Raw genomic sequence first — 55,348 nt, forward strand, 5'->3', positions numbered from 1 at the left:
AATATTTTGGGTGCAGTTTGTTTTTTTTGTTTGTTTTTTTTACACATACAGGTATAACAGAATAGCTTTAGTGTTGTTGTTGTTTTTTAACTTGAGTATGAACTTATACAAAAAGCAGCAAGATATTAAAAAAACAGTTTTACTGATTAAAAAACACACTATCGGATTCATATCTGTATCGGCAGATATCCAAATTTATGATATCGATATCGGTATCGGACATAAAAAAGTGGTATCGCGCCATCTCTACTTTGAAGTCCATGTCTCAGGTTATTGTATCTGGTTTTGCTTCCCCTGTCTCGTTAGCCCTGATTTGCCCCAGCCTCTTTTTCCTTCTGTCTCTCATTCCCTGATTCCTCTCTGTGTATTTAAGCCCTGTGTTCCTTTGTCTGTGTTGCGATCTACTGTCTATATGCTGTGTGTTCTGCATGTCAGCTTGTTTGGTTTTTGTAGTTTTGCAATAAATCAATAAATAAAAGTTTGAGTTTCTCTTCCACCTCGGTGAGTCTGCACATTGGGTCCTCAATACCACCACTCCTGCCTGCATATGAGCCTTCAGATGACAGTTACTGGTGATATCAGTTTATCACAACAGCTGCTATAGATAGTGTTGTAACATTTCTTTTAAACCTGCTACACCAGGGGTCCCCAATCCCAGTCCGTGAGGGCCGGTGTCCCTGCAGGTTTTAGATCTCACCCTGTGTCAGCACACCTGAATCACATGATTAGTTCATTACCAGGCCTCTGGAGAACTTCAAGACATGTTGAGGAGGTAATATATCCATTTAAATCAGCTGTGATGGATCAAGGACACATCTAAAACCTGCAGGGACACTGGCCCTCGTGGCCTGGGATTGGGGACCCCTGTGCTATACTGTCCGAAAGTGTTGTGTCATGACAATAGATACCAGTGTGATTTAACTAAAATTGCTGTAAAGATTCGTTTGTGTTTCGATGTTTTATACAATGTACCACATGTGTAAAGGATAAAATTGGTGTTGCATATTAAAAAAAAATGTGTGATTTGACAGTTAAACATTTAAAGTAAGTGGAATCTGCTTCTTCAGATCAGGATGAAGACCAAGAGAGCTATGGATATGGGATCCAAGACCTACAAAACCAGGACCAGTGAGAACAAACCACTGAGAACGTCTTTCACAGCAGTTATGCAGTGGTGGACTGGACTAAGACAAAAACCCATGCCTTCCATCAGAAAGAGCCCATTTTAAAATCCATGTTAGATTTAAACATCACTCAAAGAAAAGATGCCTGGACATGTACGTGTCTGCACAAATACAGTCTTTTTTCCTGTAACACACATGAACTCATACACAGAGGTTAGAGAGATTATTACAACAACTGTCACAACAGGTAGAGATTTCAGCTGTGTGTAGTTGACACTCAATAAATCTCATTCCATCATGAGGTCACATTGTACTGTATCCCTACTATATGGCTAATCCTTGAAACCTATTTTGGTTCTCAGAACACAGATTAAAAGGAAAAGGAATTTACAATTACATATTATGTTCCCACCTTGATTGACTTAATTTTGGATTTTGCAAAAAAAAAAAAAGGTTAAAGGTTGATGAGTTAAAAGTTTTGATTAAGTTGCAGTTAGAAGATAAAACTTCATAGAAGCCCATCTGAGAAGCGTTTTTGAAAAAGTGTTTAAAACTATAAGGTCCAAGTCCTAGGGTTTTAGCTGTTAAAGTTAAGCTTTTACTTTTTATTTCAAAAGTGTATGACCACTGCCATCCTCTCTGCTTTCTCTATCTTACTTTGGTATGGACATCTGTTAAAAAAAAAAAAAAAAAAAACTCCCCCCAAAAAAACTCTTAAGAGAAAAAACAAAACAAAAAAACAATGTCTAAAACAAAAGGCAGCTGAATTGGGCCACGTCCACATGTACATGGTATTTTTTTAAAATCCAGCTTTAACGTAAACGTTGTTTTGGGTCACTGAAAACGAAGATTTTTTAAAACTCCTGCCAGGGTAGAGATTTTTTTAAAACTCAAATTTTTGCGTTTACGTATGGAGGAGGAAAACTAAGATCTAGTCACACAACGTCAAAGGTGTGTGCCACGGTATTGTTTACAATTTCTACGATGGCAGATAGAGACGAAATACTCGCTGTTAATCTTACTATCTGCAGTTTTTGCATGCTTACACAGTTACTGTCCCTCCGTTTAGAAACGCGGAGGCGTCAGAGTGAACTTCGGATGTGGCTTCTACATTCAACACAGACACTCTCACAACCCAAATCCCAACGGCAACTTCATCTTCGGTGTTGAATAAATTAAAAAAAAAATTTAACATTAAATTCATGCTGTATGCATTTTGTCCATTTCCAAGTTGAGTCTACACCAGCCATATCTCAGCGTGCTATGAATCTGGCCAAGCGAGCCAGTGAGACAAAATCCAAAGTACTGTCTTTAATTATTTACATGTAAAATGATGAAGGCACTTGAAAAGTAACACAAAATTAACTGCCTTTGCAGAAAAACACAAAAACTTTTCAGAAGTACTTTAGGTTTTGTGTGACACATGTTTACTCTTTCCCTCCCGGGCCTCTAGACTTGTGGTTTGTGACATATCTACACAGTTAGGATTTGGCATGTTTTGGCAGCATTTGACTTCAATTTCATGTGGACAGATTTTTTTTTTTTTTTTTTTAAACTGCTCATGTGTTTGGGATTTTATTTTTTTAACAAAAACCGAAAAGCTCAGTTTTCAGAAATACCCGTGTACGTTTGAATGTAGCCTTAGGGTATGCAGAAATCCAGTCTATTTGTTTTGTTTCATGTTTTTCTCCCTTTCCTTTTGAAACAAAAGATCTGTGATTTTATTTTGTAGACGTTAATTTTAGTTCCTGAATAATAAATGACTTGAATTGTGTATTCTGATACAGATTGTGACAGCAGGGATTGTCGCGTGTTTAAAAAGCGGACCAAAAACGCAGACATGGAAAAAAACACTATAACAAAAAGCGAGCCTTTATTTTGGCTGAATATCATGAACAGAAAACAAGGGAAAAGCTAAACTAAAACCTATCCTGGGATAAACTAAGGTTAACTATGAAAACTGTGACAAGAAACATGAATCTGGACTGGAGCAGAAAACCTGGAGAACCATGAAGCAAGACAAACAGACAACCCAACACTGAACAGAGGAGACAGAGGACTTAAATACACAGGAGGGTAACAAGGGAAGTGGAAACACCTGGGGAGACACAGCTGCCACAAATAATCATAATGCCACAGGGAAAAAAATGAAACAGGAAACATGGAGAGATACAGATATGACAAGACCAGGTTGACAATTAGAACATGGAACACGGGGAGAGCCTAACGCACAGGCATACTGAAAGTAAAACACTGAGGACAAAATGGACTACATAGAGGACAGGAAAAGACTCATAAATCAGGAGACATAGATGAACAAAAACTAGACTCAACTTTTTTGTTTTCTCTCTTAGAAAAACCCAACACCCCTGGCCATCAGAAACAATGCTCTGGAATGATTGTAGATACTGTTGTAGTTGTTTTAAACCTCAAATCCCTGTACAGGAGAATCCAGTTCAAAGTTAAAATATGTTTGTTTATTTACATAACTGGCCAATAACTCCTGTGAATTTTGCTGTGGGTCAGCCTCTTCAGAACTCCGTCAACCATCTTGTTTACTGCAGCCAGGTCAATGTCTTTCTTCTGCAATGTATCAGATGCAGTAGCATTCATTTGGAAGTTGGGACAGGTGATCTCCAGACACAGGATGAATTCAAAATTGATGCTTTTGAGAAGGATCACTGCATCACCTGCTGAAGAGTCTGGGGGGATCTTGCTGTAGTATTTCCCTCAGAAACTGCATGACAACTGGGAGGATCTTCCTCATTGTGTTTAGAAAAGATTTCACACTCTTGCATATCTCTTTGGATGACACATCTTACTGATGTGGCCAAAGCTTTGATTATGCTGTTTTGACTTCTGTTTGAGAGGAGCGAGACGAGAGGTCTTTTTCCAGGTCCCTGTCTCTCTTTTATGGCATAAAATTTAATTACACTGTCATACTTACTGAACAATTCAAGTCGATTTTTGGCTTGACAAGGTCTCATCATGTCCCCTGAAAGGCGTACCCTGTCTTGCAAGGTAGAGAGTGATGGCTATGAAACAAGACAACATTTCTCTGTTTCTCTCTCTCTCTTTGTCTTTTGCAGCTTGTGACACTTGGTCAGCTACTTTAAAAGCTGCCTTCAAGGTTTTTTTTTTAATGACTTCCACCTTACCATACCACACATGTGAGACTCTGAGGCACTGTGCTCTTTAATCTTTTCTAAAGCCCTTCTCCACCGATTTAACCCGTTTCCCGGGTTTTGTGACTTGTATACTTTTTGTCATTTAAGAAAAGATGGCAGCTGAAACAAAACATATCATCAGCACTTGGAGAATACTCAAGCCATGGATTATTCTCATACCATTTCTTTTAAGATGATCATCCCTCTTCATTCTTTGGATATGATGACAGTACTGGTTGGCAGGGTCCAATATTATCACACATTTGAATAAAGGCCTCATCATACTGTGTGTGGAATTGCATGACATGGGCAGGATAATCAATTTGTGAACCTTGTGTAAGGTTTTTTTAGGCATCCTAAATAATCAAATCCTGCTCAAATTTCTGGGCTCCCAACCCATTAAACATTAGCTGCCTCCCCCACTTGGCCATCTAAATCTTTTTTATCAAACCATTTTGCCTTCTTCAGTGATGCACATTACTTTAGATTAGAACTTCTACTATTTCTGTTATTTAGACTTCTGTTTATCATACCTACTCAATTCTTAAATGGTATGTCCTATTCTGGGTTCGCTGTATGAAAAGGAAAAAAAACAAAACGCTTGGACACTGCTAGCACAGGGCGCCCACAGAAACTCAAAGCAGGAGAGGAAGCATAGCTGAATAGGTTTCCAAATCAACTTCATTCTAAGCCAAAGACTAGAAAATATCGTGAAGCATATCTTCCCTTTGGTTTCACCTGCACAAGTGCCAAGGTACACAGGAAAATGGAGAGAGTACTTTTTCCAGAGTTAACATTATTTTCCTCTAAAAGAGTCATTTTCACTCATTTTGGATTGTAATCATTTCGATTGGCCGCCAGAGTTGGAGCAAAAAAACAGGAAATTCCATTGGAGTAATATGGCATGACCACGCCCACTATCCTGCAGTGGAACAGAGACAACTGTCAGCGGTGAGCCAGGTAAGTGAGTAAAGTGCTCAATAATGATTGCATTTAGGATAAAATGGGAAATTTCTGTTTATCTGAAAGGTCTGTAAGTAACATTACAGCTTGAGAGTTTGTGGGTCTTACATGCTGCATAATTGGCAAGGTTGATGCTTACATTAGCTTCTGCTAAAGTAATGTTGTTAGACTACTCACAGACAGCATTAAGATATATATCACTAAACTAAATTTAGCATTCCTCAATAGCTGCTTTAGGTAGTATAATTGACCAGAGTAGTGTTTTTAGCAAATCCAGTGCACCAATGTTTTATCCAAAAAAGGTCGGTGAGCACATGTGTTTTACTCCAAACTGAGTCATGAAATTGGACTTTTTTACATGATGTTCTGTTAGTAATATGTGTGTTTTATCGAGGATTGACGTTTGTGGATGTTTCACCTGTTCGGTTAGAAAGCACGTGTGGTTTACTCTGAATTGAGTCGCATACACGACTGTTTTCGCCTGATCTTTGGTTAGGGGCATGTGTGTTTAATGGAGTGAATCTTGTATGTGTACTGCTGTTAGTTTAGCAAGCACGTGTGTTTTACTCAAATTGAAAAGCATACATGGTTGCAGTCTGCACAAGTGTGCAGTTTTAGATGTTTCTTAAGCCCTATGTGTTTTGTGTGTGCCTGTGTTTTGTTCAATTTTGTAAGTATTTGTAGTAAATCTAATTATTTAAAAATATCCTTTTCATATCATGAAGGATGCAAGCTGTGCGTGTGAAGTGCAGAGAACAACAGAAGTACATCAGTTTTGAGGGCCAGCTGACCTACAGATCATTTTTGGAATGCGGTGAGTAAAAAACGTCAACATTTCCTGCGTATTTCATAGTGTGAAACACGCAGTCTGCTATACCAACAGTTTAGGTTTATTTTGCTCAATTTATTTAATTTCACTTTCTTTGCCTTGTTCTGGTGTTTATTTCAAATGTATAATGCGATTTTATTATGTTCACAGTTGCCAAGAAGTTCAACATCCCAAACATATGGCTTCTCTAAGATACTTGATCCAATTGTGAAGGATATGAAAATCCCCGGAGGGGATGGAATTACGATTGCCCTGCATAATGACCCAGTACATGGAACTATTGTCCAAGTTACTACTGACAACCTTGGTCTTCACTGTCTGTTTGGTTTTCTAGAGTCATTTAGTGCTAGATATTGTTGCCACTTTTGTCTTGCTGAGAAAGAGGACTTTCAGAAAGAGTTTACAGAAGATTCACCCAAGATAATCATGCGAACTCAAGCACTTCATACTGATCATTGCCAAAAAATGGAGGCAAATCCCAGACTGCCTTATGTGATGGGTGTTAAACAGTCTTGGATTCTAAACTCATTGCAGTGCTTCAATACATGTGAAAATTTCTCTGTTGATATTATGCACAACATCTTGGAGGGAGTCGCACAATATGAAATGAAACTGATTATGTTACATGCAATAGATCAGTATACAACATCAAAGGAAGTGGACATGAGAATTAAGAGCTTTAACTATGGCTAAATGGAACAAAACAACAAACCACCTACAGTGAAGTTGGGAGAGGACTCAAATGACTTGGAGTTAAATGCCATCCAGTCCTGGTGTTTACATCGGCATCCACTACTCATCTTTGGAGACTTGGTTTGTCCAAACGATCAGCACTGGTATTTGCTACTGCTGTTGTTTCAAATAGTGAATATTGTATTTTCAGCAGTGTTATCAAAAGGTATCACTATTTTCTTGAAACACCTGAACGCCAAACACCACAGGTCATTCAAAGGTTTATTTCCACACAAGAAGCTGCTACCAAAGCATCATTACATGATGCATTATCCTACATGTATACTTAAAACAGGACCACTTTTGCATAGCTGGTGCATATGCAATGAAGCAAAATACAGCTTCTTTAAAAAAAACAATTGAAAAGTTTCAAAAATGTAATTAAAACATTGGCAACAAAACATCAAAGTCCTATTGCTTTCAGTTGGCAGACATTTGACCCCAAGAGACTGACCACTGGATCAGGTAACATGCTTTCTTGAAATGGATTGGACTGGGGCTGTGAGATGGCAGAGACTCTTCAGCTACCAAGGTGTTAAATGTTAGATGGGCAAAACACCATGGAAATATTTATTGTGCAGATGTAGTTGTTTGTATAAAAGTCCATTGTGAAATGCCAAGTTCTACCATGTTGTTGTGAAGGATGAGAGGTTATTGTTGATTACTTTTGCACTGCAAACAGCGTGTCTCAATGAGCATTTCAATGATTTTCAAGTTTTGTGTAAAAGAGATGGACCTCATGTAATTCATGCCAAAGAGCTTTTCTGTTGTAAAGCATTTGATTTACAGGTGTCATACAGTCATGGTGATTCCAGTTTTTATATTGTACCATACCGTTTCCTCTGAACAATAAAGGTGGCTGCTGTAACTAAAAAATATATTTTTCTGGTTTATTTATTGTACCTTTAAAACCTCGCAGTGAATGATTGTAATACAGTTACATAGTGAGTGAAATAAAGTTAATTTTTCTTCTAGTTATAATTCTATTCAGAGTAAAATTCTGTTCTATTTAGAATGAAGTTAGGGTGGAGTTGTTTTGATTTTATACTAAACTGAGTAAATTATCACCATGTAGGGTAAAATATTTGCACTAAATAGAGTATATTTAACTCTGAAAGTATGACTCTGCCATAAGAGTAGATTTTACTCCATTTAGACTGGGACCAAATATTGTCTTTCTTAGAGTAAAATTTTATTCAGTTTGAGTAAAATTTACTCAGTGAATTTTACTGTGTATGTCTCCCCTGCAGAATTGGTTTTCCCTGTGTCGGGAGCAGCGCTGGGCTCTTCAAATCCCGGACAAACAGTATCCCACATTCTTGATTTTTAGTTCACAAACACTTCTTGTAATGACTAACTACTCTTGACATTTTGGAGATGTTAGCTCTTTATACAGTAAAGTTACAGCGGGATACAAATAATATCAGGCTGATCCTGCCACAATTTGTTCTACCGGTTCAAATCATGGACAAACAGGATCCCACAGTTGTTTGTTTTTAAACCCATTTTGCACAGAGAGGCATTTTTTGAAAAATGTATTGATAGCAATGTTGAATATTATTACACAGAAAAAAAACCAACTACACGTAAAATAATCACACCGTGACGTCTCTGCCTTTGTAAATGGAGGGACAGTGTAAAACCTGAAGATAGTCAGATTAACAGAAACAGTATTTCGTCTCTATCTGCCATTCTGCAATTCATCTTATGTAAACAATAACGCGGCGCACAGCGTGACGTGAAAAAAGGCACATACCTTTGACGTTGCGTGACGAACTCTGTATTCCTCGTCCACATGTAAACGCAAAAAAGGAGTTTTAAAAAATCTCAGTTTTCGGTGATTCAAAATGCCGTTTACGTGTGGACGAAAGGTCCAAACGCATAGAAACAGCTGCGTTTCTAGCAAAGTTTTGTCGGGGGCCAGGTTGGGCATTAACAGGGAAAGGGGGGCACAAAGAAATACTTTTCTTTGTTATGTCATTTAAAAACTTTGAATAAATAATTATCTGAATCTTGCAACAAAAGTGGTCATCTGATTAAATGTATAGAAATCCATTATTGCATATATGTCTTGATGCATTTTCAATCATCCAGGAAAATAAATCTCCAAAAGTTGATTCTGTTCATCTGGACGTAGCGTTTTGTGGGAGAAACGTTTCGTCACTCATCCAAGTGACTTCTTCAGTCTCATCTTACAATGCTGTGATTGCAGCCATTCCCCAACTCTCTGTGAATGGTACTCATGGCCATTGATCAGTGGGTTCTGGTCAGTGGTTGTTGATTAATGGTCATGAGAATTTGCATAATTAAGATTAAGGAACTGACCTCCCAGCCCATTGTCCCTTCAGTGGGCTGGTTTCAGTCATTATGCAAATGTACTGTTTATAAGGGGAAACCTGCAGTCAGCTGAGACTGAACAAGTCACTTGGGTGAGTGACGAAACGTTTCTCCCACAAAACGCTACGTCCAGATGAACAGAATCAACTTTTTGGAGATTATTGTATATAGTAACTAATAAGTCTAATATACACCCTAGTAAGCTATTGTCATGGTCCTGGGTCATTTTGACCCAGCGTTTTGTGTTTCCTGAAGTTTGGTGTATATTCAGCCCTACCTGTGTCTGTCCTCGGTGCTCTGTTCATGTCCCCGTGTTGTTATGTAAAACAGTCTGTGTGTTTCCTGTTTTACTTTGTAGGGTTGTGTCTCGTTATGTCCATTAGTTCCAGCTGTGTCCCCGCCTGTCTGCCATTACCCGATTACCGTGTGTGTGTATGTATATATAGTGGGTGTCGGTCTGTGTTCGTTGTCGGCTCGTCTGTGTTTCTTTTTTTTTTTACCTGTCCCGTTTGGCTCTTTTGCCATCAGAATTATTGTCTAAAGGCGAAGAAAGATGCCCAACGGATTTTCTTTACCAAATTGACCATCCCAGCTTTGCCGTAATGGTCCATTTGATTCACCTTTTATTCTTTATTTTATTTTCACTTGCTGAATACGGGACAGACTTGACTGGGGGAAAGAAAAGGGAGAAAGAAAGAGGGAAAGAAAAACAGTTGAGAAGAGGGACAGGGGAGAAGGGCAAAAAACAAAAACCAACAGAATAAGCAGGAAAAAAAAATACATATATCGATCACCTGGATCACCTGTTGAGAAAGAAAAAAAACAAGCAGAAGAAAACGAGAGTAATAGAATAAACAACATCACAATGATATATGGGAATATGACAGTAAATACTAAATATTAAACATTATTGTGCAGCACGTAAGATCGACAGCACAGTGTGCTTTGAGGTAGGAGCCAAAAAGGGTGTAGTTTGTGTGTGTGATCACCCGTGTGTACACCTGTGAGCATGGACGCGCTTGTTTTTTTTAAAAGGTTCCTTCATGTAATGATCTGCTAGAGGGTGTGGGGGGGCCACTGCCCCGTCCTCCAGGGCATGAAGCAGGTATGGAGGAGATCAAAACTCCAGACATCCAGAGGCCCCCAGAACACAAGAGACCAAGGAAGACCAACAGAGGGGCAGCCGTGCCACTGTCCCAGAAAGAGCTGAGGAGAGTCCCAGATGAGGGGTCACTCAGCAGCCACGGAGCAGAAGCCAGGGGGGTTGCAGTGACGTGCCCGTGAGCTCCGCCGGCAGCCAGCTGTGCCTGAGTGACCGAGCCCCAGGCCGAGAGGCACCCCACCTCCGAAGTGGCCCAAGCGAGCCCCAGGCTCCAGGCCCCGATAAGCAGCCGCCAAGGAGTGAGCCGGTGTGTACCTGGACGCCCACCCCCGGACACAAAGAACCACCAACGCACCGATGTCTGAGGGAGTCCGCCCCCGGCAGGGGAAGTGGTGGGGGGAGATAGGCCTCCAAACCTTGGAGGGCCTGAGATGTCCTCAGAGAGGTGGCGTCTGATACCCAACCTGACATATATACACAGACATACAGGCACACACGGATACAATCATCCATTCCCACCCTCATGCTCTCATATGCACTTACTCCACACTCAACCAACGTGGAGACAGACGTAAAGAGACGCTGTACACACAATCACACTCCCCAAGCATACTCTACGAACCGGGTCTAGGTACCCTTGCCCCTGGAGGGGGGAACTGCACCCAGACCCAGGTTGTGTTACCCTTTTCCCTGCGGTGGGGAGAAGCAGACCGCCCCGACTCCGCAGCAGCAGGGAGGCTCCACATTCCGGACCCCAGTCGGACGGCCAACTCCTCCTCCTAGCCCCCCTGCTCCAGCAGGCCGCAGAGAACGAGGGTGAGAGAAGACTCCTAACCTCCCTCCACCCGCTCATTGTAGTGTTGATGTATGTGTGTTCTAAGGTGCCAGCTCCCCCGCTGACCCCAGTAGGCACCCCCATACTCCGCGACCCGCCAGGGAAGGGGGGCACAGGCCCATCCAAACCGGGGCCCAGTGCAGCGGCGCCGCCCGGCCCCCACAGAGCCCGGGGCAGTCCACCTAACCCCACCACAGAGAAAACTGCACCCACCCCATCGTCTGTGTTTCATGGTGTCCTGTTCCTCGTCTGCGTCTCTCTGCCTCCCACCCCATTCGTATGATCTCCGGTTTGTTATTTAGCTATCCCAGTTTAGGTTTGTTCTGTACATTCTCTTCCCTCACTGCCTGTTTTTGCCACTCCACCACTTGTAAATAAACCTCACTCGAATCATCAGTCACTGCCTGCATTTTGGGTCCTCCTTTTCCTCCAACACCACACGGCTCACCCCGTCAGCCGTGACAGTACGAAACGACCAAACATGGACCCAGCAGCATCCGCACCTTCCCAGGAGTTTCGGGAGGAATTGATTGACTCCGTTTCAAGGTTGGTTAACCTGTGGCTTGAGCATGAGGGAGAGGAATTTCACCGCGCTGTAGAAGCCAGGCTACAGCAGCTTATTTCTGCTCACCCCTGGCTACTGGACTCTCTTCACCCGCTCGCACAGGACTTCATTTTGCACGAACTTCACCTTCACCCTCCAGCTGCTACCGCTTCCCGCCCCAGCCCGGCGGTTAATGTGTTGCACTGCCTGCCGGGGAATCTGCGGCCCGGCCCGCCGGATGTGGAATTACCCGGCCGGTCGGAGCTATCTCCGAGAAGGAAGCGACGTTCACGCCGCTGACACCCATCGCCACAGCCGGGCCCCGAGAGTTCTGAGTTGCCGGCTGTGGTGAGTGGAAAAGACACTCTGTTTGTTTCGCCAGACCTTGTAACTGTTTATACCGGGGCTGTGTTTTTTGAGTCAGCTGCCTAGCCGGTAGCTCAGTTAGCTGCCCAGCAGCCACTAGCTCAGTTAGCCGCTCAGTCGTCACCTCCATCACATTCAGCCTCACTACCCATAGCCCAGTTACAGTCACAGCCAGACTTATTACAAACTATGTTGCAGTCCATAGCCCAGTCAATAGCTCAGTTGGTAGAAGACTCATCAGCTCAGCCACCTATTCAGCCATCATCTTCACCAACTCCTCTGGTACAGCAAGCCATAACAGTTCAACCCATAAAGGACAGTTCAACAACTTCTTATTCTAGGCAGAGAGACAAACCTAACAACAATGAAAACACTCCTCAAGAGCTGGCCAGTTCTGAGACTGAGACGCACTCCAGGGCCTCCCCAGAGGCTGGGTTTCGGCCCCCAGCAGACTCTGGAACCCTGGAGGTTAAGAAGCCAGCTGAGGACTGCACCCGGCTGTCGCTGCCTGAGCTGAGTCAATGCTCGGTGCAGCTGCAGTCTGCTTTGTGTTTGCCAGAGGCCACCGTGCCTGCTGGTTCTGATTTGTTCCTGCCAGAGGTCCGTACGCCTGCTGGTTCTGATCTGTTCCTGCCAGAGGCCCGTGCGCCTGCTGGTTCTGTTCTGTCCCTGCCAGAGGCCCGTGCGCCTGCTGGTTCTGTTCTGTCCCTGCCAGAGGTCCCCGCGCCTGCTGGTTCTGTTCCGTCTCTGCCAGGGGCTCCAGTGCCCACAGGTTCTGAGACTGTTTTCGCTGGGGGGCCCGAGGAGCCCGTCCAGCCCCAAGACTCGTCAGCTGGAGGTTCAGGAGAACCTAGCCAGCCTCCTGTCTCGTCCGCTGGAGGGCCCGAGGAGCCCGTCCAGCCTCCTGTCCCGTCCGCTGGAGGGCCCGCGGAGCCTGTCCAGCCTTCTGCCTCGTCAGCTTGAGGGCCCGAGGAGCCCGTCCAGCCGCCTGTCTCGTCCGCTGGAGGGCCCGAGGAGCCCGTCCAGCCGCCTGTCTCGTCCGCTGGAGGGCCCGAGGAGCCCATCCAGCCCCAAGACTCGTCAGCTGGAGGGCCTGAGGAGCCCGTCCAGTCTTTTGCCTCGTCAGCTGGAGGGCCCGAGGAGCCCGTCCAGCCGCCAGCTGCAGCCTCATCATCCTCGCCGGCCGCCGCTCCATCCACGCCGCCGGCAGCAACAGCAGCTTCATCCACGCCGTCGCCTGGTCCAGCTTCAGCTTCACCCACGCCGTCGCCTGGTCCGGCTCCAGCTTCACCCACGCCGTCGCCTAGTCCGGCTCCGGCTTCATCCTCGCCTGGTCCGGCTCCGGCTTCATCCTCGCCTGGTCCGGCTCCGGCTTCATCCTCGCCTGGTCCGGCTCCCGCTTCAGCCTCGCCTGGTCCAGCCTCCGAGCCTTCAGCTTCGTCTGGTCCAGCCTCCGAGCCTTCAGCTTCGTCTGGTCCAGCCTCCGAGCCTTCAGCTTCGTCTGGTCCAGCCTCTGCTTCCGCCTCGTCTGGTCCAGCCTCTGCATCAGCTTCGCCTGGTCCAGCCTCTGCATCAGCTTCGCCTGGTCCAGCCTCAGCATCCTCCTCGCCTGGTGCTGCGGGGGCCACGCCACCTTCAGGTCCCAAACTGCCGCCTCGACATCGGCGGTCATCTGCCAGGCCGCTTGTTGGGCGTCATCGTCGATATGGACGACCTCCCAAACGCCGCCGCTACCTTCCGCGCGGCCGGCCTCCGGACTTGTGTCGCCGCCGCCGTTGCTGTCCGCACGGTCGGCCGCCTGAACTGTTTCCCTGTCGCCGCCGCTGCCGTGTGCACGGTCGGCCCCCTGAACTGTTTCCACTTCGCCACCGCTGCCTTCCGCGCGGTCGGCTTTTGGATCTGTGTCGCCAACGTGGCCGGCCTCAGAAGATGAATTGTCCTGGACTTCTGAGTTGTCAGCCTCCGGGCCGGCCTCCTGAACTGTGTTTTGTTCTTGGACTCCAGCATGTGTGTTTGTGTTTTGGACTATTCACTTGGTTCGCTGGAGCTTGTTTTTGTTCGGTGTTGGTCCCTCCGTCCTGGACCCCCCGCCGCCCGCCCTGGGTTGGTCGTCTGTTTTTGTTTTGGGCTGTCTGGAGCCAGCCCTTGGAGGGGGGGTACTGTCATGGTCCTGGGTCATTTTGACCCAGTGTTTTGTGTTTCCTGAAGTTTGGTGTATATTCAGCTCTACCTGTGTCTGTCCTCGGTGCTCTGTTCATGTCCCCGTGTTGTTATGTAAAACAGTCTGTGTGTTTCCTGTTTTACTTTGTAGGGTTGTGTCTCGTTATGTCCATTAGTTCCAGCTGTGTCCCCGCCTGTCTGCCATTACCCGATTACCGTGTGTGTGTGTGTGTATATATAGTGGGTGTCGGTCTGTGTTCGTTGTCGGCTCGTCTGTGTTTCATGGTGTCCTGTTCCTCCTCCTGTTGCCTCCCACCCCATTCGTATGATCTCCGGTTTGTTATTTAGCTATCCCAGTTTAGGTTTGTTCTGTACATTCTCTTCCCTCACTGCCTGTTTTTGCCACTCCACCACTTGTAAATAAACCTCACTCGAATCATCAGTCACTGCCTGCATTTTGGGTCCTCCTTTTCCTCCAACACTACACGGCTCACCCCGCCAGCCGTGACAGCTATAGTACTTTTTCCTTTGGGAAGGAAAGGAAGTCTGCAATTCTGTTGAAGATGTTGAAGCTATTAAATTATTGTAGAAAAATAATTGATTTCTGTGCATTTGTTTTACACTTGCATTGTACACGTGAAGTCAGCAAAATGCAGAAATAATAAGATCTCTAAGACTCCACAAAATATCCGTAGTGGAAGTTTAATGCTGCACTTAGGGTGACCAGTCATCGTAGTGTGTGCAGGCATGTGTTATGCTTTTAATTATATTAAACAGATCTCATATATTGAGACAAGTTAGTGCATTTTGATTGGGTCTATAGCCCACAAAATCAATCAATCAAAATCCCCTTGTGTGGATCTCATCTAGTAGAAACTTGGAATGCTCCCTCCAAAAGAGTGCTTTTGAATTGATCAAAATGTGTACACATGGTATCATAAGCAGTTTTAGAAAATCAAGAATTTAAGTCGTGTTTTCCAACCAGAAGTTCACAGTCTGATATGTTGTATGTTGTATTGATATGTTTTTACTTTATCTATATTCTTTAACATTTAATTAAACTTTTACTTAAAAAGGAAACACAGTGACTGCATTAGGCATGTAAATATGGACTGAAAGTGAATATAAGTTTTATGTCTGTGATTTTACTTCAGTATATGGGACATATAGTTCTATAAGAAGCATTTGAGTAAATGAAATGTTATTTATTGTCTCTGGATGGTACAGTCAATGTCACATATTTTGCTTGAGAAAGTGTAAAGAGGATAACCTAAAATAAGAGCAGAAACCACTTAAAACAATTTTCGTTAGTTTTTGAATTTATAGAATACAAGAACATAACATAAGCTCCCAAATCTTACAATATGTGGCTTTTCTTTCAGTGATATCGTTGGGCCATCCTCAGTTTCATTTATTCTTTTAGCACCCTTTTTAGCAAACTGTTTTTTGTAGTGTAGGCTAATCTGATGATTAGTGTTCACGAGCGACTGAGTTTAGTAAATTGCCCAAGGGTATTTAAGCAGGAGCAGACGGAGGACAAAACCACTAACCTTCTGATTAGTCGATGACCTGCTCAACCTCCTGAGCTACAGCCATCTCAATATTGATGACAAGGAGGACTTACAGTGGGGCAAAAAAGTATTTAGTCAGCCACCGATTGTGCAAGTTCCCCCACTTAAAATGATGACAGAGGTCAGTAATTTGCACCAGAGGTACACTTCAACTGTGAGAGACAGAATGTGAAAAAAAAATCCATGAATTCACATGGTAGGATTTGTAAAGAATTTATTCGTAAATCAGGGTGGAAAATAAGTATTTGGTCACCTCAAACAAGGAAAATCCCTGGCTCTCACAGACCGTCTTCTGTAACGTCTTCTGTAAGAAGCTTTTCTGTCCCCCACTCGTTACCTGTATGAATGGCACCTGTTTGACCTCATCATCTGTATAAAAGACACCTGTCCACAGCCTCAACCAGTCAGACTCCAAACTCCGCCATGGCCAAGACCAAAGAGCTTTCGAAGGACACCAGGAAAAGAATTGTAGACCTGCACCAGACTGGGAAGAGTGAATCTACAATAGGCAAGCAGCTTGGTGTGAAAAAATCAACTGTGGGAGCAATCATCAGAAAATGGAAGACATACAAGACCACTGATAATCTCCCTCGATCTGGGGCTCCACGCAAGATCTCATCCCGTGGGGTCAAAATGATCATGAGAACGGTGAGCAAAGATCCCAGAACCACACGGGGGGACCTGGTGAATGACCTGCAGAGAGCTGGGACCAAAGCAACAAAGGTCACCATCAGTAACACACTACAACGGCAGGGAATCAAATCCCGCAGTGCCAGACGTGTTCCGCTGCTGAAGCCAGTGCATGTCCAGGCCCGTCTGAAGTTTGCCAGAGAGCACATGGATGATACAGCAGAGGATTGGGAGAATGTCATGTGGTCAGATGAAACCAAAGTAGAACTTTTTGGTATAAACTCAACTCGTCGTGTTTGGAGGAAGAAGAATACTGAGTTGCATCCCAAGAACACCATACCTACTGTGAAGCATGGGGGTGGAAACATCATGCTATGGGGCTGTTTTTCTGCCAAGGGGACAGGACGACTGATCCGTGTTAAGGACAGAATGAATGGGGCCAAGTATCGTGAGATTTTGAGCCAAAACCTCCTTCCATCAGTGAGAACTTTGAAGATGAAACGAGGCTGGGTCTTCCAACATGACAATGATCCAAAACACACCGCCCGGGCAACAAAGGAGTGGCTCCGTAAGAAGCATTTGAAAGTCCTGGAGTGGCCTAGCCAGTCTCCAGACCTCAACCCCATAGAAAATCTGTGGCGGGAGTTGAAAGTCCGTGTTGCTCGGCGACAGCCCCAAAACATCACTGCTCTTGAGAAGATCTGCATGGAGGAATGGGCCAAAATACCAGCTACTGTGTGTGCAAACCTGGTAAAGACCTATAGTAAACGTTTGACCTCTGTTATTGCCAACAAAGGTTATGTTACAAAGTATTGAGTTGTATGTTTGTTATTGACCAAATACTTATTTTCCACCCTGATTTACGAATAAATTCTTTACAAATCCTACCATGTGAATTCATGGATTTTTTTTCACATTCTGTCTCTCACAGTTGAAGTGTACCTCTGGTGCAAATTACTGACCTCTGTCATCATTTTAAGTGGGGGAACTTGCACAATCGGTGGCTGACTAAATACTTTTTTGCCCCACTGTACTAGGAGATTATTGCATGGTCTAACCTAAATTTTATCCAGGAAAGTTGCATTTGCATAAATCAACTATTTCATGTGTTAAATGACCTACAGTTAAGTCCCCAAGGTTTTGGACAATGATGCATTATTTTTTTGTAATGTTGCCTTTGGAGACCACCGCAGTGGATTCTGAATCAAATATACAAGTTGTATTTAAAGTGCAGAATTCAGATTTCACATTTGATGTATTCTGTATTTTTTTCTGTTCTATTACAAATACTATATATGTTTATGAGATGTGCAAATAATTCCATCTGTGGGTTTTTTGATGTTTTTTTACACAGCTTCAGGGAATTGAGTTTGCAATTAACTAATCATTCTGCTGCTTCCAGTTCAAATGCTGGTCATCATTGAGATCCTATTTTCTATCTGAAAATTACACACACAAAAGGAGAATACTATATCAAGACATGTGGTTGCTTTCAGAATAGATTGAGAGTCTTTTCCTGGGAAAACAAAATCTCTGATGCGTCATTGCTGGCCTCTACTGGAGAAGGCACCACACACACCAGAATACAGCAGAACAAAATTAATTACAGCATGAATAAAGAAAAAAATATTATATATTTTTCACTTTTTTCCAGTGTGGTGTTGTTAAAATAAATTACTGGATCATTTACAATGTGCCATATGTTTCCATCTGTGTACATATTGTTTAAGTAATCTAAACAAAGAGAAAGGTGGGGAAAAAAAACAAACTAATAAAAAACACAGTAGAATAAGCCAGAAAGGTAGAGGAGTGTCAACCTTGTTGCTGGAGAAGAAAGGACCCAAACGCAGGACTCGCGGGTTTATTGAGGATGTGGACGGTGATTATTGTGAAGAGTCCAAAATGAAATAGTTCTGGTGGACGGCCACATGGCCAGAGGCTGAGACGAATCAGTTCACGTGGCAGCACCAGAGCCGACCTCGATTTTATGTTTTTTTGTGTGATTTTAGATCAATTGTGTTAATATAGCATATCACTGAAAAAATAACTGTAAATTCAGACATGTGAGATTGTGCTGAAAATAGTGATACCAAACAAGGCAAGGGGGAAAAAAGATGTAAAGGTAAAACAAACAAGTTGTTAAAAGTGGCCAATTATACCCTGGACCCCAGAGGCTTCAATAACACCCAATATATCATGAAAAATTTGGTTCACATTTTTAGTGAAAAATGGATTCATGAAAGTGAATACATTACATGCCTGACATTTTGTGTAAATGTAAGAATGTAATAATGTGATTATTTTTCATTAAAAAAAATGAGTGTAAAATGTAAATTAGACTATATTTTAAAAGAACCTTGTATTTTCTACAACAGTGTGTTTGTAACAGATGATCTTATTCAACCAGGAAGGTTCCTGCAATACAGAATTTGTGATTCCCATATGGTACATTGCAGAGACTAATAAGCTTTATTTTTTAACCTTTATTGTTGCAGTTACTGTTATCATAAGGATGTAGGTTACAGCCATTGCTCTAAGACTGTGTAAACAGGGCTTGGTGCTGCTTTATTTTGAAAAGCACATTAGTTTACAAAAAAGGCAGCTTTTTTAGTTTGCTAATATTACTGGGATGAACCATTTTCAGAAACGAATGTAACCCTAAGAACATTGGGCTAGATGTGGTCAGTAAGTACTAGCCAGATTAATACAATACTATCAGCAAGTGGTCAGCCTGGATTCAGTGTGCACTGAAGGGGGCATTACCGACGCTGAAAGAATGATGAGGGGAGGAGTTTAGAGAAGGTGTGAGGATCAGTTATATTCTGCTCATATTGCTGCCAGAGCTGCAGTTCTCTGCAGGTGTGTGGAGATGGAGACCCAGGACGAAGCAGAGCTCTGCTTTCCACAACTCTTCAACACCTCCTGCAAGAAGTCTAAAACATCTCTGTCTCAAGTTTTGCTCCCTTACGTTGTGGTGTTTTCAGTCTCTCTGCTAACTGTGGCTCTCAACCTTCTCGTCATTGTCTCAGTCTCCCACTTCAGGCAGAGATTTACTTTTTTAAACTTCTGCTGTGGCTACTACTACTACAACTTACTACTAATTACGACTAAATTTAAGTTCATTTATATCTTATGGGTAGACTATTATCGGACAATAATGTGCAAATCTATATATTCTATCTTCTACCCTTTCAACTGTCTACACTTTCGGATAGGACAGCTGTAATAATTTTGTTTGTTTAGATTGTTTTAGTATAGAAATAATGACTTCTTGATGTTTCTCTCTCTTCTTTCAGACAGCTCCACACACCCACTAACATCCTCCTCCTCTCTCTGGCTGTCACTGACTTTCTCATTGGTCTGTTGATGATGCCGGCAAAAATCCTACGAGACACAGCTTGTTGGTTTCTTGGTCAGCTCACATGTTCTCTGTATAGTTATATATGCTTCATCATTACCTCTGCCTCAGTGGGCATTATGGTGCTGATATCAGTCGACCGCTATGTGGCTATTTGTGACCCTCTGCATTACCCCACCAGAATCACAGAGAGAAGAGTGAAACTCTGCGTCTGTCTGTGTTGGCTCTGCTCTGTTTTTTACAACATACTATTTATAAAGAACGACCTGCTTCAAGGAGAACGACATACTTCCTGTTATGGAGAATGTGTATTTGTCATAGACTACATTGTAGGAACCACTGACATTGTTTTAACTTTTATTGCTCCAGTTACTGTCATCGTTGTTCTGTATATGAGAGTATTTGTGGTGGCTGTGTCTCAGGCCCGTGCCATGCGCTCTCATGTTACAGCTGTCACACTGCAGCTCTCAGTGACTCTAACAGCAAAGAAATCAGAGATAAAAGCAGCCAGGACTCTGGGTGTTCTTGTTCTTGTGTTTCTATTAGGTTTCTGCCCATATTACATTGTTTCACTTTTAGGAAACGAGTTGTTCAACAGCTCATCTGCATCCATTGCGATCTATCTGTATTATTTTAACTCCTGTCTAAATCCTTTGATTTACGCTATGTTCTACCCCTGGTTTAGAAAAGCTGTGAAATTCGTTGTCACTCTACAGATACTGCAGCCTGGCTCCTGTGAGGTCAGCATACTGTAGAAGAAAGAGCTCTTTCCAAAAAGATGTTTATGATAAAAACTGAACAACCAGCTGTTAAAACCCTTTCTGTCTCTTTAAGAGAACAAGGAGAATAAGGTGTATTGTTCACCTTCTAGGCATATTCTAAAAATTGGAAATTATTACATATCCAGGATATTTATGTTTATCCAGATCAATGACAGTTTCTGTAATCATTTTGGAAGTAATTCTGTATTTTTGTCTGATTCTGCAATTAAGAGAGGGAAACAGAGGGAAGGTGCTGTATTCTCCTGTTGAGGCCACTATTATTGATGCCATAGAAATAAAAGGGAAGTGTTTTTTTTCGTTTGTTTGTTTTTTATTCTAATATAATCATTAATTGGTCACAATATTCAGAAACTGTTTCATGGTTCATGTCTTTTTTCATTTTGTAAAAGATCATTGTTCAAAGGTGTTCTTCACCTTTGAACAGACAATGATATCATTTTGTAAATGATATCATTGTCTGTTCAAATGTGTTCTTCACATACTGCCTGAAATATCGTCAGAAACAGAATACAACTGTGGCAGCAGGAATTAGCTGCTAGCTAATTGTGTTTTCGGTCATATTTCTTACAAAAAAAGAAACGAGTAATGGATAATTCTATCTGTTTTATGTTAAAACAACAGAAAATAACTGTAAACACTATAGCTTTCATAGTTTTGCCTGTTTTTGTCTATCGCAACAATGTAATGGTTCAAATGTTGTGGAGGGTATGAAAGCACCAGCACCACTTTTTGCAACGCAGTACAAAACCATGACACCATGGCACATCCACCATGTTGTCAAAATGTTTCTAAAGTTGGACTGTTGTACCTCCCTCCTGACCTCTTCCATACATAAGCCCCTTTTTCCATTAGTACTTACCTCGGATTGACTAACCACTGATCGCCTCAGATTGACTTCGCTCGCTCTGTGGTATAGTATCGCTTCCTGTTCCTGCTCAAACACAGTGGTGTTTCTGAGTAGCTTATTTGCTTAGCAGTTTAATTAATAACTTTTAAATACATTCTTTTTTTTCACAGTATAATCTTCACGTGCTTCATCCGAAGCACACTTTCTGTGTACTCACTACCTAATTTATAGCCAAAGTATTCACTCACTGTCTCTGTACTGTTTCGCTAGCTTAGCTCGTAGCCGACCCGTTAGCACCATGGCTACTTCACCTGTCCCTTCTGCACTTTCTTGCTCATTGTGTCAGATGTTTAGTTACTCCTCGGCCTCCTTTAGCAGTAATGATATCTGTAACAAATGTAGCATATTTGCAGCTCTGGAGGCCAGGATTACTGAACTGGAGACTCGGCTTTGCACCCTGCTCTCACCCTTAGCTAGCCAGGCCCCTGTAGCTGGTGCAGCCGAAGATAGCGTAGGCCCCGCTAGCTGTTCCCCGGCAGATCCCAAGCAGCTGGGGAAAGACGGCTGGGTAACGGTGAGGAGGAAGCGTAGTCCTAAACAGAAGCCCCAGGTACACCACCAACCCGTTCATGTGTCTAACCATTTTTCCCCACTCGGTGACACACCCGCTGGGGGTCAAACTCTGGTAATTGGTGATTCTGTTCTCAGACATGTGAAGCTAGAGACACCGGCAACCATAGTCAATTGCCTTCCAGGGGCCAGAGCAGGCGACATTGAAGGAAATTTAAAACTGCTGGCTAAGGGTAAACGTAAATTCAATAAAATCATAATTCACGTCGGCAGTAATGACACCCGGTTACGCCAATCGGAGGTCACTAAAATCAATATTGAATCGGTGTGCAACTTTGCCAAAACAATGTCGGACTCTGTAGTTTTCTCTGGTCCCCTCCCCAATCAGACCAGGAGTGACATGTTTAGCCGCATGTTCTCCTTAAATTGCTGGCTGTCTGAGTGGTGTCCCAGAAACGATGTGGGCTTCATAGATAATTGGCAAACCTTCTGGAGGAAACCTGGTCTTGTTAGGAGAGATGGCATCCATCCCACTTTGGATGGAGCAGCTCTAATTTCTAGAAATATCGACAAATTTATTAAACCCCTCAAAACATGACTATCCAGAGTTGGGACCAGGAAGCAGAGTTGCAGTCTTACACGCCTCTCTGCAGCTTCTTTCCTCCTGCTACCCCCCCCAAAAACCCATCTCCATAGAGATTGTGTCTGCTTCCAAAAAGACAAAAAACAAACTAAGAACCAGCAACAAACAACTTAAACATTTACAAAGAAAGAACAATACAGTATCCACATCTGAACCAAAGAGTAAAACAGTGAAATGTGGATTATTAAATATTAGGTCTCTCTCCTCCAAGTCTCTGTTAGTACATGACTTAATAATTGATCAACAAATTGATTTACTCTGCCTTACAGAAACCTGGTTGCAGCAGGATGATTATGTTAGTTTAAATGAATCAACACCCCCGAGTCATTCTAACTACCAGAAATCTCGAAGCACAGGTCGAGGGGGCGGTGTGGCAGCAATTTTTCACACCAGTCTATTAATTAATGAAAGACCAAGACAGACTTTTAATTCATTTGAAAGCCTGATGCTTAGCATTGTTCACCCCAGCTGTGAAACTCAGAAACCAGTCTTACTTGTTATCATCTATCGTCCACCTGGGCCTTACACAGAGTTTCTGTCTGATTTCTCAGACTTTATATCTAATTTAGTTCTGAGCTCAGATAAAATAATTATTGTGGGTGATTTTAACATCCATGTTGATGCTAAAAATGACAGCCTCAACATGGCATTTAATCTGTTGTTAGACTCAATTGGTTTCTCTCAAAATGTAAAAGAACCCACCCACCACTTTAATCACACTCTAGATCTTGTTTTAACATATGGCATAGAAACTGAACATTTAACAGTGTTTCCTGAAAACCCTCTCCTGTCTGATCATTTCTTGATAACATTTACATTTACAATAATTGATTACGCAGCAGTGGAGAGTGGACTTTATCAAAGTAGATGTCTTTCTGAAAGCGCTGTAACTAAGTTTAAGAATATAATCCAGCCACTGTTATCATCGTCAATGCCCTGTACCAACACAGAGCAGAGCAGCTATCTGAACACTACCCCAACAGAGGTCGATTATCTTGTTAATAATTTCACCTCCTCACTATGTACGACTCTGGATACTGTAGCTCCAGTGAAAACTAAGGTCTCTAATCAGAAGTACCTGACCCCGTGGTATAATTCTCAAACACGTACCCTAAAGCAGATGACTCGTAATCTGGAGAGGAAATGGCGTGTCACAAATTTAGAGGATCATCATTTAGCCTGGAGAAATAGTTTGTTGCTTTATAAGAAAGCCCTCCGCAAAGCCAGAACAGCTTACTACTCATCACTGATTGAAGAAAATAAGAACAACCCCAGGTTTCTCTTCAGCACTGTAGCCAGGCTGACAAAAAGTCAGAGCTCTTTTGAGCCAACCATCCCTTTAACGTTAACTAGTGATGACTTCATGAACTTCTTCACAAATAAAGTTTTTATCATTAGAGAAAAAATTACCAATAATCATCCCACAGATGTAATATTATCTACAGCTACTCTTAGTACCATTGATGTTAAGTTAGACTCTTTTTTTCCAATCGATCTTTCTGAGTTAACTTCAATAATTACTTCCTCCAAACCATCAACGTGTCTTTTAGACCCCATTCCTACAAAACTGCTCAAAGAAGTCCTGCCATTGATTAATTCTTCGATCTTATATATGATCAACCTATCTCTAATAATCGGCTACGTACCACAGGCCTTCAAGGTGGCTGCAGTTAAACCTTTACTCAAAAAGCCATCTCTAGACCCAGCAGTCGTAGCTAATTATAGGCCAATCTCCAACCTTCCTTTCATATCAAAAATCCTTGAAAGAGTAGTTGTCAAACAGCTAACAGATCATCTACAGAGGAATGGTTTATTTGAAGAGTTTCAGTCAGGTTTCAGAGTTCATCACAGCACAGAAACAGCTTTAGTGAAGGTTACAAATGATCTTCTTATGGCCTCTGACAGTGGACTCATCTCTGTGCTTGTCCTTCTTGACCTTAGTGCAGCATTCGATACTGTTGACCATAATATCCTATTAGAGCGATTAGAACATGCTGTAGGTATTACAGGTATTGCACTGCAGTGGTTTGTATCATATCTATCTAATAGACTCCAATTTGTGCATGTAAATGGAGAGTCCTCTTCACACACTGAGGTTAATTATGGAGTTCCACAGGGTTCAGTGCTAGGACCAATTCTGTTTACATTATACATGCTTCCCCTAGGCAGCATCATTAGAAGACATAGCATACATTTTCACTGCTATGCAGATGACACCCAGCTCTATCTGTCCATGAAGCCAGATAACGCACACCAATTAGTTAAACTGCAGGAATGTCTTAAAGACATAAAGACTTGGATGGCCACTAACTTTCTGCTTCTTAATTCAGATAAAACTGAGGTCATTGTACTCGGCGCTGAAAAGCTTAGAAATATGGTATCTAACCAGATTCTTACTCTGGATGGCATTACCTTGGCCTCCAGTAACACTGTGAGGAACCTTGGAGTCATTTTTGACCAGGATATGTCCTTCAACGCACATATTAAACAAATATGTAAGACTGCGTTCTTCCATTTGCGCAACATCTCTAAAATTAGAAATATCCTGTCTCAGAGTGACGCTGAAAAACTAGTTCATGCATTTATTACTTCCAGGCTGGACTACTGCAATTCATTATTATCATGATGTCCAAAAAACTCACTGAAAAGCCTTCAGTTAATCCAAAATGCTGCAGCAAGAGTACTGACAGGGACTAGAAAGAGAGAGCATATTTCTCCTGTTTTGGCTTCCCTTCATTGGCTTCCTGTTAAATCCAGAATTGAATTCAAAATCCTGCTCCTCACATACAAGGTCTTAAATAATCAGGCCCCATCTTATCTTAATGACCTTGTAGTACCATATCACCCTATTAGAGCACTTCGCTCTCGCTCTGCAGGCCTACTTGTTGTTCCTAGAGTATTTAAAAGTAGAATGGGAGGGAGAGCCTTCAGTTTTCAGGCCCCTCTTCTGTGGAACCAGCTTCCAGTTTGGATTCGGGAGACAGACACTATCTCTACTTTTAAGATTAGGCTTAAAACTTTCCTTTTTGCTAAAGCATATAGTTAGGGCTGGACCAGGTGACCCTGAATCCTCCCTTAGTTATGCTGCAATAGATGTAGGCTGCCGGGGGATTCCCATGATGCATTGAGTTTTTCCTTTCCAGTCACCTTTCTCACTCACTATGTGTTAACAGACCTCTCTGTATTGAATCGTATCTGTTATTAATCTCTGTCTCTCTTCCACAGCATGTCTTTTATCCTGTCTTCCTTCTCTCACCCCAACCGGTCGCAGCAGATGGCCGCCCCTCCCTGAGCCTGGTTCTGCCGGAGGTTTCTTCCTGTTAAAAGGGAGTTTTTCCTTCCCACTGTCGCCAAAGTGCTTGCTCATAGGGGGTCATATGATTGTTGGGCTTTTCTCTGTATCTATGAAGCGCCTTGAGGCGACATTTGTTGTGATTTGGCGCTATATAAATAAAATTGAATTGAATTGAATTTTCTTTAGATTCAGGGACCACAGCGTTGTTTTTTTGTAGTCATGTTGCCAGGTTTCAAAAATGGCGTTTTTAATTTTTGCAAATAAGACACACTCATGACTCACTGACTGACGCTACTTACCAGCCAATCGGTGGCATGCAGTCTGACGACATCACATTTTAGTACCCGCTTGAATTGCTTGGAACCCCAAAACGAGCAGGTACTATGACCTAATGGAAAACCCTGAAAACTATGGCGAACCGCGCCGATTTGACCTGGAAAAGGGGCTATTCTGTAAACATTCCAAACCAAAAATGTTCAAGTTTGGATTCATCCCTCCATAAGAAATGTTTCCATTTTTAAGCTGTCTCATTACAGAGACATGTGCTATTATAATATATGGATATATGTTAATAAATGTTGCTATTAAGTGCCAATCGTAAATTGAAATCTGTAGGAGAACAAGAAAAAACAATCAAATCTAACACCATGCTTTGGAACAAAGTCACCAAACTTTTATAGTGTTTGTTGTTGTCTTTAGTTTTGTTTTAAAGGTTTTTCTGGTATGGTTTTTCTACACACATTATAAGAGCTTTACCTTACATAAAAACACCATAAGGGTAAGTGCTGCTGTGAACAGTGTTGAGTAATTAAACGTTACAAAGTAACATTACAAAGTAACATGTTATGGTAATTACATTTAATTTTTCAGTATTGCTGTAATTTAACACGTCGCTGTACTAAATTCAGTAGTTATATTACAGTCACAGTTATTTCATTAGTCACGTTATAAAGGTTCTTCAGTTATCTGCATGCCGGGTGGATAGAACGATAAAAAAAAACAAAGATGATCTTTTTTCTTCCTCTGCTGCCATTATCTGATTTTATTTTATTTGGCTGAAGAAGGAAAATGGCAGAGTGATCTTCAGCCTTTGACAAGTGGAGATATGGACATTACTTTTAATTTTATTGGACTAAAGGAGGAGAGAGTGATAGGAAATTGGAAAGTGCATCCAAGGCAGAAACCAGATTATACTGCCAACAGAACTTTGGTTCTTTGCAAGTTTTTGGACAGACAGCATGCTAACACAAAGCTAGCAAAGACCCCAGAGTACTGTTAAAGCTGAATGGATTGATCTTCATCATGTAACAGAAGCAGTGATGAGCAGTCAGGGTTGTAACTGCCATTTCTACCTGTTCACGTTTTTAAAAGTAGAATCACAGGGGCAAATCACTTTAAAGGATTTGTGTTGGTGTATGGGTCTTTAGCGTATAGATTTATTTTGTTATTGGTAATTATTTGACGGCGCATTTCAGTTCATTAATAATTTGAATAATGAGAATGTAATGTAACAAGTGGTAGCTGTACCAAATTACTTTCTCCAGCTAGAAATTAAGTACCATACACCATTACTTTTAAAACATTTAAAAGTATATGGGATAAATTACATTTCTTGTAATGACCCAAACACTGGTTGTCAAATAGTGCTTAGTACTGTATGGCCTCAATTCTAGAGGCCTAGAATGGGTAAAGAGAGAGTTTAGGACACAATAAAAGAAACACAAGTACAACTTACCTGAAAGGAGGGTAGAAAAGAGAGAGGCAGGACTACAGGAAGAAAATAGTGAAGCTATTGGCCAAGACGAAGGGAAGGGGGGAGGAGTTGAGAGAAAGTGTGGGGATCAGTTATATTACTAATTCTGGTCACAACACCGACCAGAGCTGTAGTTCTCTGCAGGTGTGTGAAGATGGAGACCCAGGACGAAGCAGAGCTCTGCTTTCCACAACTCTTCAACACCTCCTGCAAGAAGCCTAAAACATCTCTGTCTCAAGTTTTGCTCCTTTACGTTGTGGTGTTTTCAGTCTCTCTGCTAACTGTGGCTCTCAACCTTCTCGTCATTGTCTCAGTCTCCCACTTCAGGCAGAGATTTACTTTTTTTAAACTTCTGCTAAATTTAAGTTCATTTATATCTTATGGGTAGACTATTATCGGACAATAATGTGCAAATCTATAGAGTCTGTCTTCTACCCTTTCAACTGTCTACACTTTCGGATAGGACAGCTGTAATAATTTTGTTTGTTTAGATTGTTTTAGTATAGAAATAATGACTTGTTGATATTTCTCTCTCTTCTTTCAGACAGCTCCACACACCCACTAACATCCTCCTCCTCTCTCTGGCTGTCACTGACTTTCTCATTGGTCTGTTGATGATGCCGGCAAAAATCCTACGAGACACAGCTTGTTGGTTTCTTGGTCAGCTCACATGTTCAATGTATATTTATGCATCCACCATCATTACCTCTGCCTCAGTGGGCATTATGGTGCTGATATCAGTCGACCGCTATGTGGCTATTTGTGACCCTCTGCATTACCCCACCAGAATCACAGAGAGAAGAGTGAAACTCTGCGTCTGTCTGTGTTGGCTCTGCTCTGTTTTTTACAACATTCTATTTATAAAGAACGACCTGCTTCAAGGAGAACGACATACTTCCTGTTATGGAGAATGTGTATTTGTCATAGACTACATTGTAGGAACCACTGACATTGTTTTAACTTTTATTATTCCACTTACTGTCATCGTTGTTCTGTATATGAGAGTATTTGTGGTGGCTGTGTCTCAGGCCCGTGCCATGCGCTCTCATGTTACAGCTGTCACACTGCAGCTCTCAGTGACTCTAACAGCAAAGAAATCAGAGATAAAAGCAGCCAGGACACTGGGTGTTCTTGTTCTTGTGTTTCTATTAGGTTTCTGCCCATATTACATTGTTTCTCTTGTAGGAGAAGAATTCATCAATAGTTCATCTGCTTCTTTTGTGGCCTATGTGTATTATTTTAACTCCTGTCTAAATCCTTTGATTTACGCTATGTTCTACCCCTGGTTTAGAAAAGCTGTGAAATTAGTTGTTACTCTACAGATACTGCAGCCTGGCTCCTGTGAGGTCAGCATACTGTAGAAGAAAGAGCTCTTTCCAAAAAGATGTTTATGATTAAAACTGAACAACCAGCTGTTAACACCCTTTCTGTCTCTTGAAGAGAACAAGGAGAATAAGGTGTATTGTTCACCTTATTAGGCATATTCTAAAAATTGGAAATTATTACATATCCAGGATATTTATGTTTATCCAGATCAATGACAGTTTCTGTAATCATTTTTGAAGTAATTCTGTATTTTTGTCTGATTCTGCAATTAAGAGAGGGAAACAGAGGGAAGGTGCTGTATTCTCCTGTTGAGGCCACTATTAATGCCATAGAAATAAAAGTGAAGTGGGTTTTTTTTGTTTGTTTGTTTTTTATTCACATATAATCATTAATTGGTCACAATATTCAGAAACTGTTTCATGGTTCATGTCTTTTTTTCATTTTGTAAAAGATCATTGTTCAAAGGTGTTCTTCACCTTTGAACAGACAATGATATCATTTTGTAAATGATATCATTGTCTGTTCAAATGTGTTCTTCACATACTGCCTGAAATATCGTCAGAAACAGAATACAACTGTGGCATCAGGAATTAGCTGCTAGCTAATTGTGTTTTCGGTCATATTTCTTACAAAAAAAGAAACGAGTAATGGATAATTCTATCTTTTTTATGTTAAAACAACAGAAAATAACTGTAAACACTATAGCTTTCATAGTTTTGCCTGTTTTTGTCTATCGCAACAATGTAATGGTTCAAATGTTGTGGAGGGTATGAAAGCACCAGCACCACTTTTTGCAACGCAGTGCAAAACCATGACACCATGGCACATCCACCATGTTGTCAAAATGTTTCTAAAGTTGTACTGTTGTACCTCCCTCCTGACTTCTTCCATACATAAGCCCCTTTTTCCATTAGTACTTACCTCGGATTGACTAACCACTGATCGCCTCAGATTGACTGGTTTTACATTAAAATCCAGTACAACCTAACCTGCGTGGTTATTATAATAGCAGCGCGTCCGAGCGCCCTGTAACATAATTAATATGCAACACAAATGCTACAAAAAAGGTGGACATCGAGGCAAGAATATACCTGCTGCTGAGTGTGTGGCTTTTCTTTAGATTCGGGGACCACAGCGTTATTTTTTTGTAGTCATGTTGCCAGGTTTCAAATATGGCGTTTTTAATTTTTGCGAATGAGACACACTCGTGACTCACTGAGTGACGCTACTTACCAGCCAATCGGTGGCATGCAGTCTGACGACATCACATTTTAGTACCTGCTTGAATCGCTTGGAACCCCGAGCGAGCAGGTACTATGACCTAATGGAAAACCCTGAAAACTGTGGCGAACCGCACCGAGTTGACCTGGAAAAGGGGCTATTCTGTAAACATTCCAAACCAAAAATGTTCACGTTTGGATTCATCCCTCAATAAGAAATGTTTCCATTTTTAAGCTGTCTCATTTCAGAGACATGTGCTATTATAATATATGGATATATGTTAATAAATTATTAAGTGCCAATCGTAAATTGAAATCTGTAGGAGAACAAGAAAAAACAATCAAATCTAACACCATGCTTTGGAACAAAGTCACCAAACTTTTATAGTGTTTGTTGTTGTCTTTAGTTTTGTTTTAAAGGTTTTCTGGTCTGGTTTTTCTACACACATTATAAGAGCTTTACCTTACATAAAAACACCATAAGGGTAAGTGCTGCTGTGAACAGTGTTGAGTAAAACGTTACAAAGTAACATTACAAAGTAACATGTTATGGTAATTACATTTAATTTTTCAGTATTGCTGTGATTTAACACGTCGCTGTACTAAATTCAGTAGTTACATTACAGTCACAGTTATTTCATTAGTCGCGTTATAAAGGTTCTTCAGTTATCTGCATGTCGGGTGGATAGAACGATAAAAACAAACAAAGATGATCTTTTTTCTTCCTCTGCTGCCATTATCTGATTTTATTTTATGTGGCTGAAGAAGGAAAATGGCGGAGTGATCTTCAGCCTTTGACAAGTGGAGATATGGACATTACTTTTAATTTTATTGGACTAAAGGAGGAGAGAGTGATAGGAAATTGGAAAGTGCATCCAAGGCAGAAACCAGATTATACTGCCAACAGAACTTTGGCTCTTTGCAAGTTTTTGGACAGACAGCATGCTAACACAAAGCTAGCAAAGACCCCAGAGTACTGTTAAAGCTGAATGGATTGATCTTCATCATGTAACAGAAGCAGTGATGAGCAGTCAGGGTTGTAACTGCCATTTCTACCTGTTCACGTTTTTAAAAGTAGAATCACAGGGGCAAATCACTTTAAAGGATTTGTGTTGGTGTATGGGTCTTTAGCGTATAGATTTATTTTGTTATTGGTAATTATTTGATGGCGCATTTCAGTTCATTAATAATTCGAATAATGAGAATGTAATGTAACAAGTGGTAGCTGTACCAAATTACTTTCTCCAGCTAGAAATTAAGTACCATACACCATTACTTTTAAAACATTTAAAAGTATATGGGATAAATTACATTTCTTGTAATGACCCAAACACTGGTTGTCAAATAGTGCTTAGTACTGTATGGCCTCAATTCTAGAGGCCTAGAATGGGTAAAGAGAGAGTTTAGGACACAATAAAAGAAACACAAGTACAACTTACCTGAAAGGAGGGTAGAAAAGAGAGAGGCAGGACTACAGGAAGAAAATAGTGAAGCTATTGGCCAAGACGAAGGGAAGGGGGGAGGAGTTGAGAGAAAGTGTGGGGATCAGTTATATTACTAATTCTGGTCACAACACCGACCAGAGCTGCAGCTCTCTGCAGGTGTGTGAAGATGGAGACCCAGGACGAAGCAGAGCTCTGCTTTCCACAACTCTTCAACACCTCCTGCAAGAAGTCTAAAACATCTCTGTCTCAAGTTTTGCTCCCTTACGTTGTGGTGTTTTCATTCTCTCTGCTAACTGTGGCTCTCAACCTTCTCGTCATTGTCTCAGTCTCCCACTTCAGGCAGAGATTTACTTTTTTAAACTTCTGCTGTGGCTTTACTACTACTACAACTTACTACTAATTACGACTAAATTTAAGTTAATTTATATCTTATGGGTAGACTATTATCTGACAATAATGTTCAAATCTATATATTCTATCTTCTACCCTTTCAACTGTCTACACTTTCGGATAGGACAGCTGTAATAATTTTGTTTGTTTAGATTGTTTTAGTATAGAAATAATGACTTGTTGATGTTTTCTCTCTTCTTTCAGACAGCTCCACACACCCACTAACATCCTTCTCCTCTCTCTGGCTGTCTCAGACTTTCTCATTGGTCTGTTGATGATGCCGGAAAAAATCCTACGAGACACATCTTGTTGGTTTCTTGGTCAGCTCAGATGTTCAATGTATATTTATGCATCCTACATCATTAGCTCTGCCTCAGTGGGCATTATGGTGCTGATATCAGTCGACCGCTATGTGGCTATTTGTGACCCTCTGCATTACCCCACCAGAATCACAGAGAGAAGAGTGAAACTCTGCGTCTGTCTGTGTTGGCTCTGCTCTGTTTTTTACAACATACTATTTATAAAGAACGACCTGCTTCAAGGAGAACGACATACTTCCTGTTATGGAGAATGTGTTTTTGCCATAGACTACATTGTAGGAACCACTGACATTGTTTTAACTTTTATTGCTCCAGTTACTGTCATCGTATTTCTGTATATGAGAGTATTTGTGGTGGCTGTGTCTCAGGCCCGTGCCATGCGCTCTCATGTTACAGCTGTCACACTGCAGCTCTCAGTGACTCTAACAGCAAAGAAATCAGAGATAAAAGCAGCCAGGACTCTGGGTGTTCTTGTTCTTGTGTTTCTATTAGGTTTCTGCCCATATTACATTGTTTCACTTTTAGGAAACGAGTTGTTCAACAGCTCATATGCATCCATTGTGATCTATCTGTATTATTTTAACTCCTGTCTAAATCCTTTGATTTACGCTATGTTCTACCCCTGGTTTAGAAAAGCTGTGAAACTAATTGTCACTCTACAGATACTGCAGCCTGGCTCCTGTGAGGTCAGCATACTGTAGAAGAAAGAGCTCTTTCCAAAAAGATGTTTATGATAAAAACTGAACAACCAGCTGTTAAAACCCTTTCTGTCTCTTTAGGAGAACAAGGAGAATAAGGTGTATTGTTCACCTTATTAGGCATATTCTAAAAATTGGAAATTATTACATATCCAGGATATTTATGTTTATCCAGATCAATGACAGTTTCTGTAATCATTTTTGAAGTAATTCTGTATTTTTGTCTGATTCTGCAATTAAGAGAGGGAAACAGAGGGAAGGTGCTGTATTCTCCTGTTGAGGCCACTATTAGTGCGCCCCAGGGCAGCTGTGGCTACAATGTAGCTGCCATCGCCAGTGTGTGAATGTGTGTTAATGGGTAAATGACTGAATGTAGTGTGAAGCGCTTTGGGGTCCTTAAGGACGGGAAAAGCGCTATACAAATGCAGGCCATTTACCATATTATTGATGCCATAGAAATAAAAGGGAAGTGGTTTTTTTTTCGTTTGTTTGTTTTTTATTCAAATATAATCATTAATTGGTCACAATATTCAGAAACTGTTTCATGGTTCATGTCTTTTTTTGATTTTGTAAAAGATCATTGTTCAAAGGTGTTCTTCACCTTTGAACAGACAATGATATCATTTAAGATAAGAGATAAGATAAAACTTTATTTATCCCTCGGGTGGGTTCCTCTGGGAAATTCGGTTTCCAAAAAAGCACAGCACCGACAGGAGTTACAGAGTTACAGAATATTATATATATTAGGGGTGCAACGATACTCGTATCGATATTGAACCGTTCGATACAGTGCTTTCGGTTCGGTACGCATATGTATCGAACAATACAAAATTTTAAATTTATTTTATCAACTTTCCTTCTGACGATGCTGTCAGTGTTGAGCGCTCAGTGGATCTGCGCTCGACAGTGCAGCCTAGGCGGAGTAGTCGAACGCAGATTCACTGACCGCAGGGCAGGCTAGCTAGACAAGTTAAGCTCGTTGCAACATGGCAAATTGAACCTCCCCCACCCTCATTCAGATCTGGCGTTTGGAACTATTTTGGTCTTCATGTGACGTATGACCCTGAAGGTAAGCGTGTCATGGACAAAAGTAAAACAGTATGTTGGATATGCCAGCAATGCTCAATTACATTGGTGGGAACTAGTGTGTTAGCGCAGTTAGCTCGTTAACGGAGATTTGCCGTGTTGTGGCGTTAATGTCATTTCAACGAGATTAACGCTGACAGCACTAGTGGGAACACAACGAATATGACTGTCTGTGAAGGTTCTCAGTCATCCAGGGCATCGTAGTCAAAGGAGCTTGCAAAGAAAAGCGTCTGGACTTCTTTAAGTTACTTGAAGACGTTTCACCTCTCATCCGAGAGGCTTCTTCAGTTCTAAGGTCAAATGGTGGAGAGTCCCAGATATAACCCTAGTGGGAGTGTCCCCCCACAGAGGGACAAAAGGACCCCCTGATGATCCTCTAATCGCCTGAGCCAAGGTGTGGAACTGGGTGTGGGTCCCAATCAGCCAGAGTTTCGGGTGAGTTCATTGTGAAACCTGGCCCCACCTTATCATGCGAATTCCTGAGGTCAGATGGCCCAGGATGTGAGTGGGCGTTAAGGCGTCTGGGAAGGGATCTCAAAACTGGATTATAGATGGCAGAGAGTTGGTGTCGTAAACCACCGCCTCTGTTCAAAGATGGTCGCTCACAGTGGACATAGATGGCTTCTTTCACTCCTCTTTCAAACCATCTGTCCTCTCTGTCCAAAATGTGAACATTGGCATCCTCGAAAGAGTGACCTTTATCCTTAAGATGCAGATGGACAGCTGAATCTTGTCCTGTGGAGGTCGCTCTTCTGTGTTGTGCCATGCGCTTGTGAAGTGGCTGTTTGGTCTCTCCAATGTAGAGGTCTGGGCATTCCTCACTGCACTGTACGGCATACACCACATTGTTAAGTCTGTGTTTTGGCGTTTTGTCTTTCGGGTGAACCAGTTTTTGTCTGAGTGTGTTGCTGGGTCTGAAGTACACCGGGATGTCATGCTTGGAGAAAACCCTCCTGAGTTTCTCTGATACACCGGCTACATAGGGGATGACAATGTTGTTGCGCCTGTCCTTCTTATCCTCCCTCGCTGGTGTCTGATCTTCTTTTCTGTGCCTCTTTGCTGACTTTAAAAACGCCCATTTAGGATAGCCGCACGTTTTGAGTGCTTCCTTACATGTGTGTGTTCCTTCTTTTTCCCTTCAGGCTTAGAGGGAACATGTTCTGCCCGGTGGTGTAGGGTCCTAATTACTCCAAGTTTGTGTTCCAGAGGGTGATGGGAGTCAAACAGGAGGTACTGGTCCGTGTGTGTGGGCTTCCGGTAAACTTCGATGTTGAGGTTGCCATTCTCTTCAATGTGCACAGCGCAGTCCAGGAAAGGCAAACAGTCATCCTTCGTGTCTTCCCTGGTGAACTTGATGTTTTTATCCACAGCGTTGATATGTGCAGTGAAGGATTCCACTTCTTGTGTCTTGATTTTGACCCAGGTGTCATCTACATATCTGTACCAGTGGCTGGGTACTCTTCCTTTGAAAGAGCCAAGAGCCTTCCTTTCCACTTCCTCCATGTAAAGGTTGGCTACAATAGGTGACACGGGGGAGCCCATGGCACAGCCATGTTTTTGTCTGTAATAGCCTTTGTTGTATTTGAAATATGTAGTGGTGCGGCAGAGGTCTAACAGTGTGCAAATCTGATCGGGTGTGAAGTTGGTCCTGTCCTCCAAGGAGTTGTCTTCTTGTAGTCGTTTTCTGACAGTCTCCACTGCCTCCATGGTGGGTATGCAAGTGAAGAGAGAGACTACATCAAAGGACACCATGGTTTCATCTGGATCCAGGGTAAGTTTCTGGACCTTGTCAGTGAAGTCGGTGGAGTTCTTGATGTGGTGTGGGGTGTTCCCCACGAGAGGAGCAAGGATGGTAGCAAGGTGTTTTGCAATGTTATAAGTGGCTGAGTTTATGCTACTCACTATGGGTCTGAGTGGGACAGCTTCCTTGTGGATTTTTGGAAGTCCGTAAATGCAGGGTATGGCATCCCCTGGGTAAAGGCGGTGATAAGTAAGGCGGTCAATGATTTTGTCCTTTTCCAAGTCTTGAAGGCAAGCTATAACTTTCTTTTTGTAGCTGCTTGTGGGGTCTCGCTTTAAGGCTTCGTAGGTATTGTTGTCACTGAGGAGAGTAGTGATCTTTATATGGTAGTCTGTAGTGTTTAGGACCACGGTGCATCTTCCCTTATCCGCTGGTAAAACAGTGATGTTGTGGTCTTTGCTCAGGGAAGCGACGGCCTTCTTTTCCTGTATTGTGAGGTTGGACGGAGGGACTTTGGCACTGGAGAGGGTGGCTGAGACTTTCATCCTGATTTGCTCTGCTTCTGTCTGTGATAATTTATTAATCCGAATGGCAGATTCTGTGGCTGTGATGAGGTCCACTATGGGCAACTGTTGTGGAGAAATGGCAAAATTGAGACCTTTGGCTAATACTCTCTTTTCAGGTTCAGTGAGATTCCTGTCTGAAAAGTTCTTAACCCATTTCTCCTGACTGTCTTCAGGTGTGTTTTCTTCTATGGGTTGTGTAAGTTCAGATTCAGAATGAGGAGTGTGTGTTTTTGAAAGCAAGGTGTGAAATTTCCTGCGTTGTCTTTCTTTTCCTTTTGAGTGTTGGGCCCGCTGAGCCTTGTCCACAAACTTGTAAACCTCTTCTAAGATTGGAGAGGGTAGAAGTGTTTCCAGTTCCTGCAGAGTCTGGCTGATCTTGATCTGGAGGGCATCTATAGTGAAATGGACCTGTCTTATCCTTTCACTTAAAAGGTGATTTTGCGCTCTCTGTAGGATCAAGTCTGCTCTGTATCCCCTGACAGTGGATCCAAGGCGCAGGCTCTTGGGAACAACTCTGGTTTGTCTACATCTTAGGTTGAAACGGAGATGGTTCCTATAATCCGCTAGTTTCCTTGATTCCCTTTCATACTCCCGCACCAGTTGAAGGGTGTTCCTCCCAAAATGTACGGCAATATGTCTGTGAAGGTTCTCAGTCATCCAGGTCATCGTAGTCAAAGGAGCTTGCAAAGAAAAGCGTCTGGACTTCTTTAAGTTACTTGAAGACGTTTCACCTCTCATCCGAGAGGCTTCTTCAGTTCTAAGGTCAAATGGTGGAGAGTCCCAGATATAACCCTAGTGGGAGTGTCCCCCCACAGAGGGACAAAAGGACCCCCTGATGATCCTCTAATCGCCTGAGCCAAGGTGTGGAACTGGGTGTGGGTCCCAATCAGCCAGAGTTTCGGGTGAGCTCATTGTGAAACCTGGCCCCACCTTATCATGCGAATTCCTGAGGTCAGATGGCCCAGGGTGTGAGTGGGCGTTAAGGCGTCTGGGAAGGGATCTCAAAACTGGATTATAGATGGCAGAGAGTTGGTGTCGTAAACCACCGCCTCTGTTCAAAGATGGTCGCTCACAGTGGACATAGATGGCTTCTTTCACTCCTCTTTCAAACCATCTGTCCTCTCTGTCCAAAATGTGAACATTGGCATCCTCGAAAGAGTGACCTTTATCCTTAAGATGCAGATGGACAGCTGAATCTTGTCCTGTGGGGGGTCCTTTTGTCCCTCTGTGGGGGGACACTCCCACTAGGGTTATATCTGGGACTCTCCACCATTTGACCTTAGAACTGAAGAAGCCTCTCGGATGAGAGGTGAAACGTCTTCAAGTAACTTAAAGAAGTCCAGACGCTTTTCTTTGCAAGCTCCTTTGACAACGAATATGACTGCGCATTTACGCTGACATCATCCTAGTGCAAAGACAAGTGGAAGCAGACAAAAACAACAAGCACGCATGCTACAAACTTTACCCGAGTCATTTAGACAGCCGTTAGCACATGATTCTCCTTATGGGGACCTGATATGTTTAATATGCTGCTGAGAATATAGCCCAGAAGAAGCGTATAGTATAGCTTTTATTTTGGAAAGAGACATTTCTCTGTAATAAACTCTCTTTTCCAAAGATGAGTGATTCCTCAATCAGATACAGGGCTCGCAAAATCGCTAGCCCGACGTCCCGGGGCTAGCGATTTTTCCAGTCGGGCTACCAAAATCTATCTCTGCCCTGCCCGTCGGCCTATCGTAGGAAGGAAAAATATATGTCAATGCTTTTGCATTCTTTCGGAAATGTAGCTGGGTAATTATGTCATTGGCATCGGTGAGCCACTGTCAAATGTGACATATTGAAATCGCGTTTGAATTTGCGCTTGTTTTTTGCTTTCACTTTGCAACCGCGCAAACTGTGTATAGAGAGCGACAGTACTGATTGGTGAGTGATGATAATTTGCGCACCAATTCCTCTGACATTGTCTTATCAATCGTTAGCTTACTATGCAAACATGACAAGTGAAATCTCCCGCAGCTTAAACATGTGAGAGGTTGATCGCGCAGAGAATCGCTGAGCGTTATGTGAGTGCGTGTGTAAAAGCAGCAGGATATATATTTTAGTTCTGCTGAGCCAAATAAGACAGGTCAGGGTGAAGAAGTGACAGCCAAAGAAAAGCTTACCACAAAACGGAAAAGTTATGACAAATCAGACTATAAGGCAAAAAGAAAGTGCAGCTTTATGGTTTCATGGACAAAAGAATTTCTGTGGCTGCAAAATGACGAGCTAAATAACCAGGGCTGCACATAAGTGGTCCGCAGGTGCGCATTCGCTGTCAAAATAAAAAACGCGCACAAGATAAGAAGTTGCAACGCGTGTTTGCGTACATAAGATTTTCTGGAGGAAGACAGACATTTGTTTAGAACTCTTAAAGATGTCGAAGAAGCTCCTTTAAGCAATTACTTTGGTGTTCCTCCACCTCCAAAGAAATGTCAGAAGGAGTCCGAACCACAAAAGAAGGGCGTATTCTCGGAAAAGTGGTTGCAGGAGGTGAGCTGGCTTCAAACAAATGATGAACGCAACGAGATGTGGTGCAGAATGTGCGGTTAAAATTTAATAAATGACAAATTAAAAAGGCATGAACATTTTTTTTTGTATCGAAAAAATATCGAACCGTGACACCAAAGTATCAAACCGAACCGTGAATTTTGTGTATCATTGCACCCCTAATATATATATATATATATATATATATATATATACACATATATAAATACAGAGACATATATAAATAAAATATACAAAAGGGATAAATAGAATAAATAGGAATAAAAATAAAAATAAAAATACAAGTGAAATTGCACATTTCAAGTACGGAGTCTATTGCACCGTTGACTATTAACAAAAGTATTGCACAAAAGGTAATTGCACAGTGAAGTGAAGAGGCACTACAGCTTAGTTGTTCCCCCCTCCTTTGTCCTCCTGTTTCCCCTCCCTCTCCCCTCCAGAGAGGAGTTAAACAGTCTGATGGCGTGTGGGACAAAGGAGTTTTTAAGTCTGCTGGTTCTTGTCTTTGGGAGAAGCAACCTGTCACTGAACAGACTCCTCTGGTTGCTTATGGCCGTGTGCAGAGGATGCCCAGCATTGTCTATAATGTCCAGCAGTGTCTTTAGTGTCCTTTTCTCTGCCACTGTCACCAGTGTCCAGCTTCATGCCGACCACAGAGCCAGCCTTCCTGATCAGTTTCTCCAGCCTGGATGAGTCCTTCTTTGCTGTGCTGCTCCCCCAGCACACCACAGCATAGAAAAGTACTCCAGCAACCACCGACTGGTAAAACATCCTCAGGAGCTTTCTGCAGATGTTGAAAGACCTCAGCCTCCTGAGGAAGTACAGTCGGCTTTGGGCTTTTTTGTACAGGTGCTCTGTGTTGCATGACACAGACAGTTTGTTGTCCACCCACAGCCCGAGGTACTTGTACTTGTTGACCACCTCCACCTCCTCCCCCTCTATCTGAACCGGCAGTGGACCTTCTCTGGACCTCCCAAAGTCCACAACCAGTTCCTTGGTCTTTGAGGTGTTGAGTTGCAGGTGGTTTGTGTGACTCCATGCGACAAAGATCCTCACCAGACTTCTGTACTCCTCTTCCCTATTATCCCAGATACACCCCATGATGGCTGTGTCGTCTGCAAACTTCTGAATATGGCATAATTCAGAGTTGTAGCAGAAGTCAGAGGTGTACAGGGTCAAGAGAAGAGGGGACAGCACAGTTCCCTGTGGTGCTCCTGTGCTGCTGACCACAGTGTCAGACGTGATGTCCTTCAGCCTGACGTACTGTGGCCTGTCGGTGAGGTAGTCGGAGATCCAAGCGACCAGGCAGGGGTCCACCTCCATCCTGTTCAGTTTCTCCTGAAGCATACAGGGCCGGATGGTATTAAAGGCACTGGAAAAGTCAAGAAACAGGATCCTGACCGTGCCTTTTCCCCCATCCAGGTGTGAGTGGGCTCTATGCAGGAGGTACAGGATGGCATCCTCCACTCCGACACCCGCCTTGTATGCGAACTGTAGTGGGTCCTGGGCATGTTGTACCTGTGGTCGGAGGAGGTTGAGGAAGAGCCGCTCTAGAGTCTTCATAAGATGTGACGTCAGTGCCACCGGTCGGAGGTCATTCAGCTCATTGGGCCGGTTCCTTTTGGGGACCGGGACGATGCAGGATGTCTTCCAGAGGGCGGGCACTGTTCCCAGTCGCAGACTGAGATTGAAGACTCGTTGTAGCGGCTCCCCAAGTTCAGCAGCACACGCCTTTAGCATCCTAGGACACACCTTGTCTGGACCTGCTGCCTTTCTGGGGCGAAGTTTCCTCAGTTGTCTCCTGACCTGATCCACTGTGACACTGGGAGATGATTGGCAGGAGGGGGGGAAGATGTCTTGCTGTTGAGAGAGGGATTGGAGGAGGGGGGTGTCATCATAGTGTCAGGAAGGGGGGAAGCGAGGGAGGTAGGAGAGTGGGGAGAGGGCTCTGTAGTAAAGGTGAGGGTGAGGGTGTAAATGATATCATTGTCTGTTCAAATGTGTTCTTCACATACTGCCTGAAATATCGTCAGAAACAGAATACAACTGGCAGCAGGAATTAGCTGCTAGCTAATTGTGTTTTCGGTCATATTTCTTACAAAAAAAGAAATGAGTAATGGATAACATGCAAAACCATGACACCATGGCACATCCACCATGTTGTCAAAATGTTTCTAAAGTTGTACTGTTGTACCTCCCTCCTGACCTCTTCCATACATAAGCCCCTTTTTCCATTAGTACTTACCTCGGATTGACTAACCACTGATCGCCTCAGATTGACTGGTTTTACATCAAAATCCAGTACAACCTAACCTGCGTGGTTATTATAAAAGCAGCGCGTCCGAGCGCCCTGTGACGTAATTAATATGCAACACAAATGCTACAAAAAAAGGTGGACATCGAGGCAAGAATATACCTGCTGCTGAGTGTGTGGCTTTTCTTTAGATTCAGGGACCACAGCGTTGTTTCTTTGTAGTCATGTTGCCAGGTTTCAAAATGGCGTTTTTAATTTTTGCAAATGAGACACACTCATGACTCACTGAGTGACGCTACTTACCAGCCAATCTGTGGCATGCAGTCTGACGACATCACATTTTAGTACCTGCTTGAATCGCTTGGAACCCCGAGCGAGCAGGTACTATGAGCTAATGGAAAACCCTGAAAACTATGGCGAACCGCGCCGAGTTGACCTGGAAAAGGGGCTATTCTGTAAACATTCCAAACCAAAAATGTTCAAGTTTGGATTCATCCCTCAATAAGAAATGTTTCCATTTTTAGGCTGTCTCATTTCAGAGACATGTGCTATTATAATATATGGATATATGTTAATAAATGTTGCTATTAAGTGCCAATCATAAATTGAAATCTGTAGGAGAACAAGAAAAAACAATCAAATCTAACACCATGCTTTGGAACAAAGTCACCAAACTTTTATAGTGTTTGTTGTTGTCTTTAGTTTTGTTTTAAAGGTTTTTCTGGTCTGGTTTTTCTACACACATTATAAGAGCTTTACCTTACATAAAAACACCATAAGGGTAAGTGCTGCTGTGAACAGTGTTGAGTAAAACGTTACAAAGTAACATTACAAAGTAACATGTTATGGTAATTACATTTAATTTTTCAGTATTGCTGTGATTTAACACGTCGCTGTACTAAATTCAGTAGTTATATTACAGTCACAGTTATTTCATTAGTCGCGTTATAAAGGTTCTTCAGTTATCTGCATGTCGGGTGGATAGAACGATAAAAAAAAACAAAGATGATCTTTTTTCTTCTTCTGCTGCCATTATCTGATTTTATTTTATTTGGCTGAAGAAGGAAAATGGCGGAGTGATCTTCAGCCTTTGACAAGTGGAGATATGGACATTACTTTTAATTTTATTGGACAAAAGGAGGAGAGAGTGATAGGAAATTGGAAAGTGCATCCAAGGCAGAAACCAGATTATACTGCCAACAGAACTTTGGCTCTTTGCAAGTTTTTGGACAGACAGCATGCTAACACAAAGCTAGCAAAGACCCCAGAGTACCGTTAAAGCTGAATGGATTGATCTTCATCATGTAACAGAAGCAGTGATGAGCAGTCAGGGTTGTAACTGCCATTTTTACCTGTTCACGTTTTTAAAAGTAGAATCACAGGGGCAAATCACTTTAAAGGATTTGTGTTGGTGTATGGGTCTTTAGCGTATAGATTTATTTTGTTATTGGTAATTATTTGACGGCGCATTTCAGTTCATTAATAATTCGAATAATGAGAATGTAATGTAACAAGTGGTAGCTGTACCAAATTACTTTCTCCAGCTAGAAATTAAGTACCATACACCATTACTTTTAAAACATTTAAAAGTATATGGGATAAATTACATTTCTTGTAATGACCCAAACACTGGTTGTCAAATAGTGCTTAGTACTGTATGGCCTCAATTCTAGAGGCCTAGAATGGGTAAAGAGAGAAGTTAGGACACAATAAAAGAAACACAAGTACAACTTACCTGAAAGGAGGTTAGAAAAGAGAGAGGCAGGACTACAGGAAGAAAATAGTGAAGCTATTGGCCAAGACGAAGGGAAGGGGGGAGGAGTTGAGAGAAAGTGTGGGGATCAGTTATATTACTAATTCTGGTCACAACACCGACCAGAGCTGCAGCTCTCTGCAGGTGTGTGAAGATGGAGACCCAGGACGAAGCAGAGCTCTGCTTTCCACAACTCTTCAACACCTCCTGCAAGAAGTCTAAAACATCTCTGTCTCAAGTTTTGCTCCTTTACGTTGTGGTGTTTTCAGTCTCTCTGCTAACTGTGGCTCTCAACCTTCTCGTCATTGTCTCAGTCTCCCACTTCAGGCAGAGATTTACTTTTTTTAAACTTCTGCTGTGGCTACTACTACTACAACTCTACTACTAATTATGACTAAATTTAAGTTAATTTATATCTTATGGGTAGACTATTATCGGACAATAATGTGCAAATCTATAGATTCTATCTTCTACCCTTGCAACTGTCTACACTTTCGGATAGGACAGCTGTAATAATTTTGTTTGTTTAGATTGTTTTAGTATAGAAATAATGACTTGTTGATGTTTCTCTCTCTTCTTTCAGACAGCTCCACACACCCACTAACATCCTTCTCCTCTCTCTGGCTGTCTCAGACTTTCTCATTGGTCTGTTGATAATGCCGACAAAAATCCTACGAGACACATCTTGTTGGTTTCTTGGTCAGCTTACAAATTTAGTGTTTAGTTATTCATCCTACATCATTACCTCTGCCTCAGTGGGCATTATGGTGCTGATATCAGTCGACCGCTGTGTGGCTATTTGTGACCCTCTGCATTACCCCACCAGAATCACAGAGAGAAGAGTGAAACTCTGCATCTGTCTGTGTTGGCTCTCTTCTGTTTTTTACAACATACTACTTATAAAGAACGACCTGCTTCAACGAGAACGACATACTTCCTGTTATGGAGAATGTGTATTTGTCATAGACTACATTGTAGGAACCACTGATATTGTTTTAACTTTTATTATTCCACTTACTGTCATCGTTGTTCTGTATATGAGAGTGTTTGTGGTGGCTGTGTCTCAGGCCCGTGCCATGCGCTCTCATGTTACAGCTGTCACACTGCAGCTCTCAGTGACTCTAACAGCAAAGAAATCAGAGATAAAAGCAGCCAGGACACTGGGTGTTCTTGTTCTTGTGTTTCTATTAGGTTTCTGCCCACATTACATTGTTTCTCTTGTAGGAGAAGAATTCATCAATAGTTCATATGCTTCTTTTGTGGACTATGTGTATTATTTTAACTCCTGTCTAAATCCTTTGATTTATGCTATGTTCTACCCCTGGTTTAGAAAAGCTGTGAAATTAGTTGTCACTCTACAGATACTGCAGCCTGGCTCCTGTGAGGTCAGCATACTGTAGAAGAAAGAGCTCTTTCCAAAAAGATGTTTATGATAAAAACTGAACAACCAGCTGTTAAAACCCTTTCTGTCTCTTTAAGAGAACAAGGAGAATAAGGTGTATTGTTCACCTTATTACGCATATTCTAAAAATTGGAAATTATTACATATCCAGGATATTTATGTTTATCCAGATCAATGACGGTTTCTGTAATCATTTTTGAAGTAATTCTGTATTTTTGTCTGATTCTGCAATTAAGAGAGGGAAACAGAGGGAAGGTGCTGTATTCTCCTGTTGAGGCCACTATTATTGATGCCATAGAAATAAAAGGGAAGTGGTTTTCTTTTGTTTGTTTGTTTTTTATTCAAATATAATCATTAATTGGTCACAATATTCAGAAACTGTTTCATGGTTCATGTCTTTTTTTCATTTTGTAAAAGATCATTGTTCCGAGGTGTTCTTCACCTTTGAACAGACAATGATATCATTTTGTAAATGATATCATTGTCTGTTCAAATGTGTTCTTCACATACTGCCTGAAATATCGTCAGAAACAGAATACAACTGTGGCAGCAGGAATTAGCTGCTAGCTAATTGTGTTTTCGGTCATATTTCTTACAAAAAAAGAAACGAGTAATGGATAATTCTATTTTTTTTATGTTAAAACAACAGAAAATAACTGTAAACACTATAGCTTTCATAGTTTTGCCTGTTTTTGTCTATCGCATCAATGTAATGGTTCAAATGTTGTGGAGGGTATGAAAGCACCAGCACCACTTTTTGCAACACAGTACAAAACCATGACACCATGGCACATCCACCATGTTGTCAAAATGTTTCTAAAGTTGTACTGTTGTACCTCCCTCCTGACCTCTTCCATACATAAGCCCCTTTTTCCATTAGTACTTACCTCGGATTGACTAACCACTGATCGCCTCAGATTGACTGGTTTTACATCAAAATCCAGTACAACCTAACCTGCGTGGTTATTATAAAAGCAGCGCGTCCGAGCGCCCTGTGACGTAATTAATATACAACACAAATGCTACAAAAAAGGTGGACATCGAGGCAAGAATATACCTGCTGCTGAGTGTGTGGCTTTTCTTTAGATTCAGGGACCACAGCGTTGTTTCTTTGTAGTCATGTTGCCAGGTTTCAAAATGGCGTTTTTAATTTTTGCAAATGAGACACACTCATGACTCACTGAGTGACGCTACTTACCAGCCAATCTGTGGCATGCAGTCTGACGACATCACATTTTAGTACCTGCTTGAATTGCTTGGAACCCCGAGCGAGCAGGTACTATGAGCTAATGGAAAACCCTGAAAACTGTGGCGAACCGCACCGAGTTGACCTGGAAAAGGGGCTATTCTGTAAACATTCCAAACCAAAAATGTTCAAGTTTGGATTCATCCCTCAATAAGAAATGTTTCCATTTTTAAGCTGTCTCATTTCAGAGACATGTGCTATTATAATATATGGATATATGTTAATAAATGTTGCTATTAAGTGCCAATCATAAATTGAAATCTGTAGGAGAACAAGAAAAAACAATCAAATCTAACATCATGCTTTGGAACAAAGTCACCAAACTTTTATAGTGTTTGTTGTTGTCTTTAGTTTTGTTTTAAAGGTTTTTCTGGTATGGTTTTTCTACACACATTATAAGAGCTTTACCTTACATAAAAACACCATAAGGGTAAGTGCTGCTGTGAACAGTGTTGAGTAAAACGTTACAAAGTAACATTACAAAGTAGCATGTTATGGTAATTACATTTAATTTTTCAGTATTGCTGTGATTTAACACGTCGCTGTACTAAATTCAGTAGTTACATTACAGTCACAGTTATTTCATTAGTCGCGTTATAAAGGTTCTTCAGTTATCTGCATGTCGGGTGGATAAAAAGATAAAAACAAACAAAGATGATCTTTTTTCTTCCTCTGCTGCCATTATCTGATTTTATTTTATTTGGCTGAAGAAGGAAAATGGCAGAGTGATCTTCAGCCTTTGACAAGTGGAGATATGGACATTACTTTTAATTTTATTGGACAAAAGGAGGAGAGAGTGATAGGAAATTGGAAAGTGCATCCAAGGCAGAAACCAGATTATACTGCCAACAGAACTTTGGCTCTTTGCAAGTTTTTGGACAGACAGCATGCTAACACAAAGCTAGCAAAGACCCCAGAGTACTGTTAAAGCTGAATGGATTGATCTTCATCATGTAACAGAAGCAGTGATGAGCAGTCAGGGTTGTAACTGCCATTTCTACCTGTTCATGTTTTTAAAAGTAGAATCACAGGGGCAAATCACTTTAAAGAATTTGTGTTGGTGTATGGGTCTTTAGCGTATAGATTTATTTTGTTATTGGTAATTATTTGACGGCGCATTTCAGTTGATTAATAATTCGAATAATGAGAATGTAATGTAACAAGTGGTAGCTGTACCAAATTACTTTCTCCAGCTAGTAATTAAGTACCATACACCATTACTTTTAAAACATTTAAAAGTATATGGGATAAATTACATTTCTTGTAATGACCCAAACACTGGTTGTCAAATAGTGCTTAGTACTGTATGGCCTCAATTCTAGAGGCCTAGAACGGGGAAAGAGAGAGTTTAGGACACAATAAAAGAAACACAAGTACAACTTACCTGAAAGGAGGGTAGAAAAGAGAGAGGCAGGACTACAGGAAGAAAATAGTGAAGCTATTGGCCAAGACGAAGGGAAGGGGGGAGGAGTTGAGAGAAAGTGTGGGGATCAGTTATATTACTAATTCTGGTCACAACACCGACCAGAGCTGCAGCTCTCTGCAGGTGTGTGAAGATGGAGACCCAGAATGAAGCAGAGCTCTGCTTTCCACAACTCTTCAACACCTCCTGCAAGAAGCCTAAAACATCTCTGTCTCAAGTTTTGCTCTTTTACGTTGTGGTGTTTTCAGTCTCTCTGCTAACTGTGGCTCTCAACCTTCTCGTCATTGTCTCAGTCTCCCACTTCAGGCAGAGATTTACTTTTTTTAAACTTCTGCTGTGGCTACTACTACTACAACTCTACTACTAATTACGACTAAATTTAAGTTAATTTATATCTTATGGGTAGACTATTATCGGACAATAATGTGCAAATCTATAGATTCTATCTTCTACCCTTTCAACTGTCTACACTTTCGGATAGGACAGCTGTAATAATTTTGTTTGTTTAGATTGTTTTAGTATAGAAATAATGACTTGTTGATGTTTCTCTCTCTTCTTTCAGACAGCTCCACACACCCACTAACATCCTCCTCCTCTCTCTGGCTGTCTCAGACTTTCTCATTGGTCTGTTGATGATGCCGGCAAAAATCCTACGAGACACATCTTGTTGGTTTCTTGGTCAGCTTACATGTTTAGTGTTTAGTTATGTATTCTACATCATTACCTCTGCCTCAGTGGGCATTATGGTGCTGATATCAGTCGACCGCTATGTGGCTATTTGTGACCCTCTGCATTACCCCACCAGAATCACAGAGAGAAGAGTGAAACTCTGCGTCTGTCTGTGTTGGCTCTGCTCTGTTTTTTACAACATACTATTTATAAAGAACGACCTGCTTCAACGAGAACGACATACTTCCTGTTATGGAGAATGTGTATTTGTCATAGACTACATTGTAGGAACCACTGATATTGTTTTAACTTTTATTGCTCCAGTTACTGTCATCGTATTTCTGTATATGAGAGTGTTTGTGGTGGCTGTGTCTCAGGCCCGTGCCATGCGCTCTCATGTTACAGCTGTCACACTGCAGCTCTCAGTGACTCTAACAGCAAAGAAATCAGAGATAAAAGCAGCCAGGACACTGGGTGTTCTTGTTCTTGTGTTTCTATTAGGTTTCTGCCCATATTACATTGTTTCACTTTTAGGAAACGAGTTGATCAACAGCTCATCTGCATCCATTGTGTTCTATGTGTATTATTTTAACTCCTGTCTAAATCCTTTGATTTACGCTATGTTCTACCCCTGGTTTAGAAAAGCTGTGAAATTAGTTGTCACTCTACAGATACTGCAGCCTGGCTCCTGTGAGGTCAGCATACTGTAGAAGAAAGAGATCTTTCCAAAAAGATGTTTATGATAAAAACTGAACAACCAGTTGTTAAAACCCTTTCTGTCTCTTTAAGAGAACAAGGAGAATAAGGTGTATTGTTCACCTTCTAGGCATATTCTAAAAATTTGAAATTATTACATATCCAGGATATTTATGTTTATCCAGATCAATGACAGTTTCTGTAATCATTTTTGAAATAATTCTGTATTTTTGTCTGATTCTGCAATTAAGAGAGGGAAACAGAGGGAAGGTGCTGTATTCTCCTGTTGAGGCCACTATTAATGCCATAGAAATAAAAGGGAAGTGTTTTTTTCTCGTTTGTTTGTTTTTTATTCAAATATAATCATTAATTGGTCACAATATTCAGAAACTGTTTCATGGTTCATGTCTTTTTTTCATTTTGTAAAAGATCATTGTTCAAAGGTGTTCTTCACCTTTGAACAGACAATGATATCATTTTGTAAATGATATCATTGTCTGTTCAAATGTGTTCTTCACATACTGCCTGAAATATCGTCAGAAACAGAATACAACTGTGGCATCAGGAATTAGCTGCTAGCTAATTGTGTTTTCGGTCATATTTCTTACAAAAAAAGAAACGAGTAATGGATAATTGTATCTTTTTATGTTAAAACAGCAGAAAATAACTGTAAACACTATAGCTTTCATAGTTTTGCCTGTTTTTGTCTATTGCAACAATGTAATGGTTCAAATGTTGTGGAGGGTATGAAAGCACCAGCACCACTTTTTGCAACACAGTACAAAACCATGACACCATGGCATATCCACCATGTTGTCAAAATGTTTCTAAAGTTGTACTGTTGTACCTCCCTCCTGACCTCTTCCATACATAAGCCCCTTTTTCCATTAGTACTTACCTCGGATTGACTAACCACTGATCGCCTCAGATTGACTGGTTTTACATTAAAATCCAGTACAACCTAACCTGCGTGGTTATTATAATAGCAGCGCGTCCGAGCGCCCTGTGACGTAATTAATATGCAACACAAACGCTACAAAAAAGGTGGACATCGAGGCAAGAATATACCTGCTGCTCAGTGTGTGGCTTTTCTTTAGATTCAGGGACCACAGCGTTGTTTTTTGTAGTCATGTTGCCAGGTTTCACCCGACCCAGGTAAGTTACAGTAGCCCGAGCAAAATCACATTTCGCAAGATTTACTGTGAGGTTTGCCTCCATCAAACGGTCAAACAGAGCCCTAATTCTCTGTACATGAGAAGCCCAAGAGTCACTGTAGACGACCAAGTCATCTAAATATACAGCGCAACCCGCCAACCCAGCCACAACACGATTCATAAGACGCTGAAATGTGGCTGGTGCATTCCTCAACCCAAACGGCATTACTTTCTAAGAATACAGCCCTGATGGAATAATAAATGTTGCCACTTCCTGCGCTCTCTTGGACAGGGGAACCTGCCAATAGCCTTTCAGCAGATCAAACTTGCTGACATACTTGGCTGCACCAACTTGGTCCACACAGTCCTCTATATGAGGCAATGGAAAGTAGTCAGGTTTGGTAACCCGGTTAACTTTTCGAAAGTCAGTACAGAACCTTGGTGTGTTACTACTCTTAGGTACTAACAAACACGGAGACGCCCAACTAGATGAAGAAGGCTCAGCGATGTCATGCTTAACCATGTACACTACCTCAGCATCCAGATACTCACGCTTAGGAGAAACTCTATAGAAATGCTGCCGAATAGGCTGCACCTCCCCTACATCAATATCATACTCCACCCAGTCTGTACGAGAAGGCACATCACCACATAAACCTGAATACTTCATAAGAAGACCTTCAAGTTCAGCTGCCTGGGTGTTAGGTAAATGCCCCAGAAGACACCCCCTAAGTTCTCAAGGGTTTCCGAATTCTTCAGGTGCCCAGACAACAACCCCTCATCCGGTTCGACATCTGCATCGGAACCTTCCCTTGTGATGACACTTACTTCATTAACTGCCAAAGCAGGATTGCCAACGTGCCTCTTGCCAGCTCACCTGCAACATATAACCTGTGTCTAAAGCCATTCACATAGTCAATCATATTCATGGGTGGGTCTGCTTCCATCCACCCATCCTTAAACAGAGACAGTGGGCCCCTCACAGTATGGCCAAACACTAAGTCATTTGGGCTAAACCCAGTACTTTCCTGCACCACCTCCCGTGCAGCTAAAAGCAACCATGGAAGCCCCTCTTCCCAGTCACCCCCCAGCTCAACACAATATGCTCGCAGAAGGAACTTGAGCGTCTGGTGAAAATGTTCAAAATGTTCCCTGACTCTGTGCATGATAGGCCGATGACTGATTATGTTTGACCCCCAACATTTTCAACACATCAAACGGGAAGAGAAATTAGATCCCTGGTCGACCCTAGGGATGCCAAACAGAAATAAACTGCATCAAGGCCTTCATCACCGGCTTAGCTGTAATTGTCCACAAGGGGTATGCTGCTGGATATTGGGTGCTTTGGCACATAACCGATATAACATACTGACTACCAGACTTGGCATGTGGCAATGGCCCAACGCAATCAATAAGCAGGTACTTGAAAGGCTGGCTAAAAGCAGGAATCGGCTGCAATGGAGCAGGTTTAACAACCTGATTTGGCTTACCAGCCAACTGACAAATTTTGCAGTTTCTGATGTGTAATGATACATCCTTCTTCAAATGTGGCCAAAATAAATTACGCAAAACTCTATCATATGTCTTACGCACACCCAAGTGCCCTGACCTATCATGAGCTAGGTTCAACACCTGACCACGATACTTTGATGGAATTACTACCTGGAACACTGGATCCCCCACAAAGTCCTCCCCATGGGGCACCCACTTACTCACCAGAACACCATCCTGCAAAAAATAGCCACCAGCCCCACTTTTCACCTCCGGAGCTGACAACACAGACTCCAACTGCCGTTCCAAGTTTGGGTCAGCCCTCTGCGCACTCATCAACTCACTGCGGGGGACATCCAGAGGCGAAGCTGGCAAAGTCAGTAAAACAGGTTCATCCTCAACAGCGGCTTCTGTACACTCACCTTTACTCATTGCCCGTGTAACAGCACAGGCCAGGTAAGAGAAGTGACGACTGCTGGCACTATCCAACCGATCTAACCTAGAAGGCGAATCCGTAACTACTGGTGCTGATGACACCTTTCCCCACACACGACCTCCAGCCAAATCATTACCTAGAATGATATCCACCCCTTCCACCCGCAATGCAGGCCTAACCCCCACTAAAACCTCACCATGTACCAATTCGCACTCAATATTCAACCTATTCACCGGAACCGGAACCACCATCATCCCCATTCCTCGCATAAGCATCTTATCCCCAGTAGCCGTCTCATCTGAAAATGGGAGAATGGACCCCACAGCATAAGAGTTGACAGCGCCAGTGTCTCTCAAGATCCTAACTGAGACTTTCGTGTCCACCCCAGGCAGGGTAACAAACCCACCACGGACAAAAGACATCAAAGACTTCCTAGGCCCGTCAAACATGTCACATTCCATGTTCTCACCATACCCTCTGTCCAAACCCAAAGGAACAGGAATGCTTGCAGCTAGTGCAATAGGATTCACCTGTTTACCCCACCCCCCCAGAGCGGTTTCTCGCCAGGAGTACGGGACAATTCACCTTCCAATGACCAGACTCCTGACAATAATTACACACATCCCTGCCTGAGCTTGAACCTGTCCTGGACACCTGAACTGGAACCCTAACAGAAACATTGTCAGGGTTCCTGGGTCGGTGACCCAGTGCTTTCCGTTTTGTTCACGTTCAGTTTATTTCGTCACTTCCTGTTTGTTCCTGTGTTAGCTCGTCTCGTGCCGTTAGCCAGATTATGTTCAGCTGTGTACTCACCGGTCTCTCATTATCATCCTCATCAGTCTGTGTATTTAAGTCTTCTGTTTCTATTCGTTCTTTGTCGTGTCATTGATGATGTTCGTGTGATGTCGTCCTCCCCCTGTTCTCTCAGTCAGTCAGCCATTCAGTGTTCCAGCCAGTCAGTGTCCGTTCACCCTCTGTTTCTCCACTCCTTATAATAAACATCCACCAGTCTTCACCTACCTGTGAGTCCTGCGTTTGGGTTCGTTCTTCCTCGCCTCCACACAACGCCTGACAGAATGACACGACCCGTGCCACGAAGACACGATTGGGACCCAGCGGACTCGGACCTCAACGAGCGGCAGGTGGCAGCGCTTCACCGTTGGGCAGAGTTGGTCAGGGGAAAACAGCGGCTCTTCGCGGAGCGAGAGCACGTCTTCGAGGGGACTCGCCTGGCTCTGGGCGGGCCTCGGAGACGCCGCGTTCCCCCACCTGCTGCCACACCTGCCGCGGAGCATTTGCCGCGGAGAGCGGACGTTTCGTGCCGCGTTTCGGCCGCTCCCTCTCTCGCCGCTCCGCTCCTCGTTCGCACACCCGCCGCCTCATTCGCCGGACCTCCACCTTCGCCACGGCACCGCGGCTACGCCTCCCACCTCGACTCAATGGAGGCTACCGCGCCAGAGGCTCAGCTGTTTACCCCGGCCGCTTCCTCTTCCCGAAGAAAGCGGCGCACACGCCGCCATAATATGGACTATTTTCAACCACTCCCGGTGGTGAGTTCCACTAACTGTTTTCCACATCCGTCATCTGATTATTCACATAAAACACATAACAGATCCACCACCGATCCATGGGGGGATTCCCTCCTGGATGATGTAGACTGGGAAGAGTTTTTCTGCTGTGCTCCCGCAAAGACTGTAAATCGTGGTGGCAGAAAAAACAGACCGAACTTTGATAAACCTGCCAGTAGCACACACCCGGTCACCATTTCCACACCCGTCACTCAGCCATTCCCCACCAGCACGGCAGCCCAGATTTGGCCTTCTTCTTCAGCCATTTCACCCCCTCAGATGTCTAGGGCCCGGCCTACACCCACACCGGTGCCAGCTCCCAGGAGGAAGGCAGCTGCGACGCAGTCTACCTCCACATCCACTCTTGTTTCCCGGGTGGGGGTGACTGGTGTCCAGCCGCCTCCCGTGCCTGTCCCAGCACCCAGGCTGAGGGCAGCCTCAACCCAGCCTGACCTCCCTGGAGGCTTGGAAGAGCTAACCGGCCCACCTACTACTTCACCTCTTCATCCACCTCCCGATCCAACCTTTCACGCCCTCGCACTGTCCCTGGTTAGGCTAGCTGAAGTGTCCCCTGCTCAGGCACCAGCCTTATTAGCCCAGGCCGCAATCTTATCCCCCTCGGTAACTCTGTCATTAGCTCAGCCATTAGCATCGCCAACCTCTGTTCATCCCTTAGCTTCCCCACTCCAGTCAGTTCACTCACCTGCTGTTCAGCTTCCACTCCAGTCAGTTCACTCACCTGCTGTTCAGCTTCCACTCCAGTCAGTTCACTCACCTGCTCTTCAGCCTTCACTCCAGTCCCCTGTAGTCCAGTCTCCTCCCGTCCTCCAGTCCCCTGTAGTCCAGTCTCCTCCCGTCCTCCAGTCCCCTGTAGTCCAGTCTCCTCCCGTCCTCCAGTCCCCTGTAGTCCAGTCTCCTCCCGTCCTCCAGTCCCCTGTAGTCCAGTCGCCTCCCGTCCTCCAGTCTGTCCAGTCTGTAGTCCAGTCGCCTCCCGTCCTCCAGTCTGTCCAGTCTGTAGTCCAGTCGCCTCCCGTCCTCCAGTCTGTCCAGTCTGTAGTCCAGTCGCCTCCCGTCCTCCAGCCCGTCCAGTCAGTCCAGTCGCCTCCCGTCCAGTCAGTCCAGTTCCCGGACCTGCAGCCACAGCACCCAGAGCCAGCTGTGAGCCCTCCTGCTTGCCAGCCAGGGGCCTCCGCGCCCGCTGGCCCGGCTGCTCTCCCGCCAGGGGCCTCCGCGCCCGCTGGCCCGGCCGCTCTCCCGCCAGGGGCCTCCGCGCCCGCTGGCCCTCCTGCTTGCCAGCCAGGGGCCTCCGCGCCCGCTGGCCCGGCCGCTCTCCCGCCAGGGGCCTCCGCGCCCGCTGGCCCGGCCGCTCTCCCGCCAGGGGCCTCCGCGCCCGCTGGCCCGGCCGGTCTCCAGCCAGGGGCTTCCGCGCCCGCTGGCCCTGCCTGTCTCCAGCCAGGGGCTTCCGCGCCCGCTGGCCCTGCCTGTCTCCAGCCAGGGGCTTCCGCGCCCGCTGGCCCTGCCTGTCTCCAGCCAGGGGCCTCCGCGCCCGCTGGCCCTGCCTGTCTCCAGCCAGGGGCCTCCGCGCCCGCTGGCCCTGCCTGTCTCCAGCCAGGGGCCTCCGCGCCCGCTGGCCCTGCCTGTCTCCAGCCAGGGGCCTCCGCGCCCGCTGGCCCTGCCTGTCTCCAGCCAGGGGCCTCCGCGCCCGCTGGCCTTGCCTGTCTCCAGCCAGGGGCCTCCGCGCCCGCTGGCCCTGCCTGTCTCCAGCCAGGGGCTTCCGCGCCCGCTGGCCCTAAAGCTGTGGCTCCGTCACCCCCGGCTCCCGTGCCGTCGCCTGGTCCAGCCTCAGCCTCAGCGTCTGCTTCGCCTGGGCCAGCCTCGGACTCAGCTTCAGCGTCTGCTTCGCCTGGGCCAGCCTCGGACTCAGCTTCAGCGTCTGCTTCGCCTGGGCCGGACGCAGCTTCAGCTTCAGCGTCTGCTTCGCCTGGGCCGGACGCAGCTTCAGCTTCTGCTTCTGCTTCGCCTGGTCCGGACGCAGCTTCAGCTTCTGCTTCGGCTTCGCCTGGTCCGGACGCAGCTTCAGCTTCTGCTTCGCCTGGTCCGGACGCAGCTTCAGCTTCTGCTTCTGCTTCGCCTGGTCCGGACGCAGCTTCAGCTTCTGCTTCGGCTTCGCCTGGTCCGGACGCAGATTCAGCTTCGGCTTCGCCTGGTCCGGACGCAGATTCAGCTTCGGCTTCAGCTTCGCCTGGTCCGGACTCTGCTTCAGCTTCAGCTTCGCCTGGTCCGGACTCTGCCTCATCGCCAGATTCTGC

The 55,348-nt window shown here is 43.4% G+C and overlaps 5 protein-coding genes across 5 annotated transcripts; all 5 read left to right on the top strand.

Moving 5' to 3' along the window:
* The first annotated feature begins 17,397 nt into the window (after positions 1-17,397).
* Positions 17,398-21,389, top strand: LOC146500221 (trace amine-associated receptor 13c-like). Its single transcript, XM_085134688.1, has 2 exons — positions 17,398-19,414; positions 19,633-21,389. Exons 1-2 carry the CDS (start codon positions 19,230-19,232, stop codon positions 20,471-20,473), a joined length of 1,026 nt encoding a protein of 341 aa, XP_084990814.1. The 5' UTR covers positions 17,398-19,229; the 3' UTR covers positions 20,474-21,389.
* A 5,472-nt stretch (positions 21,390-26,861) lies between these two features.
* Positions 26,862-30,523, top strand: LOC146500222 (trace amine-associated receptor 13c-like). Its single transcript, XM_085134686.1, has 2 exons — positions 26,862-27,992; positions 28,153-30,523. Exons 1-2 carry the CDS (start codon positions 27,763-27,765, stop codon positions 28,967-28,969), a joined length of 1,047 nt encoding a protein of 348 aa, XP_084990812.1. The 5' UTR covers positions 26,862-27,762; the 3' UTR covers positions 28,970-30,523.
* A 75-nt stretch (positions 30,524-30,598) lies between these two features.
* Positions 30,599-34,256, top strand: LOC146500223 (trace amine-associated receptor 13c-like). The gene is made up of 2 exons (XM_085134687.1): positions 30,599-31,958; positions 32,178-34,256. Exons 1-2 carry the CDS (start codon positions 31,766-31,768, stop codon positions 33,008-33,010), a joined length of 1,026 nt encoding a protein of 341 aa, XP_084990813.1. The 5' UTR covers positions 30,599-31,765; the 3' UTR covers positions 33,011-34,256.
* Positions 34,257-39,240: 4,984 nt separating this feature from the next.
* LOC146500224 (trace amine-associated receptor 13c-like) lies at positions 39,241-44,761 on the top strand. Its single transcript, XM_085134685.1, has 3 exons — positions 39,241-39,257; positions 43,099-43,281; positions 43,538-44,761. The coding sequence occupies exons 2-3, from the start codon at positions 43,109-43,111 to the stop codon at positions 44,352-44,354; spliced, it is 990 nt and encodes a 329-aa protein (XP_084990811.1). The 5' UTR covers positions 39,241-39,257; positions 43,099-43,108; the 3' UTR covers positions 44,355-44,761.
* Positions 44,762-47,158: 2,397 nt separating this feature from the next.
* Positions 47,159-48,513, top strand: LOC146500225 (trace amine-associated receptor 13c-like). The gene is made up of 2 exons (XM_085136484.1): positions 47,159-47,361; positions 47,588-48,513. Exons 1-2 carry the CDS (start codon positions 47,159-47,161, stop codon positions 48,402-48,404), a joined length of 1,020 nt encoding a protein of 339 aa, XP_084992610.1. The 3' UTR covers positions 48,405-48,513.
* The last annotated feature ends 6,835 nt before the right edge of the window (positions 48,514-55,348 follow it).

This window comes from Neolamprologus multifasciatus, chromosome 16 (genome assembly GCF_963576455.1).
Source record: "Neolamprologus multifasciatus chromosome 16, fNeoMul1.2, whole genome shotgun sequence".
NCBI classification, from domain to species: Eukaryota; Metazoa; Chordata; class Actinopteri; order Cichliformes; family Cichlidae; genus Neolamprologus; species Neolamprologus multifasciatus.

Excerpts from the sequence above, each read along its gene's own strand:
- LOC146500221 (XM_085134688.1), top strand. The coding sequence starts at position 19,230 with ATGGAGACCCAGGACGAAGCAGAGCTCTGCTTTCCACAACTCTTCAAC. Across the intron at positions 19,415-19,632 it reads CACTTCAGGCAGAGATTTAC|TGATGTTTCTCTCTCTTCTT; the intron begins TTTTTTAAACTT and ends ATAATGACTTCT.
- LOC146500222 (XM_085134686.1), top strand. The coding sequence starts at position 27,763 with ATGGAGACCCAGGACGAAGCAGAGCTCTGCTTTCCACAACTCTTCAAC. Across the intron at positions 27,993-28,152 it reads AGTTCATTTATATCTTATGG|ACAGCTCCACACACCCACTA; the intron begins GTAGACTATTAT and ends CTCTTCTTTCAG.
- LOC146500223 (XM_085134687.1), top strand. The coding sequence starts at position 31,766 with ATGGAGACCCAGGACGAAGCAGAGCTCTGCTTTCCACAACTCTTCAAC. Across the intron at positions 31,959-32,177 it reads GCAGAGATTTACTTTTTTAA|TTCTCTCTTCTTTCAGACAG; the intron begins ACTTCTGCTGTG and ends CTTGTTGATGTT.
- LOC146500224 (XM_085134685.1), top strand. The coding sequence starts at position 43,109 with ATGGAGACCCAGGACGAAGCAGAGCTCTGCTTTCCACAACTCTTCAAC. Across the intron at positions 43,282-43,537 it reads GTCTCAGTCTCCCACTTCAG|ACAGCTCCACACACCCACTA; the intron begins GCAGAGATTTAC and ends CTCTTCTTTCAG.
- LOC146500225 (XM_085136484.1), top strand. The coding sequence starts at position 47,159 with ATGGAGACCCAGAATGAAGCAGAGCTCTGCTTTCCACAACTCTTCAAC. Across the intron at positions 47,362-47,587 it reads ACTTTTTTTAAACTTCTGCT|ACAGCTCCACACACCCACTA; the intron begins GTGGCTACTACT and ends CTCTTCTTTCAG.